General features: G+C 36.5%; 5 protein-coding genes, 1 long non-coding RNA gene and 1 pseudogene across 8 annotated transcripts; 4 read left to right on the top strand and 3 right to left on the bottom strand.

Annotated features, from left to right (window-relative positions):
* The first annotated feature begins 14,303 nt into the window (after positions 1-14,303).
* Positions 14,304-17,435, top strand: LOC137941386 (multicopper oxidase LPR1-like). Its single transcript, XM_068786769.1, has 4 exons — positions 14,304-14,346; positions 14,410-14,664; positions 15,343-16,794; positions 17,149-17,435. Exons 2-4 carry the CDS (start codon positions 14,455-14,457, stop codon positions 17,200-17,202), a joined length of 1,716 nt encoding a protein of 571 aa, XP_068642870.1. The 5' UTR covers positions 14,304-14,346; positions 14,410-14,454; the 3' UTR covers positions 17,203-17,435.
* Positions 17,436-23,743: 6,308 nt separating this feature from the next.
* Positions 23,744-39,575, top strand: LOC137941832 (polyribonucleotide nucleotidyltransferase 2, mitochondrial). Of its 3 annotated transcripts, none has more exons than XM_068787425.1 (21): positions 23,744-23,824; positions 23,982-24,148; positions 24,891-24,960; positions 25,134-25,178; positions 25,290-25,397; positions 25,757-26,126; positions 27,580-27,735; positions 27,817-27,987; positions 28,881-29,006; positions 29,084-29,245; positions 29,363-29,482; positions 29,891-30,028; positions 30,156-30,318; positions 31,411-31,536; positions 32,004-32,134; positions 32,235-32,454; positions 32,543-32,614; positions 37,315-37,394; positions 37,605-37,748; positions 38,084-38,788; positions 39,036-39,575. In XM_068787425.1, exons 6-21 carry the CDS (start codon positions 25,791-25,793, stop codon positions 39,138-39,140), a joined length of 2,955 nt encoding a protein of 984 aa, XP_068643526.1. In that variant the 5' UTR covers positions 23,744-23,824; positions 23,982-24,148; positions 24,891-24,960; positions 25,134-25,178; positions 25,290-25,397; positions 25,757-25,790; the 3' UTR covers positions 39,141-39,575. The 3 variants fall into 3 exon arrangements, with proteins under 3 accessions (XP_068643526.1, XP_068643525.1, XP_068643527.1); XM_068787424.1 differs by having other exon boundaries at positions 25,134-25,196; XM_068787426.1 differs by lacking the exon at positions 24,891-24,960.
* Positions 39,576-40,609: 1,034 nt separating this feature from the next.
* LOC137941438 (pyridoxal kinase) lies at positions 40,610-50,115 on the bottom strand. Its single transcript, XM_068786845.1, has 13 exons — positions 50,052-50,115; positions 49,865-49,967; positions 48,898-48,991; positions 48,641-48,745; positions 47,274-47,357; positions 47,121-47,194; positions 46,630-46,694; positions 44,627-44,690; positions 42,629-42,694; positions 42,303-42,359; positions 42,169-42,213; positions 42,026-42,079; positions 40,610-41,044 (listed from the first exon to the last, which is right to left on the bottom strand). The coding sequence occupies exons 2-13, from the start codon at positions 49,940-49,942 to the stop codon at positions 40,892-40,894; spliced, it is 939 nt and encodes a 312-aa protein (XP_068642946.1). The 5' UTR covers positions 49,943-49,967; positions 50,052-50,115; the 3' UTR covers positions 40,610-40,891.
* A 1,001-nt stretch (positions 50,116-51,116) lies between these two features.
* Positions 51,117-54,870, bottom strand: LOC137941893 (uncharacterized). The gene is made up of 9 exons (XM_068787504.1): positions 54,702-54,870; positions 54,477-54,611; positions 54,016-54,132; positions 53,201-53,329; positions 52,499-52,675; positions 52,233-52,373; positions 51,917-52,099; positions 51,654-51,725; positions 51,117-51,407 (listed from the first exon to the last, which is right to left on the bottom strand). Exons 1-9 carry the CDS (start codon positions 54,831-54,833, stop codon positions 51,258-51,260), a joined length of 1,236 nt encoding a protein of 411 aa, XP_068643605.1. The 5' UTR covers positions 54,834-54,870; the 3' UTR covers positions 51,117-51,257.
* Positions 54,871-56,924: 2,054 nt separating this feature from the next.
* LOC137941531 (MYB-like transcription factor 4) lies at positions 56,925-58,228 on the top strand. The gene is made up of 3 exons (XM_068786986.1): positions 56,925-57,085; positions 57,337-57,466; positions 57,678-58,228. The coding sequence occupies exons 1-3, from the start codon at positions 56,956-56,958 to the stop codon at positions 58,075-58,077; spliced, it is 660 nt and encodes a 219-aa protein (XP_068643087.1). The 5' UTR covers positions 56,925-56,955; the 3' UTR covers positions 58,078-58,228.
* Positions 58,229-59,532: 1,304 nt separating this feature from the next.
* LOC137940848 (signal peptidase complex subunit 3A-like) lies at positions 59,533-65,801 on the bottom strand (annotated as a pseudogene).
* Positions 65,802-67,623: 1,822 nt separating this feature from the next.
* On the top strand, positions 67,624-69,774 carry LOC137942140 (uncharacterized). Its single transcript, XR_011110482.1, has 3 exons — positions 67,624-67,782; positions 68,532-68,966; positions 69,662-69,774. It is a non-coding gene; the product is annotated as an uncharacterized lncRNA (long non-coding RNA).
* The last annotated feature ends 921 nt before the right edge of the window (positions 69,775-70,695 follow it).

The raw sequence follows: 70,695 nt of genomic DNA, 5'->3' as shown, positions 1-70,695 counted from the left end.
AGCAAAACTGCAGAAACTAAAATTAAAAAATAAAAATCTAACAATAGTTTCTCACTAAAAGAATAGCTAAACTAGATTGAGTAGGTAACATATACAAAAACCAAATAGCTTGCATCAAATATAAGAACAAACATAAGCAAAATGCAAGCACATACTATAGAGCAAAATACTAAATATAAATAAGATAGTGCAAATTTTGCCAACGGGTGCAGTACCCCATTTACTTTGTTAGAGAAACTAGATCCGACGTACAAGAGCCAAGCAAGATATGAGGATAAAATTATATAAAAATCAAATAATATAGAAAAAGAAAACCTATTCAACCGCTTCAGTCGGAAAGCCTTAACAGGCGGTTGTTCCTTCTCCTGATAAAGATCCTGAGGAGAGGAAAAGAAAGTTATACTCGTCTTCCTCTGTCAATGGGTCTACTCGCGAGCTGCTAGTAGGATCAATCACCTACAGACAACGGAACCAGATTTTAATTAGAAATAAAAGATTAAAGAAAGGCAATGATAGTATTTAATATTTTTCCTTAAAACTCTCCGATTTCGAGCATATAATCATATATTACTAATCGACTTTACCTTCTAAAGAAATAACGTTTGCCGAAGTCTTCCAGCAAAGCGAGCACTGAAGAACTAAGCCGCCATGGGCCCCCATGCGCTGGCAGTCTGCGCAATCATATACCAAAATGGTAGATACCATCACGCGGGAGTAGAAGAATGCCAACTCAGGAGTGAAGTGGTCCTAATTCTTTCGATTTGGTCTAAATTTGATCAGGAGACATAAAGATAAATTTAATAATTATAACCACATTGTCACCACAACTGGATCTTCCAAATTCAAAATCCAGTTTCCGAAACATGGACACGCAGGTTATCTCTGGTGACTGGTACTTTTATTAGTCCAATGAGAACAGACCAGAAATTTTGCTTTTGAGGTCATTTAGACTTCGCACCAAAACAGGTCTAGTTGAATCCTATTCAAGTAAATTTAATCATAAATTGACCAGAAAAGATGTAATATGATGTTATTATTATTATAAATTTTCTTCTCCAAAATACTTGTTGAATTCCTCTTTAGTTTCCCTACCAATCAGGAAAGTCACTTCCTTCCTCTGGTATGGGCCCTCTTCACCCTCCCTATCTTGTAGTGGGCAAACGGGGATTCTCTAGTCTACCCAAGCAAAAGAGGAAGGGAAGGAGTCCACTTGACTGGATAGGGTTTTGTAAAAGCCAGGCAAGTTAATTAATCTCTTTCCCTCCTATCGATTCAAGTAATTAGGTGAAATTGAATGTTCTTCAACTAGATGTTCTATTCATGGTTTTATACACTAAGGGACTATTTGTGTTGCCATACCTAAATAAAATAAAGGAAAGTTTATTTTTCTTTAGACTATGTTTTATAAAAATATTTCTATTAGAAAATTTTTCTCTTTTATCAGCTTTCTTATATTTGTATCATCACAATAAACAATATAACAATTAGTTATGATGTTTGTATTTATATTAAAATAAAAAATTAAATAAGAAAATTAAAGATTATCAACAACTATTTTAGTACTTTTTAGTCTATTTTCCCTTAGTTTTATATTGGAACTATAGCTCTTATTATTTTTAATACTTCTTAAAGACAAGAGAAATCAAGATAAATTAAAACTATGTTAGTGCTTTCTTTAAAAGAATTGTTGAAAATACATTTCTAATAGAAATATGTTTCTAGGGACCATTAGTGCATCATGTTCCCTGAAAACATTTTTCTAACTAGAAATTTTTGTTAGAAAAAACATATATTTCCAAGTAAGATTTTTCAACCAAGATGGGCTGAAAAACCATACAAAATTTACTTTAATAAGTATCTGACAATTGATATTGTAATATTTCAACACAATTTTGTATTTGATATTTTATTTTAGTAAAAAAATCGGATAAAAACTATGTGATTGATTATTAATTTTTATTTATTTTTCCGAAAAAAGTCATTAAAAGGTCCGTTTAATTTTCTTTTGGAAATTTTAAATACTTTTCATATAAATTCCTAGTAAAACACTAATATGATTTTATGTGAAGGTTTATTGAAAATGTGTATCTTAGGAAAAACATCTAGAAATTTTTTATATTTTTAAAATTTTCATGATGTATTTTTTCCTACAGTACCTTCGACACGTTGGAGGTAGACTTTTTCTTCTATGTAAATGAGAGTACAGAGACACAAAATACACGTCTTTTACAAATAAATAATAAAATATCTCCTTTTTTTGTAAAATTTCAATTAGAAGAGCAGAATTATAACTGGATAGTATATTGATTAACTCTGTTAATAAAACCAATAGTGTTGTTATAAAATAACTAATAGAAAAAAAACGAGTTTCATGTTATAAAAGAAGAAGAAGTCCCATCTATTTCTCAATTAAATTCAATTTAAAAGGGTAAAATTATAATTGCATGATATATATATATATATATATATATATATATTAAGTATTAAATTTTTTAGGAACATATTAACTCAGCACTTTTAACATTTTATCGGAAATTAGGTTTGGCTATATTTCATTAACATTACTTAAAAGGCCATATTTACAAATAAAATGAAATAATGCCCGCATCTGGAATCAGATTAAAAATTAAGAGTTAGGACCTTCCAGACACTTGGAATTAGAGTAAGCTAGCATGCGACAAAGAGCCATCCTTTTTTTCTCTTTTATCGGCTTTCTTATATTTGTATCACCATAATAAACAATAAAAAAATTAATTATAATGTAAGTATTTATATTAAAATAAAAAAATTAATTAAGAAAATTAAAAATTATCAATAACTATTTTAGTACTTTTAGTCTATTTTCCTTTAGTTTTCTATTGGAACTATAACTCTTATTATTTTTAATATTTCTTAAAGACAAGAGAAAACAAGATAAATTAAAACTATGTTAGTGCCTTTTTTTAAAAGAAATGTTGAAAATACATTTCTAATAGAAATATGTTTCTAGGGACCATTAGTGCATCATGTTTCCTGAAAATATTTTTCTAACTAGAAATTTTTGTTAGGAAAAACATATATTTCCAAGTAAGAATTTTTAACCAAGATTGGCTGAAAAACCATATGAAATTTGTTTTAATAAGTATCTGACAATTGATATTGTAATATTTCAACACAATTTTTTATTTGATATTTTATTTTAGGAAAAAAAATTCGGATAAAAAGTATGTGATTGATTATTAATTTTTATTTATTTTCGTGAAAAAATCATTAATGGGTCCATTTAATTTTCCTTTGGAAATTTTAAATATTTTTCATATAATTTCCTAGTAAAACAATAATATGATTTTATGTGAAGGTTTATTGAAAATGTGTATCCTAGGAAAAATATCTTGAAAGAGCAGAATTATAACCGGATAGTATACTGATTAACTCTCTTAAGAAAACCAATAGTGTTGTTATAAAATAACTAATAGCAAAAAAAACAAGTTTCACCTTATAAAAGAAGAAGAAGTCCCATCTATTGCTCAATCAAATTCAATTTAAAAGGGTAAAATTATAATTGCATGATATATATATATATATATATATATATATATATATATATATATATTAAGTATTAAATTTTTTGGAACATATTAACACAACACTTTTAACATTTTATCGAAAATTAGGTTTGGCTATATTTCATAAACATTACTTAAAAGGTCATATTTATAAATAAAATGAAATAATGCCTGCATCTGGATTCAGATTAAAAATTAAGAGTCGGGACCTTTTAGACACTTGGAATTAGAGTATGCTAGCATGCGAGAAAGAGCCATCCTTTTTTCTCTTTTATCGGCTTTCTTATATTTGTATCACCATAATAAACAATAAAAAAATTAGTTACGATGTTTGTATTTATATTAAAATAAAAAATTAAATAAAAAATTAAAGATTATCAATAACTATTTTAGTACTTTTTAGTATATTTTCTCTTAGTTTTCTATTGGAACTATAGCTCTTATTATTTTTAATATTTCTTAAAGACAAGAGAAATCAAGATAAATTAAAACTATGTTAGTGCCTTTTTTTAAAGAAATGTTGAAAATACATTTCTAATAGAAATATGTTTCTAGGGACCATTAGTGCATCATGTTTCCTGAAAACATTTTTCTAACTAGAAATTTTTGTTAGGAAAAACATATATTTCCAAGTAAGAATTTTTAACCAAGATTGGCTGAAAAACCATATGAAATTTATTTTAATAAGTATCTGACAATTGATACTGTAATATTTCAACACAATTTTGTATTTGATATTTTATTTTAGTAAAAAAAATTTGAATAAAAAGTATGTGATTGATTATTAATTTTTATTTATTTTCGTGAAAAAATCATTAATGGGTCCATTTAATTTTCCTTTGGAAATTTTAAATATTTTTCATATAATTTCCTAGTAAAACACTAATATGATTTTATGTGAAGGTTTATTGAAAATGTGTATCCTAGGAAAAATATCTTGAAAGACCAGAATTATAACTAGATAGTATACTGATTAACTCTCTTAAGAAAACCAATAGTGTTGTTATAAAATAACTAATAGCAAAAAAAACAAGTTTCACCTTATAAAAGAAGAAGTCCCATCTATTACTCAATCAAATTCAATTTAAAAGGGTAAAATTATAATTGCATGACATATATATATATATATATATATATATATTAAGTATTAACTTTTTTAGGAACACATTAACTCAACACTTTTAACATTTTATCGGAAATTAGGTTTAGCTATATTTCATCAACATTACTTAAAAGGTCATATTTATAGATAAAATGAAATAATGCTGGCATCTGGAATCAGATTAAAAATTAAGAGTCGGGACGTTCTGGACACTTGGAATTAGAGTAAGCCAGCATGTGAGAAAGAGCCATCCTTTTTTCTCTTTTATCGGCTTTCTTATATTTGTATCATCATAATAAACAATAAAACAATTAGTTATGATGTTTGTATTTATATTAAAATAAAAAATTAAATAAGAAAATTAAAGATTATCAATAACTATTTTAGTACTTTTTAGTTTATTTTCTCTTAGTTTTCTATTGGAACTATAGCTCTTATTATTTTTAATATTTCTTAAAGACAAGAGAAATCAAGATAAATTAAAACTATGTTAGTGCCTTTTTTAAAAAGAAATGTTGAAAATACATTTTTAATAGAAATATGTTTCTAGGGACCATTAGTGTATCATGTTTCCTAAAAACAATTTTTTAACTAAAAATTTTTGTTTGGAAAAAAATATATATTTCCAAGTAAAAATTTTCAGCCAAGATGGACTGAAAAACCATAAGAAATTTGTTTTAATAAGTATATGACAATTGATACTATAATATTTCAACATAATTTTGTATTTGATATTTTTTTTAGTAAAAAAATTTCGGATAAGTAGGGTAAAGTATGTGATTGATTATTAATTTTTATTTATTTTCTAGAAAAAAAGTCATTAAAAGGTCTATTTAATTTTCCTTTGGAAATTTTAAATATTTTTCATATAATTTCCTAGTAAAACACTAATATGATTTTATGTGAACGGTTTATTGAAAATGTGTATCCTAGGAAAAATATCTTGAAATTTTTTCTATTTTTAAAAATTTCATGATGTATTTTTTCCTGTAGTACTTTCCAAACGTTGGAGGTAGACTTTTTCTCTTGTGTAAATGAGAGTACATAGACACAAAATGCACGTCTTTTACAAATAAATAATAAAACATCTCTTTTTTTTGTAAAATTTCAATTAAAAGAGCAAAATTATAACTGGATAGTATACTGATTAACTCTCTTAAGAAAACCAATAGTGTTGTTATAAAATAACTAATAGCAAAAAAAACGAGTTTCACCTTATAAAAGAAGAAGAAGTCCCATATGTTGCTCAATCAAATTCAATTTAAAAGGGTAAAATTATAATTGCATGATATATATTTAAGTATTAACTTTTTTACGAACATATTAACTCAGCACTTGTAACATTTTATCGTAAATTAGGTTTGGCTACATTTCATAAACATTACTTAAAAGGTCATATTTATAAATAAAATGAAATAATGCCCGCATCTGGAATCAGATTAAAAATTAAGAGTTAGGACCTTCTAGACACTTGGAATTAGGGTAAGCTAGCATGCAACAAAGAGCCATCCTTTTGGAATTCTCGACGACCACTGAGAAAATGATGTTTCTTGCCATATTCACCAGATGACTTGTTACATAAGGTAAAAGGCATAGAGTATAAAGCTTCCATCTAGATATATTCAGTTGATTCTAACTAGCTTTCTCAGGGCTCTCGGTTTCTTCAGCGGCAAAGCACCGAGTAGGTGGGAACCATGAGGTTTCGTCTCCTCTGTCTTCGTCTTCTTCTATTCCTCGTTGGCACGGTGTGTTCTTCATGGGTTGTCTTCGTCTTCTTTTGTATCACAAAATGCACTTAATATGAGTATACATGTGGAGGATAGAAGAATATCGTGTCCTGGAGTTTTTTTCAAGTATCGAAGGACTGTATGCGTTGCCTCAAGATGTGGCGTTCGTGATTTCTCTTTAAATTAGTTTTAAACATGGACAACGTGGACCAAATTTGGTCTAGTAATGCTCAAGTAGATCAATATTCCCACAAGACACCTATATGATGAAGGATCATTTATAAGATCTCCATCGGATAGTGCAAGAGCCAAGTTTTGTTCCATCAGGAACCTTGTATGTTTGGCTCCTAGAAATTCAGCATCTTTTAATATCTTCAAAGTATATTTCCTTTGGAAAAGTGAAATGTCATTCGAAGATCTTGCTACTTCTATGCCCAATAAGTATTTGAGTTGACCAATATCCTTTAGTTTTAACTGTTTGGATAGTACCAATTTCACATCTTCAATATATTATCGATTGTTACCTACCAAAATTATGTCACCAACATACACAAATAAAACCATAAAACTTCCTTTGTTGGATTGGACGATTAATGAATAGTTTGCCTTTGATTGGTGAAAACTAACAGCCTTGAGGGTTGTTGAAAGCTTCAAAAATCACTGTCTAGAAGCTTGTTTCAACCCGTATAAAGACTTGTTAAGTTCGCACACTTGATTTTTCCCCTTTCGTCCAAATCCTGGCCGTAAGGACATGTATACATCTTCATCAATATCACCATGTAAGAATGCATTGTTGACGTCAAGTTGGTGAAGGTGTCCTCCTTGAATCGCAACAACACTAAGAAGAACACGTATATTAACCAGTTTAGGAACAAGGGCAAATGTCTCTTGATAATCGAGACCCTCAATCTGGTTATAGCCTTTGGCGACCAAATGGGTTTTGTAACATTCGATCGTTCCATCATATATGAGCTTCACTTTGTATACCCATTTACATCTAATGGGTTTATTGCGAGGTGGATGAGACATGAGATTTCATGTGCGATTATCTTGGAGTACGTGTGACCCCACTGGAGGTAGATTGTTGTTCAAGATGTGACGGTAGGGTCATTTCCACATAAAAATTTTAGAGGAAGGTGAGTCGCTTGGTGGGTCTGGTGGATATGTGACGAGTAGGTGTTAGAGTGGGAAAAGGTAGATGGGGGGGAGAGGAGACTAGTCGACAGCTTGTAGTTTCATGACTTTTAGAGTGAATAGGGGTGCAAGGGATAATTTCATCAAAGAAAATGGAGTCTAGTGGTGGAGCAAACATGGGATTTTCTTTGGCAACGGAAATGTGTGGAAATGGGAATTCTTTTTCAAAAAAATTGACAACTCGGGACACAAACACTTTGTGGAGTTCAAGATCATACACTTTGTATCCTTTTTTTCCTATAAGGATATCCAAGAAAAATGCAATGGGTTGCACATGCATCAAATTTGGATGGTTTGTGGATATGAGAAGAGGCATAGCATAAACACCCAAATACTCATAAATGTGAGTAATGAGGTACAATATTAAACAACTGCTCATAAGGTCTTTTACCTCACAAAATTGGTGTAGGTGTCCGATTTATGAAATAAACAGCAGTTAAAATTGCATCCACCCATAAACAATTAGGAAGATGGGCTTGAAAAAGCAAGGCATGTGTCATGTTTAGCATTTGTCTATGTTTGCATTCGGTTTCTCTATTTTATTGGGGGTGTTAACACAATTGGTTTGGTGGATAATACTTTTGGACAAGTAATATGCCTCAAGAATGAATTTAGAGCCATTATCACTACACACAATTTGGACTTTGGAAGAGAATTGGGTTTCTACCACACTAATAAAATTAGTCAAGTGAGTCTAAGTTTCAGATTTGTGCCTCATCAAATAAACCCATGTACATTTAGTAAAGTCATCAATTATGGTGAGAAAATATCGGGCTCCAGAATTAGATGTAATTCGGTAACTCCCCCAGATATCAACATGCAATATTTCAAAAAGTGATTTGCTAGAAATTTGAGAAAAAATGACAATCTTTTATGTTTAGCTAAGTGGCAAATCATGCAATTGTCTGTACTACAAGAGTTTTTATTTAAAAAGGGAAATGAAATGGATACTTTATGTGAAGGATGCTCGAGATGTTGACGTCAAATATCAGAAGGAGAATGGACGGAATTGCAAGATGATTTTTGTGGTTGGTCAAAGTAGTAAAGACCCTTCTGTTTAATTTTTGTCTCAATCATCTTCCTTTAGCGTAGGTTTTGTATTGCAAAAAAATGAGTATGGAGCACTGTGATACAGAGAGAATGACAGATAAGTTTGCTTATAGAAATGAGGTTCAGTTGGAAAATGGGAACACATAAAACATCATGAATAACCAAACTAGAAGAGAACACCACTTGACCAATATGTGTAACATTGGCATGAGAACCGTCTGGTAATTCCATTGTTTTGTTTATAACAACTCTCGAGGTAGTAAATAACTCAGGGCAACAAACAATATGATTAGTTGTTCCACTATCGAAGATCCATGTGGCTTTCTTACTTTGAGAGGAAAAGTATAGGGTTTCTCCTGAATGTTCTACATCGGTTGAGGAGTTACCCACATGATGTGTCATTGAGGACTTGTTATTACTAAGCATTTGTAGGATTTGTTGGCATTGTTCCTGAGTAAAAGGGAAGAAGTTAGAAATGTCCTTTTTCTCTATGTGTTTAGTGGATTTTGCATGATTGAGTTTTCAACAAATATCAACTATGTGACTCTTTCATCCGCGTACATTTCAAGTGTGCCTAATAATTTGCAATGGTGTGACCATCTTCGCTACATTTGGCGCATGTGTAAGTACCACCTCTCTTGTTAGAATTTTTTACAGCAAAAACTACTGCTTTAGGTTAAACAGTGCCCCTTTTTGTGGATATATCTTTCTGTCATTCATGTCTAAGCACAAGGAAATAAACTTTGTTGATTGTTGGCAACTTATCCATCGTCAATATCTAACCACGTACTATAGCAAAGTGCTCAATTAATCCCATGAGAAATTTGATTCTTTTTTGTGTTTCTCTATAGGATAATTCCACTTTCATAATTTCACAAGTACATCTTGAGATAGGACAAAAAACTTCTCTCTCGTCCCATAAGCCTTCGAGTTTGGTGAAGTATGAACCTACAAACATATTATGTTGGACGCAAACATGTATTTCATTTTCAGTATGAAATTATTAAACGCTATTTACTTGAGAAAAGCATTCGCACAATTCAGTCCAAATTGTTTGTGCCCCATCAAAACAGAAAACACTTGTTGCAATATCTTTAGAGATTGAACTCAACAACCAAGGATTGACAAGATTGTCACAACAAATCCACTGTTGCAATTCATCGTCGTTTTCCTTGTCTGGTCATTTTAGTGATTCATCGACAAAACCATATTTGTTTTAACTGTGAGAGTCATAGTCATGGAATGATTCCATGTGCTATAATTCTCCTCGGTGAGGAGTTGTTGTACGAGAACTAACCCAAGCTGATCTGAATGGTGAAGATACAGGGTGATTGGGATGAGCAAGGTTGGATACCATGCTTGTTATATCCTTGTTGAAAGATAATGCTACTAAGCAATATAACGGAGTGTGTCGTATTTGGAAATAGATTCCTAAGGTTTTTTTTATGATGTGTAACTTTTCGGTGTGCGTATAGGTCCAGAATTCAGAACAGTTCCTCGGCCAGGTTATGCACTCTTGGGTTGCGCATGTGTTCCAATTCCTAATTAAACACACGTGTGTTTTAATGTCTGGCCTCAGGGCGTGTGCACATTTCAAGTTGAAAATGTGCAACGTTGATGCCTTGGGTTGTGTTGCATATATTGAAACGTTGGATGCTTTGAAATGAAAAAAATGAAGAGAAATACCTCTACAATTCGCCGACAGAGGAACTGCTATGGGGGGCGCTGTGACGGCGGCACTGGGAAGATGGACCACAAACGGATCGTTGTAGGAGAGGTTTTACTAAGATGTTTTAAACCTCAAATTCGTCGACGAAACCGAAAACGGCGGCGAATCAAACGACCCAGAAATAGATCGTTTCATTCGCTGATTTGTCCGCATTTGGACTAAAGAACTACGGCGAAATGGCTGAGTTTCAATTCATCGAGAGGTTTTGAACCTCGACAGTGTCGTCGTCAGAGTCGGAGGCAGCAACAAGAGGACGATGCGAGATTTTCTGGAACGGGCGATTTCAAGATCGATAGGTAAGCTTGGTTACCATGATAATTTTCTGTATGTTATGTAACAAGATTACATATTTATTCATATATTTGTAAGATATAATCAAATCAAAAAGGGATTATCATATCACCGATGATATTTATCTTCAACCGTTATCTACAAGATATTTCGAGATCTTTGGCTTAAGTTTATCTTCAACATATGCAACCGGGGTGGAAAGAATCGCATCATCCGGTGGAAGGCAGTCACTGGAGCGGACAGAATTGCATCGTCCGATGGAAGGGCAGGGGTTGGAGCGGACGGAATCATATCTTCCGGTGGAAGAGCAGTGTCACTAAAGGCGGATGGGGCAGACGCAATTGCATCGTCCGAATGTGATGAAGAGGTTCTTCGATAAGGGTTCCTTTAAAGGAATCAAGCGACAACATCGGGAGAGACGAGTTTTTTTTTATTGTACGGGATTCGGCTGTGGTGATGGCTCAACAGTGATGGCGACAATAACAGTGAAGGAAGAAGAAGGGTTATCCTGGCTAGACGGTAGGCGAAGATGGCTATTTCCAGCGATTGTGAGCTTGCAGGCGATAGGTGAAGAGTCAGCCTAGGGTTCAGTGCTGCAAAGGTGGAGCCCGGGGTTAGGATTCGGCGGTAAAGAAATCGGACAAGAGACGATGAACAGGACGCAACAGCGACGGTGGGCAACTGGTTCAAAGGCTCTGATACCATGTAAAATAATATTGTCGTGATTATCATTTATCAGGCGAACACTATTTATAGAATTACATCAGATACAATAGTTGATTACAAGTTTATAATTTGAGTTTGTCTCTACTTTAATCACTTTTTTATCTTTATCTCTATCATTATATTTATTTTTATCTCAAAAAGGTGTTCGAAACTTTATAATATGAAGATGCAGCCATTTCAAGACCTTTAATTTGACGCCCAATGACAAGAAAATCCACACAATTATTGAACTCCTTTAATCTCTCCACAAAATCATCTCCATATACATCAAGATTCTAGCTAGCAAATCATTCGATAGCAAAACTGCAGAAACTAAAATTAAAAAATAAAAATCTAACAATAGTTTCTCACTAAAAGAATAGCTAAACTAGATTGAGCAGGTAACATATACAAAAACCAAATAACTTGCATCAAATATAAGAACAAACATAAGCAAAATGCAAACACATACTATAGAGCAAAATACTGAATATAATTAAGATAGTGCAAATTTTGCCAACGGGTGCAATACGACGTACAAGAGCCATGCAAGATGAGGATAAAATTATATTAAAATCAAATAATATACAAAAAGAAAACCTATTCAACCGCTTCAGTCGGAAAGCCTTAACCAGGCGGTTGTTCCTTCTCCTGATAAAGATCCTGAGGAGAGGAAAAGAAAGTTATACTCGTTTTGCTCTGTCAATGGGCGAGCTGCTAGTAGGATCAATTACCTACGGACAACGGAACCAGATTTTAATTAGAAATAAAAGATTAAAGAAAGACAATGATAGTATTTAATATTTCTCCTTAAAACTCTCCGATTTCGAGCATGTAATCATATATTACTAATCGACTTTACCTTCTAAGAAATAACATTTGCCGAAGTCTTCCAGCAAAGCAAGCACTGAAGAACTGAGCCGCCACGGCCCCATGCGCTGGCAGTCCGCGCAATCATATACCAAAATGGTAGATACCATCACGCGGGAGTAGAATAATGCCAACTCAGGAGCGAAGTGGTCCTTATTCTTTCGATTTGGTCTAAATTTGATCAAAGACATAAAGATAAATTTAATAATTATAACCACATTGTCACCACAACTGGATCTTCCAAATTCAAAATCCAGTTTCCAAAACATGGACACGCAGGTTATCTCTGGTGATTGGTACTTTTATTCGTCCAATGAGAACAGACCAGAAATTTTGCTTTTGAGATCATTTAGACTTCGCACCAAAACAGGTCTAGTTGAATCCTATTCAGTAAATTTAATCATAAATTGACCAGAAAAGATGTAATATGATGTTATTATTATTATAAATTTTCTTCTCCAAAATACATGTTGGATTCCTCTTTAGTTTCGCTACCAATCAGGAAAGTCACTTCCTTCCTCTGGTATGGGCCCTCTTCACCCTCCCTATCTTGTAGCCACGCAAACGGGGATTCTCTAGTCTACCCAAGCAAAAGAGGAAGGGAAGGAGTCCACTTGACTGGATAGGGTTTTGTAAAAGCCAGGCAGGTTAATTAATCTCTTTCCCTCCTATCGGTTCAAGTAATTAGGTGAAACTGAATGTTGTTCGACTAGATGTTCTATTCATGGTTTTGCAACACTAAGGGACTATTTGTGTTGCCATACATAAATAAAATAAAGGAAAGTTTATTTTTCTTCTGACTATTTTTTATAAAAATATTTCTATTAGAAATTTTTCTCTTTTATCGGCTTTCTTATATTTGTATCACCATAATAAACAATAAAACAATTAGTTATGATGTTTGTATTTATATTAAAATAAAAAATTAAAAAAATATCAATTACTATTTTAGTACTTTTTAGTCTATTTTCCCTTAGTTTTCTATTGGAAGTATAGCTCTTATTATTTTTAATATTTCTTAAAGACAAGAGAAATCAAGATAAATTAAAACTATGTTACTGCCTTTTTTTAAAAGAAATATTGAAAATACATTTCTCATAGAAATATATTTGTAGGGACCATCAGTGTATCATGTTTCCTGAAAACATTTTTCTAACTAAAAATTTTTGTTAGGAAAAACATGTTCCAAGTAAGAATTTTCAACCAAGATGGGCTGAAAAACCATATGAAATTTGTTTTAATAAGTATCTGACAATTGATACTGTAATATTTCAACACAATTTTGTATTTGATATTTTATTTTAGTAAAAAAAAATTCGGATAAGTATGGTAAAGTATGTAATTGATTATTAATTTTTATTTATTTTCCCAAAAAAAAAGTCATTAAAAGGTCCATTTAATTTTCTCTGGAAATTTTAAATATTTTTCATATAATTTCCTAGTAAAACACTAATATGATTTTATGTAAAGGTTTATTGAAAATGTGTATCCTAGGAAAAATATCTTAAAATTTTTTCTATTTTTAAAATTTTCATGATGTATTTTTTCCTACTGTGCTTTCCAAACGTTGGAGGTAGACTTTTTCTTCTTTGTAAATGAGAGTACAGAGACACAAAATACACGTCTTTTACAAATAAATAATAAAATATCTATTTTTTTTGTAAAATTTCAATTAGAAGAGCAGAATTATAACTGGATAGTATATTGATTAACTCTCTTAAAAAACCAATAGTGTTGTTATAAAATAACTAATAGCAAAAAAAACGAGTTTCACCTTATAAAAGAAGAAGAAGTCCCATCTGTTGCTCAATCAAATTCAATTTAAAAGGGCAAAATTATAATTGCTTGATATATATTAAGTATTAACTTTTTTAGGAACATATTAACTCAGCACTTGTAACATTTTATCGTTAATTAGGTTTGGATACATTTCATAAACATTACTTAAAAGGTCATATTTATAAATAAAATGAAATAATACCCGTAAGATTAAAAATTAAGAGTTGGGACCTTCTAGACACTTGGAATTAGAGTAAGCTAACATGCGACAAAGAGCCACCCTTTTGGAATTCTCGACCACCACTGAGAAAACGATGCTTCTTGCCATATTCACCAGATGACGAGTTAGATAAGGTAAAAGGCATAGAGTATAAAGCTTCCATCTTGATATATTCAGATTCTAACTAGCTTTCTCAGGGCTCTCGGTTCCTTCGGCGGCAAAGCACCGGGCAGGTGGGAACCATGAGGTTTCGTCTCCTCTGTCTTCGTCTTCTTCTGTTCCTCGTCGGCGCGGTCTGTTCTTCATGGGCTGATCAAGGACTCATCAACGTCTCGAAGCTCGAGATGTTTATCGATGAGCTGCCGGACATGCCTCGGATAAAAGGCTACAATCTCGACCACGGCGTCCCTGTGCCGAAGACAATGAAGATCGGTATGTTCGAGACAAAATGGGTGAGTGAGCTAGACACCCCTGTAATCTTTATGTTTTTCATCGACTTTATTTTTTCCATTATCTTCTGGGTCTCTTAATTGCATACACAATTTCTTGTCAGTATCGCCAGAGTAAGATTGTCCTTTAGACTTGCAACAATTCCTCATTTCTCGACTTAACCGGCTCACTCGTAATGCATCTGAAAGCTCTTTGGCTCTACTGCCGTTTTCGTCAGATCAGTAACCTAATATTAAGCGAGTCCCAAACCATCAGATCTAACCTAACAAGAAGACTAAAATTACAACAAGCCAAACGTTGGGAGGGACCCACTAGCGACCAAGACTGACCGACGAAAGCTGCAGACGTGTAAACATCTTAGACACATTTCTCTTTCGATTCCCGGGAGTCTTCTCAGTACTAACAGAGGGGGAATACATTCTCCTCCTGAACTCATTGTGGATACCTGGATAGTAGATTTTAGTGGGGGAGATTTTCTTCTCTGCTGAGTGCTGACTATTCTATGGCATCAGCTTTTCAACTAGGATTCCCAAACTCAAAGTGCCGCTCTCTTTATCTCATAATGATTTCGTTTTTTTATTTTAGTCCGGTCTAGTGCGGTGTCCAGTTGAACGATTCTTGGTGAAATGGAATAGAAAGTTCCACTAATTCGCTCCATCATCTATGCTTGTTAATTGCAGAAATTTCACAGAGATATCCCTCCTACCCGAGTATTTGCGTACGGTGCGACGTCGAAGACGGCGACGGTTCCCGGTCCAACTATAGAAGCTCTCCAGGGAGTTGAAACCAGTATACTCTGGGACAATCACCTTCCTTCCAAACACATCCTGCCATGGGACCCAACCATTCCGACAGCGAAGCCCCCCCATGGAGTCCCAACGGTGGTTCACCTTCACGGCGGCATCCATTCTCCGACCAGCGACGGTCACGCCGACGCCTGGTTCACCTCTGGCTTCAAAGAAACGGGTCCTGCCTGGACGACAAAAACGTACCGATATCGGAACGACCAACAGCCAGGCAATCTCTGGTATCATGACCACGCAAAGGGACTCACCAGAGTTAATCTCCTTGCGGGTCTCATCGGATCCTACACTATTCGCCACCCGGTAGTTGAAGACCCTCTAGGGCTCCCCTCCGGCGATGAATTTGACCGTCCTCTCGTTCTCTTTGATCGTAGCTTCCGCGTCGATGGATCCATCTACATGAACGGTACTGGAAACAACCCCTCCATACACCCGCAGTGGCAACCGGAGTATTTCGGCGATGCAATTATCGTTAACGGCAAGGGCTGGCCTAAATTGAGAGTTCGTCGAAGGAAGTACAGATTCCGGATACTTAACGCGAGTAATGCTCGCTTCTTCCGGCTCTTCTTCTCCAACGGCCTGAAGTTTATCCATGTCGGGTCCGATTCGGCTTATCTATCCCGACCGGCCTCGATCCCTAAGTTCCTTCTGGGTCCATCAGAAATTGCTGACATTATAGTTGATTTCTCCACTTCGCAGTCGCATGAAGTGATCCTCGCCAATGATGCACCGTATCCGTTTCCCTCCGGCGATCCCACAGATGAATTCAGCGGGAAGGTTATGAAGTTCATCATTCGTAGGAAGAAGGAAGTCGATACATCAAGAAGTCCGAACAAACTGATCAGTTATCCGAGACCTAGGATGAGGGATGCGGTGGAGACTCGATACATCACCATGTACGAATATACAAGCCCTTCCGGTGAGCCGACGCATCTTTACTTGAACGGAAAGCCGTACGAAGATCCTGTGACTGAAACCCCGCGCGAAGGAACCACAGAGATGTGGAATGTGATAAACCTTACAGAAGACAACCACCCACTTCACATCCATCTGGGGTTGTTTGTGGTGGTGGAACAGAGAGAGATTGTGAAGGTGGAGGAATTCCGAGACTGCATGACGAGGTACAACGACCCTATTAAGTGTAATATTAGCTCCTACGCACAAGGAAAGGAGATTAGCGTGCCTACTCATGAGCGAGATTGGAAAAATGTGTTCAAGATGCAACCAGGTTGCCTCACCAAGATCCTCGTTAAATTCTCTTACTTGGATCGCCAAACACGTTATCAATTCAATGCGTCTGAAGAACCTGGCTATGTCTACCACTGTCACGTAAGCTTCTGATCCTTCATTTTTACATTAACAGCTAGCATAAGTGCATCTCATTGTAAAGTTTAAGTATTTCAGCAAGGGATCAGGTTATCATCACGAGTACTGTTGAACTGTGCGGGAACTGATCTGCTTTCTGCTCGGTCACGGAAGGAAGGCTCAAAAGCTGATGTCTTTTCAGTTTGGAACGAATCTACCGCTTGCCTGCCAGTGTTTGATATCACGCGATTTCACGTGAAATTGCTCGAACATAAAGCATTTTCAAAAGATTGAGCAAAAAAGAAAAACCGAAACTTCCGACTCTATGTTCAGTTGATCAGGATGGTGTTGCTCACTGGTTTTTTCTCCGTCGTGCAGATTCTGGATCACGAAGACAACATGATGATGAGGCCGCTCAAGATAGTTTCTTGAAAAATAATACGAAACGAAGCACCATTGCTTGCAGATTTGCGACTAAATTACGAGATTCAACACTGGAGCTAGTTGGGGTGCCAACAGGGGAAGACGCTCTCAAGAGGACAGAAAATAATGTCAAAACTCCACTAAGATTTTAGCATTCTTATCTATACTCTCTAGCAGAGAAGTACGGATCAGTGGACTTTGTAAGCGGTTCTTATGGGGAGCAAAATATTTTATCAAAGATTTCTCGCTTACTTATTTTATCACAGATTTCTCGCTTACTTGTTCAAGTTGCCCCTCTCTAGAGGTCACACTAGAGGGGAAGAAAATTTGCTTAGCATATATCACCCACCCCACCAGCTAGTTAGAGTTGCCCCCACTCTAGGGCACTCTGGAGGAGAATAAAATTCGCCTCGGATCACGCATCCTACAAGCCACAAAGTATCTGAGTGCGTGGACTACTTTCCTGCAAGACGCGTTTTTATTTTTTTCATGACCGCACCTTACAAATTTATTTGCTGGATGTTACTCGAGAATTCCGTTCTAAATCTCAAGGATGGTTTCGAACCGAATTGGTTCGCGAGCGGTCGAGCTCGACTCGGTTTCGGCTCGCTTTGATTAGGTATACTTGGATCTCAAGCGAGTTCGACATCCATGATCGACTCGCTAAGAGCTCGACCGAATCAAGGTTCGGCTTGATAGCTCGCGAGCTCGGGAGCGAGTCGGGACCAAGTGCGGGAGCGGGGAAAAATTCTTCCTCCCCTCGTCACCGCCGAGCCCATCCCGTCCGCTGCTGTGGCAGCCTCTGTCGCCGTCGACAGACTCTGAGCGGCGTGGAAGGTCTCTCCCTGAAAGTGGTCAAGATGACAACGGACGACACAATGACGAAGGCCAGGTTCCAGACGAGGTCAAGGACTACGACAGGGCGGGAATAACCCCAATCAGTATGACGATCCTCCAACTGAAATGCGGGGGTCTCACGAATAATCCTGGAAGAAGAATCCCTCATCCGTCGACTAAGGAGGATAGAAAGGGGGCTACAGGGGCTGAAGGGCTATCGAGGGTGAAGGAGGGGCCCACCTGAGGTGGGTTCGTCGTCCTCCGTTATTCTTGCCGAGAAAAGAGAGAGGTAGGAGGAGACGAGGAGGTGAAAAAGACAGGGTTTTGATTCCTCTCCTGCTCTCTTTTTTGTTTTTCTTTGTTTCGTTTTGTTTTTGCCGGTTGCAGTTGCACAGCCCCTGCGGAGGAGAGGCAGAGACGACGGTGGAGAGAGGGTTTCGGTGATGAAGGGGACGCACGGTTGTCTGTGACTGGAAACACGTTACGAGTAACTATTACTATTCCATTTCATCATCTCCTCGGCCCAACCGAGGTGGGTTTCTTCTGCCACAGAAACATTTCTCATTTGGAGCAGCTCTGCAGTAAAGTTTGGCAAATAATTAGATTATTACTTACCTATTTTGATATGTCATATGTCCGGGGTGGCTTCGAACCGAACCGCTCGTGAGGCTCGTGAGCGGTTTTAAATTGAATCGGCTAGTTAATTTAACAAGCGGTGTGGGATTTGGGGGAGTCGGGACCGGGGAGAGGGACCAAGAGCTGAAGTGGGGGCGAGAGCGAGGGGGGAAAATATATATCCTCAAAAAACTACTTTTAGTTTTTTTTAAAATATAAATTTTCAAACAGGGGCACTAAAAAGGTCATAGTAAATTTATGACCAAATTCAAAAATTACAAAATAAGTTAGACAACATTTGGGGTAAAAAAGATTAATATTAGTGCATTCTAATCCATTATCGAGATTCAATCCCTAACCTTTCCTATCATTCTTTTTATAAAATGTATGCATAATTTTATTTATAATTTATTTGACGCATATTTTATGTAGAGTGTTAAATGTAGGTTAAGTTCGAACTCGGTTAAAATTATTAGTCTCGAACTCGATTACAATTTTAGGCTTAAGGCTAAGGTCGACTCGAGCTCAAGTTTGAAATATTTAAATCAAACTCGGCCGGAACATTGGAAGGTTCAGGTTCAACTCAATTCGAAGCCACCCTTTATGCTCAATTTTAAGTAGAGGTTATGCCTAATTTTAGGCTCGAGGATAGGGTCGGCTCAAGTTCGAGTTTGAAATATTTAAATCAAACTCGGCTCGAACATAGGAAGGTTCGAGCTCAGTTCAATTCGAATTCACGCTTATGCCCAATTTTAAGTAGAGGTCATTCCCAATTTTATGAAGAGGTCATGCCCAATTTTATTTAAAATGTATGCATAATTTTATATACAATTTATTTAACATGTATTTTTTGAAAAAATTTAAATGAATGTTGAAACTTAAGCTCGACTCGAATTCGGTTAAAATTATTGGGCTAAAACTCAATAACAATTTTAGGCTCAAGGTCAGGCTTGGCTCGAGCTCAAATTTAAAACATTTAAATCAAACTCGGCTCAATGCCACCCCTAATCTCAAACATCTCAAGGCTCAAGCCATCCTTCCTTTGCGTAGCTCTATAGCCCCAAAGCTGTTTTTTAAGTAATAAACACTTTAAAAAATCAACTTGAAGGTATTTAAGTTGAAGGAAAAGAGTATAAGAATGTCATTTAGTATATATATATATATATATTTATATTGATGTCATTATTTCACTTTTATCACTACAAAATAATAAAGATAAAAAATATCAAAATAACATAAACATGGATGCATAGGATAATAGATAAATATATAATAAGAATAATTCAGTTTTGAAGTCATTCAATTCAATTTTGATGTTAAAAAAATAAAAAAAATTGGGTGAGTCTAAGCTTATATGACTTTGGGTCTAGACTCCTTTTTTCCATAATTCTAAGACAATGATATGTTTTCCCTTGTTGCCAAAAGATGTGCCCTTTTTTATATTTTTAAAATTGAGGTCACATTGATATCACCCAGGTCACTATTTTCATATGAAATAGGATTTTTCAACATGGTGGTTACAAAAATCAACAAAACGAAGCTATAGGGGAAGAGTATCAACCAAAAACGGGGAAGAGAAGGAGAAAATAGCAAAAGAATTATAAGAATTAAAAAAACAGATAAAGAGGACTCACAGATGACAAGGGAGACTAGAGGCCATTAATAGGCAAGACAACTTATCACTATCCTAATCGTATTCATAAATTTACAAATCATCATGGGAAACAAAAAAAAAAAATATTTAATGCTTGAACTTCAAAATATAGGTTTGATAGCTTTAGTGAGTCTTCATGATTTGACAACTTTTTGCATTTGAATTGTTGACTCCTAACAAAATAAAATAAAAATAAACTCACTTGGGAGCATAGTAAACCAAATCTAAGATTTGAAGAGAGAAGAGTAATTTGATGAATGGAACAAGTGTTTAGGGTAGGGATGGGAAAACATATCCCTACACCATATCCGCCCGAAGTTCCATCAATATCGAAATTATTTCTAATTGGTTCGTATTCCCTGTTTAACCCAACCTATGCTCACTCTAAAAAGAAAAGAAGTTTCTAAGAACAAACATTTTGAAAGTAGATCACTATAGAAGAGAGCTAGTAGTTTGCTATAATAGTTTAAAAGGTCTTAGACATATTCAAAAACATGGACTTAATGGAGCAGGAAATGTAATGGACATATTTATAAGTTTGTCTTGTATATAATACATACATTATACATTATATAATACCCATAAAAGGTCTTGAGCATATAGTTTTTGGGTAATCTTCAAACATGGCCCTCTTATATATCATGTTTTTAAATATAATCAATTAAGTGCTACATTTTTTAACATTACCTAATTATTCAAATGCAATGACAATTAACATAACATCGTTACTAACATTACCTAATAATTAAAATGCAATGACAACTAAGATAACATCATTACTCAATTTTAGTACAAACTTCATAAATTGCATTTTTTATATTATATTTATTTTAAATAATTTTAAAAATCTTGCTTCTCCCTTACAAAACGTTGAAGATTCTAAATATATCATAGGAAAAGGGATGTCCACCCATCATCCAGCTTAGTAAAGGGGAGGGTGGAGCACTTCCTTCTTAACTTTCCACATGGCAAGAAACAGGGGTGGCATCGAATCGAGCTGAACCCCAACATGCCTAATCAAAATATTTCGAACTCGAGCTCGAGTTGTGCCTAGCCTCCAACCTAAAATTGTAATCGAGCACGAGCCGAGTTCGAGCTCCAACCTACATTTAAAACTTTGCATAAAATACATGTCAAATAAATTGTACATAAAATTATGCATACATTTTACATAAAATTGGGCATGACTTCTACTTAAAATTGGACATAACCTTTGTATATTAACTCTGCATAAAATTATTCATAAAAGCTGAATAGTTATGCATAAACTTTATTCAATAATCAAACATAAAAACATTGCAACACTAGTTTTGTCCATATGTAATCAATTAGATCGTTCTGATTCGAGGACTGGAAAACCAGATCATCGAAACAAATAAAAAGTTTAAGAAAAATTGTTTTGGAGGACTTAATCGCATGCCCATTTTCTTTTTTTCTTCAGAGCATGTAATGATAGTATTTATAAGAAAAAAAAAATTGCATGTTGACAAGGCGTGCGGGGGGGGGGGCTCAAAGTAGTCTTTCAAGGGTGGCATCGAGCCAAGCCGAACCCAAACCTGACTATGTTCAAGCCTAGCTTTATTTAAATATTTCGAACTCGAGCTCGAGCCGAGCCTAGCATTGAGCCTAAAATTGTAATCGAGCTTAAGCCCAATAATTTTAACCGAGTTCGAGCTGAGTTCGACCTCCAACCCACATTTAAAACTTTGCATAAAATACAAGTCAAATAAATTGTATATAAAATTGTACATACATTTTACATAAAATTGGGCATAACATCTACTTAGAATTGGACATAACTCTATATATTAACCTTGTATAAAATTATCTATATACTATGAATAAAATTATTCATAAAAGTTGCATAATTATGCATAAACTTTATTCAATAATCAAACACAAAAATATTCATTTGAAAAACAATGCTAGTTTGTCCATTGTACTCAATCAGATCGTTTTGATTCAAGGACTAGAAAACCAGATCATGGAGACAGAGAAAAAGTTTAAGAAAAATGGTTTTGGATGACTTAATTGTATGCCCATTTTCGTTTTTTCTTCGGAGCATGGATTCATACAACAACAGTTCTGAAATGCTACAAATCTGTTATTTTTGAATAACTTGAGTGAAGTTAGCATTAAGAGAGTACCTCAAACAATTTGAGTCTCTTCAAGAGCCACGAGGAAGAGACAATCGTAGTTCAAGAAATATTTTTTTTTCAGGTACTTGTGATATCGCATGTGCGAAATTGCACGATGTTTTTGCACATGCATGAGGGAAAATATTTTTCCCCTAACTTAGTATTTGGTTTTCCTTTGAGACGACATGGGAGGCAAGGGGGTCTAGCGGTGCTGACGAGGAATTGTCATTGGGGCTGACGACTGTGACGGAGGCGGCGGCGAAGGCAGACGAGCAGCTGTCAACGATGATGGAGGCGACCACTGTAGCAGACAGGAGGGGCTTGGCGGTGATAAAGATTGGTGACAGTAGACGAGGGGAGGAAGAAATCGAAGACAACTCCCACTCGCTCCCGACTCACGAACTTTCAAACCGAACCATGGTTCGATCGAGCTCGTCTCGTTAACTAACTCAAACGAGCCTTATTTGGATATCAAACTCGGTTCGTGATCTAGATAAATCGAATCGAATTGAGCTGGAATCTAGCTGAGCTCAAGCCACCTGCAAACCGGTTCGGTTCGGTTCGATACCACAGTTCGATACCACAATTCGGTTCGATACCACCCACGAAAAACTTATTACAGAGAGGCTTGCGGTCTTGGTCTCTTTTGCTTTTGCGGTCTTGGTCTCTTTTGCTTTTGCGTTTTTCATGTTGTCGTGGGAGAGAATTACGTCCATCATGCATAAAAACAACTCAAGGGGCCAACCAAAAAAACAAAACCGGCTGTGTCGGAGGGGTAGTGTCCTCTTCCTTCCTTCCTAGAGGGAGGCCTTTATTTCAAGCGCTCACCTTTTTTGTGTCAACACCTCTTTAGTTAAAAAAAAAATGGAGTTTCCACCCCATGCTTTTCCTATAGAGTATCGCTCCTAAAAACAGCCACAATCTTTTTGAAATTTAATAATTTAATATTTTTAGGATTTTAATAACTTGTTTACCCCTAAATATATGGATTTCATCGGTTATATTTAACATTTTGTCGTATCGAAAATTTTATAAATCTAACTGGCTACATTTAGAGATACAGTGTTTAAAATTTAAAATGATCATATTTGAAAATTACTTTATTTTTCATGGCCAAATATAACATCAATCCAGATCAACAGAGTTCAAGGCGATCGACCCGACCCGACATGGTCGCCGCGGCTTCCTAGATCCTTTCACTTATGAAGTTTCGAGTTTGTACGGTATCGTTATCTTTTGCGCGCTAAAACCCCTCTTGAACCCTAAAGTGCCAGGCTGAATAAATTTGCTTCTCTCTCACATGCACGCTTCACTCCCGCAACAGTCGAGCTCACCCGCCGTTCAGTCCTCCCGTCTCCCTCAACGTCTGCCGCTGCCGTCGAAATAGGTAAGTTCGTCTAATCATCTTTTCCCCGTTATCTTTTTTTTTTTTTTTTTCCGTCTTTTATCTGTTGTTTTTCTCCATCTGCTTCCTATTTTCCCCGACACTAACCAGACCTACTTTCTCTCGTTTCTTCACTATTCAATCTTTATTACTTCAACAGCCGACTCGCCGTTCATCATTTCCTCAAACAAACAGCCGACCCGCTGGCCTAGATTCCACGAAATACGACAACTGCACAACAAAGAGTTCTAGTCGCTGAAAGCTTTGTGGTTTCCTCATCGCATGTCTCTTCCCCCCATTGCTGACAACAGGGACGCGCTGAGAAAGGTGAGATAATGCTTAGCTGTTTACTGCCGATTGTTGTTGTGTCTGGCATTCAAATGCTGCGAACCGCGTTTAATCTGCCACTCTGCGGGGCTAGAGTTTCCTGGCCTTTGGTCTTTAACATTGCTTCTGGCCTTTCCAAGAAAGGCTTGTATTTTCGACACCGCTGAGTGGAAACCAATTTTCTCTTATAAAATCGTAAGCTCAGATTTTAGAAGTCTTCGTTGAAATTTCCGTTGTTTCCAATTTGAACTAGAAATTTGAATAAATTGTGAGTTTAATTTTCGAATGAGCGGCCTCTTTTTGTCCTTGCCACGGAAATTGTTATTAATGTGCAGTTTGGATTTGCACGATTTCTGTAATTTGAGTATGACTACTCAAAATGGTGATGAACATTTAATCATATTGATAGATGACTTTTCAAGGTATAAAAAGATACTTCTTCTGTATAGGAAGAATTTTTTAGGAAACTAATCAAGATGAAAATGTCCTTTCCACAGGAGAATTTCACTCAAATTGAAGCTCACGCAAGAAAAGAGTTTCATTCTAACTGAACTTATAATGTTTTACAAACATTCCTAATTTTTTAGTTGAAGTTAGGAATGCAACCTAATGGAGATAAAGAGATTTCCTCTGACCAATATAAAGAGTAGTCTTTAGAAAATTCTGAGCCAAATAGATGTTCATATATTTTAAGTGTCTAAAACTCCAATACGAAATGTAATTGTCTGTTTTTTATTGACAGCATTGACATATATGCTCTGTTTTAGCCTTGTTTGAAGCATAGAAATGTCAAGAGGTTCTGAAATGCTAAGGTAGCTTCTCAAGCCCTTGCAAGTCTCATATGTGTATTATTGAATTCCTTCATCACATATGTACATCTTAATCAGATGATGTCGTTACAGTTCCTCTCTCAAAACATCTCTTTTTCTTTACCTTTCAGTCTTGATTTTTACGAACTGTTGAACCTGTTGATAAATTATTGCAGTTCCTGAAGAAATTGAAAGCCTCAGGAAGCTCCTAGACTTCAAATGTGAGTGGATTTTACTTGGTATGCATCATTTGTCCTCAATCTCAAGTTCTCGTACGTATTTTTTTACTGGGTCCTGTAACATCCAATCAGTTATGCATGGTTGAGTTACAGGTCATGGAAGGAGATCTAAATTTAGAGACACCCAATCTAAGGATTCAGCTGTGAAGGCTCTCTCGGCCTGTAAAAAAGAGGCTCTTCTGCAGTAAGTATAATTGCAAGGTATAAAAAGATCAAGACTTCATTTGTTGTTGTCTATTACTGTAGAAAGAACTGAAATGTTAAAGTGAAATTACTAAATAATCATACCATGTTTGTGTACTGGTGACGTACTGTGTTGCGTCATGAAAGATTATTTGATTTCATTGAACAGACCTTCATGGATGATCTCTGTGCTTGTATTGTAGAAAATCTGTTGCATCATCTTGTTCAATCCTTTCAGATCATTTACCTGTTCTCGAGGAAAAAATAATTATTTTTTCAAATCTTAAAATGAAACCATGAAGTTACCATTGCCCCATAAGCTTGTGCTCGGCTTCATTCTAACCCTATTCTCATTCACTCTCTTTCTCTTTCTTCAGGCTTGTGCTCCTCTTCTGTTTTTTCTTGTATCAAATGGCGATATCAGCATTAATTAGCAGAAGCAATCTGCTTCTATCTAATGTTCCCGTGTTCCTGATGAGGTGGAAGCCTAGTTTCAGAACAATCTATAGTGGTCGTCTTGGGTTCATGTCGTCATTGCCTGATCCTGACACTCCAGTTGCTAGGACACATGTGTTGGAAACTTTCACAGAGGAATTTGAGATAGGATCACGTATATTTAAGTTTGAGACAGGGAAGATTGCATGGTTTGCAAATGGAGCAGTCGTCATGGGAATAGAAGATACAAAGGTGCTTTCCACTGTCACATCGGCAAAGGGAGACGGTGTTCGAGATTTCTTGCCACTCTCTGTAAGTTGAAGTTGGTTTTTTCTATTGGCTAATTGGTTCCTATGTCAACAGAGTCCGGAGCTTACTTATTTAGTTTATTGAGGAATTTATGTTCTATATCATCTTTTCCTAATGAGGTTTTACCTTTTAGTTGATCAGAAAGTTGTCAAGATATTCTGTTTGAATGCTGGAAGATAAAGACTTTAGTCAGCATAAAAACTATTAAATTATAAGACACTCTCTCTGTTTGCTTGGCAACTGTTGGTGTATGATGTCAATGACACAAGTTGTAATATAATCTGCAAGGAAAAAGAATAGGTCCACATGGGTTGTTTTTGAGTATCAATATTGTCTCTTAAACTGATTATCTGTTTCAGGATTCCTTTTGTCTTAACTCTCGTCTGTCTACTTTTGCCAACTTGTATTGAAATTGAAACTGCTTGTTGTTTCATCTGTTACCAAAACTTTCATTCGATATCTATATGTATGAGTCTTATCAATGTGATTAACATTGTCGGAAGGCATAAGAGATTCACAAGTTATATGTTATGGAGTTCATTTTGCTGTTTTCTCTGGTCGTTTACAATGCATCTTTGTTATGGAAATGTCCCCGGGAAAATGTCTTGAAGCCAGAGGTTGGTTATTGATTATTTGGAGTATGGCCATGCAGAAGTGCATTTCACAATTGCAGAAAATGGAAAATATGTTGATCTTGCATTTATTTTGACACTTTTCAGGTCATCGTACCTCCACTTTGAGGCTCAATTTGTTTGTGATCCTGATTGTGCTTATTGCAATAGTCACATTACTCAGCTTCCATTTATTCCTGGGTGTAGGAATAGATGGGTATCTGGACTTACCATAGAAAAAAAAAATAGAAGATATTTTCTTTTTATCATGATAGACCACTGTAGATATGAAAACTGTCTTAGGTATGAACAACATTCTCGGGGTTGATTGCAGAGGAGTAAATTGGGTGGATCACCTTCTCTATTGTTTTTGACATTGAGTGGAATATGCATGGGATTGAGTGGAATATGCATGGGAAGATGTATCTTATGCTCTTTAGCTCTTCATGCTTTGTGTTGAACCTATATCTTTTGGTGTTTTTTGTTCGATAAGTCAGAGCTGCTATATTTGTCTTGTAACATGGATTTACTTGCTGCAAAGAAGATTGCTGTACTCATGAAATTTGATTCAGTCAGCCACAACTCTGGGAAACTATTTATTGTAAAAATTGCTACAAATGTCATCTACCCTGGAGGTTACAATGCATGGATTTGTGTAGCTCTAGAAGCCTTGACCTTCTTGTCTCAACTTTTCTCTTGTTGTGGTTGCATGGTGGTTTTACAAGAAATGCCATTTAGAACTATTAAAGTTTCTTTAGTTTTATTATTATTATTCTAAATGTTTTAAGTTTCTCTTCCTTACATAATCCTAGTTGAACTGTCTCATTTATTTCATTCATCATAAGGTTGAGTATCAAGAAAGACAATATGCTCAAGGGCTAATTCCAACCACATTTATGCGAAGGGAAGGTGCTCCAAAGGAGCGTGAGCTTATCTGTGGTCGTATCATAGATCGACCTATTCGCCCATTATTTCCATCTGGGTTTTATCATGAAATCCAGGTATAAGTGAATTCAGTAATCTAACTTGTCCTGCAGAATCTTTCAAGATATTCATCATTTTTGATATATCTCTGAATGTAGGCAATAGCAACAGTTCTTTCTTCTGATGGGAAGCAAGATCCAGATATCATAGCAGCTAATGCAACCTCTGCTGCTCTTATGTTATCGGATATCCCTTGGAGAGGACCAATTGGTGTAATACGTATTGGCAGGATCAATGGGCAGTTTGTTGTCATTCCTACCACAGATGAGGTAATAAACTTTTGCTTTTACTGTTTCATATCATCAATTTCTGTGGCCTTGTAAATATTTTTATCTTTTGTATTATTTTGAAGTTGTTTATGTATTTTAGAGTGCTATAACTTGAACCAAAAGTTGATACCCTTTTTGTCTAAACATATTTCATGTGCTACTTGTGCATTCATTTTTCATCTTTAAAGCATATTTAAGTCTTAAAAGAAAAGGAAATTATTGTTGGCAGTCTATAATGGTGCATATCGATTGTGCAAGAGTGTTGTGGTCGATTTGTCTAGTATACTAGACAATTATTGAGTCGAGGGTCATCCTTGTGTCACTAGGATATTGTATTTCAGAAAAGTGGTTTTTAGGACATGTGATGGATTAACTTAACTAATGTATTTCCAACTTAGTTGAATGTATTATGTGACTTAACATATATATTGGTGCTTCATCCTACCTTTAATATGTGTTTGGAGAGTTTTTATGTTCGTATTACTAGAGTGGTTTATGTATTATGATTTGGCATTTATTTAATTCCTGAAATTCCTCCACTATTGAAGTGGAGAACATGACAAATTATAGAATAGGTGGCCTAAAAATCAACTACGTAAGTGGTTTCTTTTTTATATGGAGACACTGTGAGTATTATATGTGGGAAACAATATGATCACTTAATAGCTTTTCCTTTTTCATTTGTCTGAGTTTGGTGTAAGTTATTAGGAGATTGGTTGCTAGGAGCCAACTATATACTGCCCTAGCATTCTAGTTATAATTATCAATATGTAGTTTACTTTGTTAATGTTGGAGGAAAATGGTTAGCTTCTAACTTTCCATGTACAGGTGCACTTGAACATTTTTTTGTCCTTTTGATTTGATAATATATTGATTTATGTGATGTGATGCAGCTTAGCTTGAGCGATCTCAATTTGGTTTATGCTTGTACCAAGGACAAAACTTTGATGATAGATGTACAAGCTCGTGAGATATCAGAAAGGGATCTAGAAGCTGGGTTAAGGCTAGCACATCTTGAGGTGGCATATCGACTGTTTTGGTTTCTGTATGAGCATTTGAATACTTTACTAAGTGGATCGTGATTGTTCATATTCAGGCTGGCAAATTTATTGAGCCACAACTTAGGCTAGCAAGTAAAGCTGGTAAATCGAAGAAGCAATACAAATTGTCGATGATTTCTGATGCGACACTAGAGAAGATAGGGAGCATGGCTGAATCATCCATTGAAAATGTTTTTTCGGATCCAAAGTATGGCAAGGTGCTCAATATTTCTTTTTGTCTTCATCATCATTTACTTCTTCTCATGGATTTGATGGTCTCTTATTCTAACGTATGACAGAAATTTGTTTTTTGCATTAAATAAATATATTTTCAGTTTGAGCGTGGAGAAGCATTGGATAAAATTGCTCAGGATGTTAGGAATGTGCTTGAGGAGGAAGGTGATGAGGAAAGCTTAAAGGTTTTATCGAAGGCTGTAGATACTGTTCGGAAAGGGGTAAGCATCCTTTGATAACATAAATGCAATATGTTGGTATACATGTTTGAATGTTTGTGTCTTACTAGAATGTATCATCGTGTATCTAGCCATGGGTAACTTTAATTATTTTTTTCTCATGAAAATGGAATACCAATTGCGTGACCTTCAAGGTTTTTCGTGTTTCAAATGTCTTTTCTTTTGGAGTGGTAGATTTCATCTTTGCTTTCTCTAATCATCTGTAAAGGCAATAATTGGTCATGGGGACAGCTGGGCATGGTGGGTATAGTTTGTTTGGTGGATTTTTCTTCTCCAAACTTGTCTTTGCTCTATGATACTATAACATGCATTAGGTTATAGGTTATCTCTTTTCACTCAGAAGTGCTGGCATCAATTCAAATTGTATGTTCATATGGATCTTTATGTCAGGTTGTTCGTAGAAGAATTATCAAGAAAGGGCTCAGGGTTGATGGAAGACAACTTGATGAAGTTAGACCTTTGCAATGTGAATCTGGTTACTTGTCGAGACTACATGGGTCGTCTATTTTTTCACGTGGATATACACAGGTGCCGATTTACCATTTTAAAATTCTCTTTTAAATCTTCCCATAAAGTGGATGTTGGTGTGTGACCATAAACATTCTTTGGAATTGTTTATTGTATTTTTTTTAATTTAACTACTGCATTTTTGTAGGTTCTGTGCACTGTCACCCTTGGGGCACCTGGAGATGCTCAACGCTTAGACTCATTAGTTGGACCTCCAACGAAGCGTTTCATGCTTCACTATAGTTTCCCTCCCTATTCAATAAATGAAGTAGGCAAGCGAGTTGGTCTTAATAGACGTGAAGTAGGGCATGGTAAGTTAGACCACTTTGTGAGTTGGCTATCACTGTTTAACAAACATTTGTTTGTTTGTACTTTAGTTTCTAACTTGGTTTTATTTGTTTCTCACATATTAGCTTCCAATAGTGCACAAAATAATATGGTTATGTACATGAGGCTTGCATTTGGACTTCCATTGTCCCTTAAGGATTGGGGTTCACACTATTTATTTGTTTTTCCATCACTCAGGAGACCTTTGCTGGTGTGTTTTTCTTTGTTAATTTTTGTTCTTTTGTTTCCTCCATCAGTTTTCTTGCTACAATTGCAAGGTAATTACTGTTCCATTTTTCATCTTTATTTGTGGGGTGCCCCAGACAGGTTGTGGAGTAATTATTAAGTTTAAATGTACCAAATCAGAAGTAGAAACTTAGCAACTGTTTTTATATTAGATATATTTAATTGGTTAGTATTACACACCCTTACATTATACCATTCTGCATATAAGTATACTATAAATTACAATTTGAGATGTGCACAAATTTTCTACTTTTGCTGGATGGTGTCCTTCACTGAGGTTGTCAGACGTTTCCAAGAATAGTCTTGGTTTAGTGGCTTTCCTTTTGATGTATTTTGACATTGTGTCCTCCTTAATATTGCTTTGGACAATGAAAGTAATTACAAGTGAGAGATAAAAATACTAGAGGGAGTTGCAGTTGCCAAAACCAAATTCAGAAAAATGTTGCAGTAGGTGTGTTTGCATCTGTTCTAGAACCTGTTATGATCTTCTTTCATAGAACCACTTCAGATACAATAGCAGGCAGACACCTGTTTTTTTTTTTTTTTTTAAATTCTTTCTGTCAGTCAATGTGTCCCACTTTGATATAGTTAAAGAGTGTTTGTTTGTATTGTGCTTAATGTATCCTGATTGGGGCCTTCGATGGTGTTGGCTTGTTGCTGTAGAGTTGGAATACTTTGCTTAGGTTACTAATAGAACTAACATTCGTTTTGACAAGATTTTCCGTGGCTGTACTTCATGTTTTATTACTTTTGGATTATGATATCAGGCTCAAGGAAGATGGACAGAGTTATGAGTATAAATGTAATTCTTTTTTTTTCCAACTTTTTAGGCACTCTTGCCGAGAAAGCTTTACTTGCTGTATTACCTCCGGAAGATGATTTACCATTTACAGTTCGTATCAATTCTGAAGTCATGGCTTCTGATGGTTCAACATCCATGGCAACTGTCTGTGCAGGTATCTCACATTTGATTTCCTTTTGTTAGCCTTCGTCATTACATAACTATTCGGCGAGGAAAATATCAATCATGTTTTCATTTAATTTAAGGAAGTCACACAGAAAAGTTAGTCTATTTGTTTCTTAGATTGATCTTTAGCTGCCTATAATTGCCTGTTATACTGGTCTATAGAAAAGGTGCGTTTGAAAGCTTTATTTAATTAATCATGTGAATATATTAACAAATTGCATATGGCAAAGCTTAGCCAACTAAATAAAAAAACTGTGGGACGCTTTATTATGCAATACAATTTTGGGGAAATGATTTTCAATATTGTCCTTTGAATTTGATAAATTTATTTCAGTAATGAATTCTGGTAGCATATACTTTTGGCTTCTACTCATTTCTCTTGTGTCTTCCTATGTTTTGCAAATTGCATTATAATATGTTTCTATTTCCACCTAAGCTAAGCCTTTTTTTCTGTAGGTAGTATGGCTTTGCTGGATGCTGGAATTCCGTTGAAGGAACATGTTGCTGGTCTTTCAGTGGGACTTATTAGTGAGGTTGATCCATCAACAGGGGAGATTAAGGATTACCGCATATTGACTGACATATTGGTATGTAATCTTTTCTGTTATTTGCATGACAGTAGGATTTGGTACTGGTTGAGATCGCATCCGGATAGGCTTTGACAATCTCTTGTATACTGATATATAGGGCCTGGAAGATCATTTGGGTGACATGGACTTCAAAATTGCAGGCACACGTAGAGGGGTTACAGCAGTTCAATTGGACATAAAACCTGCTGGAATTCCTCTAAATATTATTTGTCAATGTTTAGAGCCTGCACTGAAAGGGCGTCTTCAAATTATTGATCACATGGAAAAAGAGATAAATGCACCACGTCCACAAGATGATAGAAATTCACCACGAATAAGTATTTGCTTCACTAAACTTTGGTGTGACTTCTATCTAAACTTTTTTTCCTGCGACTACCCTTTAAATATGCCTAATTCTTTTTTCAGTTACTTTTAATGTTAGTAATGAGGGTCTTCGGCGTCTATGGCCTCATAAGAAAAGGATTGAAGACGAAACAGGTGAGTTTTCGTGGACACGTATGTTACCAATTTTATTTTGATCAAATGTATATGGGGAGACTGGCTTGCAATCATAACCTGGTCTGATACCATGTAAAATATTGAGGAAAAGAGAGTTGAGAGTGAGAGGAGATTAAGAGAAGAAGAAGAAAGGGATTTGGAGGAAAAGCATGAGCCCTTGTCCCTCTTTATTGACTTAAGTGAGTTGAGAGGAAAAGACCTCTCTACACCTCATACAAGTACACTTGATATCTCCGTAGATAATTGTCCAAAAGTTGTGAAAATTGGACCATAGACAATTATAGACTTCCCGAAGTTAATGGTACTCTCCCTGATATAACCAGATTATGCGAAATGACCAAATTACCCTTTTACATTATATTTAAAACACCTGGCTGAGGATTTAGAGAAGAGAGGCATTCTTGCCTCAGATTTCACATCTACAGAAATAAAAGTTTTCTAGTGCTTGGGTCATAAAATTTATACCCTTTTTGAGTGCGTGGAAAACCAAGAAATACACATTGAATGCTACAAGAAGATAATTTATCATTAGTATAGCCGACTGAGTGAACAAAACATAATGAGCCAAACACACGAGGAGGTACTTCAAACAATGGACATGTCGGTCGAAGTACTTGTATTGCACTCTGCCCCCCAAAGTCGAAGACAACTTTTGGTTAATCAAGTAGTAGGAAGTCAAAATGACCTCACCCCAAAAATATTTGGGAACATTTGTCTAGACTAATAGATTATATGCTATATTAAGAGATGCCTTTCTTTCAGCAACCCCATTTTTGCTAGGGAGTTTACAAACATGAAGATTGATGAATAATCCCATGATTGCCTCCAAAAGAAGAAAATTGACGGTTCATGAACTCAAGGCCATTATCTGACTGAAAAAACAAATGGAACAACAAATTGATTTCTTACTTCATAAAAAAATTTGACATATACATAAAAGACTTCTTGGAAGGAGGTATACCCTAGTCCCTCGTCTATAATAATAATTATTTTTAAAACTGATGAGCTTTTATTAATAAGGAAGCACAAAGACAATCATAGGAGCAATCTGGTTACAATAAGGGTTTCTAAGGAAACCCCATTTTTAGCAAGAGAATCAGCCACAGTTGGCTGATCTCGAAACATGAGCCCAAAAGCAAAAAAAAAAAAAAAAAGTGTGGTCCAGTGCTGTTGGGGGGGTTGGTTTCCAAGGGGCTAGAGAGGTGGTCCTGTAAAATGGTGAGGCCCTGGAGGAGGGCCATGATTGAGGAACCTTGCGGAGTTAGAATCTGAAGTATCTATTGGCCCAGAGTAGGAGACCAGGGTGGTACCATCAACTGTCTAAATTACCCCATCAAACCCAACAAGACTAGGATTTCGCAAAGCTCTACCACCAAAATTGAGTTGTTTATTGTTTAAGGGGGGGGTGTCTCCATTTCTTGCAAGGAACGACCACAAGAAGGGCCAGACACTTGAGCAAGAATTCTCCTGCTCCCACGAAGAGGAAGGCTACCAAGGCTGATAAATTCCTTATGGGAGTGAATCTAGGTTGAGATCTGATAGGAGAATCAGTTGGAATCAATATCTGAGAATTTGCATTGGGAATTGGGGTGGGGGGGGGGGGGGTCTCCCATTCTTGCAAGGAAAGACTGCAAGAAGGGTCATTTGAGCTTGAGTCCTCCTGCTCCCATGAGGAAGGCTACCAAGGCTGATAAATCCCTTATGGAGTGAATCCAGGTTGAGATTTGACAAGAGATGCGGTTGGAGACATCATCAACATCCGAGAACTTGCATTGGGAATGCCGGTTGTTTCTTTCATTCCGTACCCCCCAAGGATGTAAGTGAGGCATACATCATAGAACAAGTACTGTGGAGATAACTAGGGACACAAATATGGATGCCAACCTGATCAAGGAGGTGGGTCCAAACTTTCTAAGCAAAGGGGCAGTGGAGGAGAACATGTAAAACACTCTCATCTGCAGCTCAACAGAAGAAGCAAGAGACGGGAGGGTCCATATTTCCCTGTTTCTGAATATTGTCAATTGTCAGGATCTTATTATGCAAGGCACTCTAGACAAAAAAATCTGACCTTGGTGGGAGTAGATAATCTCCAAACCCTGGCGTAGAAGTGTGGCTTATCACTTACTTGACCAGCCCGAGAGGTGGAGATAGGATGAAGCAACAGAGCAGGTCCCAATGGCAGCAGGTCTCCATAGCAATCTATCAAGACTATAATTATCTACCTAATTTAAAAATATTGGAAGCCAAACAAATTGGAAACATGACATGGGTCCCACAAATCATAATGAACTAGTTCTACTGACTATTACTCGAAGGAAAAAAAACTTTTGTGGTGTTTCAAAACTGACTGACATTCAAAAGATAAATTTGAAGGTAGTAGAGAAGGAAGAAATTGACAAAGCTTAAAAAGGAAATGAATATTCCAATTGTAAATGCCACAAGCAAGAAGTGACAATAGCCTTAAGCACAATAGATTGATGTGGAGGAATTGCATTCAGTTAGTAAAGTCCCTCACTTTCATGCCTGGAATCAATCATCCTCCTCGTCTTTAAATCTTGAAATACACAACTAGAAGGAAAAAAATGTTTCAGAACAATTTACAGATTTGGTGTGCTGATTAACTGATAATAAGTTAATTGGAAACTTTAGGACATACAAAACAGAAGATAAAGAAAGCTAATGAGTAGGATGGACCACCTCTGCACCTGTAATAGATGAAGGTGATTCATCTGCCAACTTGACAGACATATAAGAGGAAGAGGTTGATAAATTAGAGAACACAAAGGACATACCTGACAAATGGGGTGATGTCCTAAAATCAATAACCCATGGAGACACAAATCACACATGCAATGCAAGACATACCTGATGTTAAGGTTGCAGTGGTAGAGGAAGATGTACTGGCTAGAGGAGGAATAGACATAGGAGTGGTGGTAACCTGTCCTAAGTGTTGAAGCAACTTTTGAATTTCATCTTGTGGGTTACCAGAGGACTGCTGCTTACTTCTACACATATCAACTCCTTCAGGGACACTTGAGTTGGTTCACGCTTGCTTGCCAAACTTATTCCAACACATATTTGAACTGTGATTGGACCTTCTACAATGTACCCACTTCCTTTCTCCATGGCCATGACTATCATGACCACATCATCTACCTCCCTCTCGTCCTTGAAAAGAATGAGTGGGAGTGGAGGAACAAATTAACAGCAGCAGCATCTGAACTTTTAGTTTCTTGATTTCTCTTGGACATAACTGTACTTAGATCTAATAACTTTGTTATATGCTTTTCAAGTGTAGGAGCATCATCATCTGCAACAACTGTGTATGCAAAGCATCATAATATGGTCCCGAACCATCTAAAAGTCAAGCAACTTGAATCTAGCCTTCCTTCTCCCTAAGCTTTTTAGGATTTATAGTGAAGGGATGAAAAACTGCAATTTTTTTGTAACGCTTCTCGCATCTTGTAAATACTTTGGGACCGTTTTTTCCCCTCTGCTCATGCTGATAAATTTTACATATAATTAGTCTTGGGAGATATTACTTTCTTGGGCAAAGATTGACTCAAGGTTTTTCCACTTGTTCTTGGTAGTATTACAACTCATGACCTGATCAATTACATGGTGTTGCATACAAGTCAATATCCAAGTCTGAACTGGATGATCTTTTGCCTCCCAATCCAGAGTCATATGATGAGGGAGATTGATGAATATAATTCACTTTCTTCTTTGCAATCAAGAACCTTTTGACAGCTCTAAACCAATTTAAATAATTAGATCCATTCAGATTAATAGATGTAATCTGAATGTAATCCTTGGCCTCTGCAGATTCTGAAGTCTTAGCAGGCATAATAACTTCTCCTGTATCAGGGTAGCAGTAATAATACTATCAAATAATCCCACAACCATCATCCTTCAACTTGCACTAGGCAGGTACAGATGTGGCCCTATGGTTTACATACACAGCTGGGATTTGTAGAGAAAGCAATTTCAGTTCTCAATAGGGCTTTGCCATTTCAGCACATAAACTCGTTTGGGCCAGCGCACCTGTGCACCAAGAAATGTGACATAAGTACAGGTCTGGTAGACCTCAGTTCAATACTTCATCAAACACTGGAAGGGATAGATATGCAAATAACTGCTTTATGAAGCAGCATGAGTCATTGACCTTTAGATTATGACACAAATATAAGGAAGAAGGAAACACTAACCTTCAAGGTCTAAGCAAAGAAGAAATGAGAGGACAGCAATCTGAAACTCCTCTTCTATGGATTGTGATGCTCTGGTACCATGTAAAATCGATTGAAGAAAGAGAAAAAAAGAAGAGAAGAAGAAGAGAGCCATTGGAGATAGGGGTCAAAAGCTGATCTCTAACCTCTTATGGTAATATTACTTAAGTGAGAAATTATATAATGGCCAATATACCCCCATGACTTGACGTGTACAGCAACTTTTGAAAAGAGGAAAAATTACACCTTTCTCATATAGATCCATCATAAAGACAGACAACCTTAATCAGCTTTGATGACTCAAATACTCGTATAATGACTCAAATACCCTTAAACTTCAACAGTTTCTTTTTCTGGAGAAGCTAAGGTTTATTTCAGCTTTCCCAGCAGACACTAATTCAATATTATTTTCATTGCTGACCTTTGTGACCATTATCTTGTCAATCATCTTAGGTGCTCGAGTTTCTATTGGTGATGGGACTGTTACAACTATTGCCAAGAATCAAGAATGTATGGAAAAAGCACTGCAAAAGGTATATCTGCTAATCTTGGATAAATATTTTTCAGATGGGTGTGTCCAGTGGGTGACTACAAGTTGCATAAAGTGATGCTCCTAAAGGGACTTCTACATGACATTGGTGCAATCTGCATCATTTGTGATGAGAATGATAAAATAGAATGGTTTGAAGGAGAAATAAGTTTTTTAACACCCATCAATTGCTAATCAAATGTTTTTGATAAAGGTTTATTTTCTCACTGGGCGAGAGATTGAAGTTGGTGGGATTTATAAAGGCGTTGTAACTACAGTGAAAGAGTTTGGAGCTTTTGTGGAATTTAATGGTGGTCAGCAAGGCCTTCTGCATATCTCTGAGTTGTCACATGAGAAGGCAAGTACCACTGTAGTTGCTATCTTGACAAATTCATGCTATTTCTCTGTTTAGTTTAATTCTTCTCTAGCTTTAACTTGAGTACTTTGGTATTAGTTCTCTCTACTTCCTCAACCTGCTCGTCTATGCTATGGCTTTGCTACATAATGATATGATAAACTCATAGTTGTTTTCCATGCATGCGGGTGATTTGACTTGTTTTGGATAATTCTTAAGCTTGGTGTAGATCGTTTTCTGCTGAACATGTCTCAAATGGTCCTCTTTATTGCCAATCTTCATCGAGGATAAATGTTGTCTATGACACTTCTTTTCCTTCATCATTTCCCCTATTTCAGGTTTTCCGAGTGTCTGATGTAGTATCTATAGGACAAGAGCTTTCTTTAAAGTGCATTGACAAAGATGTTCGTGGCAACATTAGCTTATCTCTGAAGGCCACTTTGCCTCAGCCTCAATCAGATGATATTAAGATAAAGAATCCATCTTCTATAAAAGAAACAGAAGATGCTTGTGTTGTAACAGAGGAGAGCGCTGTCTCTGCAGAAAAGCAGGACACTGATCTCAAAGATGTACTGATTGAAAAAAACAATGATGATAGAAACACTTTTTTTGGTTCTCCACCTTCAATTATAATTCGAAGTGCTGCAGAATGCGATGCACAAGAATGTTCAACGGATCAAACGTCTACCACAAAAAATGTGGGTAGTGTGAAGTCTTCTGCTTCCTCAAAGCTGCAGACATCTACAGGATTGGATTATAAAAGGAAGTCATCTGCAGTGAATTCTCTGAACTCCAGTGTTGGTGCCCCTGTACGAAAAAGAGTTTCAAGTTCAACATCTACAAAGAATCAGAAAGAAAAAGATAAGATAATTATTACAGTTGATGAGAATGAAACTTCAGCTGACAGAAGTAAACTCAGTGGTTCAGTTAGTCCAAATTCTCTGAAGATTGGAGACAAATTCACAGCCAAAGTTCACCAAATTCGTGCACGTGGGCTTGTACTTCAGTTGGGTGGAAGAGTTCTTGGCATGTATCGTTTTGAGGTATATTTGAACTGAGATATTAGTTTGCAGTTTTCTGTATTGTTTGTATTCTTACTCAATAGTTGCTTACTGGCTTTGAGAAATTCAGCAAATTTGGCTTCTATATCTTCTATGATAATTCTTGTCTAGTTTTATGAGAGCAACCGTTTTGAGTTATGCAGCTTTGATATTCTGTGTCAGTACAACATGTTAGACTTCAAGTAAAGATTTTACATTTCCTTCCTGTTTATTTTATTCTGCTCTACAGGTAAATGGGAGAAAGAACTTTGAAGTAGGGAAAGAGCTGCAGGTTGTCTGTTCGAGCTTCTCCTCAAAGGGAATACCTGTGGTGTCATTGTTGGATGATGAATGAAGGACGAGTATTTTGCACGCATGAACTATCATCTTGGCATCATCCTCGTGACTGAGCTGGACAAAATGATCGATTGGCACAGATAATGATGGTGTAGTACATAAAACTCACCTGGGATCAGTCTGTTGTGCATTCATTCTATAGAGGTGTATAAAATTTGGGCGGCATGCTTGTAATTTTTCCAAGAATTTATTCTTTTTACTATGTTTTTTGGAAAATGTCACTTCATTTAAAGTGACTTATTCTACTTTATAATTAACAGGGTAATATTGTATTTTTGATCTTGTAAGCTGTAGTTGAACCAGTTGGAGGAGAATTGTGCCCTAATCTGGTCGACTAATGAACTGAGAAATTTCTGCTCTTTCTAAAGAAGTTCATTCTTGCGATATTTCAACTTCACATGGCATGTATTTTAATTCAATAAAATCAAGTTATTTTGACCCTCTCTTTCTTATTCTTTCTTCCTTGTTTTCTTCTTCATCTACGTTTGCGTGTCTCTTTTGCCGACAAGCTTTAGAGGTTCTCTTGTGCCCATGCCTTCAGGTGATGGGTTTTAGTGCCTGCCTCTTTTTTTTTCTGGGTGAGGCCTATTCTATTGCATAAACTAAGAAAGTGTTTGAAAGTAGTGGACTGTAACAATGCCCTCAGTTGTTATCTTGTTAAACAAACTAGCAAGTTTGGTATAATGGATAGTTAATAACATAGTATAAAAATAGTTGATAATATAATATATTTCTAATAGGTAATTAGTATATATTAACTGTTCAATACAATATTAATTGTGTCATTTATTCACTGACAAAAATGTTATAAATAATAATCTAGTACAAAGTTATTAATCTCCATATAATAACACATTATTTTGTAGTATAAAAACATAATCTACCAGAGAAACATACAGACAATATACTGTCATTAGTTAAAAACATAGTATTAGGGTAGTTGACAACATAGTTTATAACCAATGAATTAATTAATGCTTGATACAGTTACAATGATGTCATTTGACTACCAACAAAATTTTATACAAGGTTTATTTTTCATAACCACTATTTTATTACCCTATAAACATAATATTGAAGTGAAAATGCAAACTAGTGAGTGTCATGAGTAGTCAATAACATAGTATTAGGATAAGTCACAACATAGTATACTAGCAATAGATAATATAGTACATTGGTTCCACTTAATACAATATTGTTTTACATCTATATTGCCTACAGTGGTCAACTGCATTTAAAGCCCTTTGTTCCAGTGCTAGACATAGATCAAATGTAGTTGACTTCTTTAAATATCCCTATCCTCTTGGCTTCTGCCAGTTGACTAGTTCTAACTTGGTAGTAGATGTCTAGCTTAGGTTGGCTACAAAGTAACCATTGCATCGCTTAGATGCAATCTATTGTCCTAGGCAAAATAACTTGAGTCCAAAGTAACTACTAGGTTAAATGATAATAATGTACTATCTGTTCAAAAACCTGATTTGACCCGATCATATGTGCTCAGTACATGAAACTAGTTCCTAGTTGACCAGAGTTTGGAACTACTCACATTTCATATGGCTAGTAAATATTTCCACTTAGTTAATATTAACTCTTAAAAAATTTCCCTAAAATAAAACAAACATCACAGACGAAAAAGAGTGCTTTATTGGACTTGACACTATTACATTCTTTTATAGTTTAAAGACGCTTGCTCACTACCCCAAATTTGGTAAGCATGTAGTAACGAGTAAGGTATGGATGTCTGAATCTTTAGTTTTGCTCTGAATGATATTTCTTTGCATTGTAAATAACCTTAGGATTCCGAATGTCATCTTGGCTCTGAATCAATCGGATCTCCAAACTGCTTGAAGTAAGATCGAATCCAGTGCTCTGGTAGTCGGTCACAGTTCTTTGTAGCACTGCCTGCACATCCATATCAAGACTTCAACCAACCAACAATAAAGATCACTACTAGATGACAGATCTTTTAATTTCTCTGCCAAAGTTGCCAGATTTCAACAACCAATAGTATTAAGACTGAAAGAGGCTGAACGTCTAGCCAACCTCAGGTTATATCTTACTTTTTCTTCCTTGAAAAAGTAAAATAACTTACAAAAAAGTCATTTACTTTGTTGTATTTACAGTAATGATACTGTCTCCATCTTACCATTAAATAAAAATCTAAAATAAGCATTAATCGAGAATGCATGGGATGGGAAATAAATGTAAAATAAAAAGAAATCAACTTTTAAGTTATACCAGTTGAAGTCGACTAAAAATTGGGTGCACTTTATTTAGATGGAGATGAATCTGAACTCTTTTTTGCTAGAAATAAATAAGTTAAATACACTACTCCCCCTCCCAACCTGCCAGAGGAAATGTGAAAATATATTTTCTTATTCAAAAAGGGGAAGGCAAAGGCCCTTTCACATTTTCCCTCTCTTCATTCTCTTTGCAGAGAAAGTAGGCCACTTTCACTCCCCCCTTCTCTCCCAGTACAAGGAGAAAAAGGGAAATGGAGGTTAGCCTCCTCGTACTTAAGCATAAATTTTATGATTGAATTAAATAAGCATTTTTGTCATCCTTTTAACAGATTAGGGGGTGGGGGTGAATGTAATTACCAAGGAAGGTAACTGTAACTAACCCATACTAGTACTTACTTGAAGGCCAACAAAAGTCATAATTCATGATGTACACATTTCAAATAACTTAAAAGAAAAACATCTTCTCTGACAAATTGGAAATTAAAGAAGGCAGATTAAAGTCAGCAGCAAAGGATAAGATTAACAAAGGAAAAACAACACAAAATTATGAACTAAGTTAGTGAAAATAGCACCATGCATAAATTGTCGTGAACATAAGGTAGCAAATTTAGCTAAGCTCAGCCAAATTTATGAAGAATACCTGCAAGCTAGATACAGCAAGCTCCGCTGCTTTTTCCAGATTATCTGGATATTTCTATACAAAGGAAGCACAATTACAGTGAATTCCTGGATATAATAGAGAAAGAGAAAGAGAGAAAAAGAACAAAATTTTTGGATCCATACATTGCTCCATCCCAACAAAAGTGCAGTCATTAGATCTCCAGTTCCCTACAAGTCAATTCAGTAGTGTGTGTGTGAGAGAGAGAGAGAGAGAGAGTTCAGTTGACTACAAAACCCTGAATGTCTTAAACACTCACTGTAAAATATGCAGGGATTTTAGGTATGACAATGTTGAATTGTTCAGGAGGCCGATCCTGAAAAATAGAAATAGTTGTAACTACTTTGTATTGATCCATGAAAGGAAATATTTGCTCATAAATTTTAACTAATAGAGCTCTCAGAATGAGAAAACATTTTTTATCATGAAGAGAAATCAGGTTAATGATACTAAATGCACAAAGCTAAAAGCAAAAAGAGCAAATTATCACTAAAATAATAGTCCAAGCAAACAGGGACTCATCATCCTTCATGGAAGATTGAGATGGGTAAATAAAGCAATTATACTAGAAAAAGTATGTAATACCTTTGTTTTCTGATGACTACCAATAAGTAGCAAATTGCCATCTATATGTGCGCTTGTAATCACCACCTGATATATCAAACACGACAATCAACATAAACATGGAGAAGCATTATGATATAACTTGAACAAAACTTGAAGCTTGAGGTACAAAAAGTGATCATTGCTATCCTCTCTTGATTCTTTTGCTGTTAAAAAAGAAGAAAAGAAAAACCACAATCAACCTCAGTAAACTTCCTAACTGCTTAAGGAAAAGTGACCAGGTTTATGAAATACTGTCGCTTTGAAAAACAAGACCTCAAATACTAGTTCAAGGAGAAAAGTTTAGTTCCCAAAGAACAAGATATGGAGGAATTTATCCATATGAGAGGCCATAGAAACTTATATAGTCATAAGAAAATGTTTGGTTATAAGCAATCTCATAAAAACGACCAGGTAAAGTAACCAGTTCCAGTTCAACCTGGTTCAACCGGCCTGGGATGATGTCATAATAACACTAAAATAAAAATTAAAAAGTTCAATCGGGGGAAGAAGCTTCTTCACCGATCTGAGAGGGGGAGGGAGGGAGGGAGGGAGCGTGGAGTCCCACCCTTCTCCCCTTCTTTTGTTGGTGCTCTATGGAGCGGAGCTTTCAGAAGCATTAGGATCCTCCTCTGATTGCCGGAATTTTTCTATGTAGAATGATCTTCCACTTAATACCAAGCTTCAACATCCCCATACACGACGATGACATCATGCTCAAGAAAGAAGATCATGTCTCTCTCCTCCTCTACAAACCAGACTCCACACTTCCCCATTCTTCTTCTCTTTCACGGTGGTGGCTTTTGCATCGGCTCTCGCACCTGGCCCAACTACCAGAACCACTGCCTTCATCTAGTCAAGGAAGAGCCGCACGCCTGCACCCCTCCCCCCCCCCTGGGCCAGCCTTTCTGGCGGTGGTTGCAGGAATAGATCTCCAATCAGCAGTGTGTGGAGGAAATTTCCCCATGCACGACAGCGACTTGGCTGCCTTGCAGGGTAACCCCATTTTCCGGTTAAACCGGCAAACCCAGCCAGGTTAGCCTGGTTTTTTCCCCTTTCCTTGTCATATAAACCCGTAAACTAAACAAGAGACGGTCCAATTGAATCCAGTTCAACCGGCCGGTCTGGTCTGGGTTTTATAATACTAGTTATAATAGAACAAAAAACGTTGTAGGTTATTCAAGAGAGTATTTCATAGGACTCAGATGTAAATCTCAATCATGTTATTAGAAATTAATAAACATTAGAATCTTTTCTTGGTGAAATGGATTTTTCACCATCTCCATACATACCCTATAAAGAATTTGGAAATTGCACAAATTGGCAATATCTATTAAAAATTAACAATTTCAATGCTTTCAGATTTCACTTCTCCTTTGTTCTTTTTGATAGCAAAGAGAATTAAGAATTTAATAAAAGGGCTCAAATCAGAACAAAAGGTACAAAGTACAGATAATGGAGGAATACAACAATAAAACATAGAAAAGATAAGAATTTAATAAAAGGGCTCAAATCAGAACAAAAGGTACAAAGTACAGATAATGGAGGAATACAACAATAAAACATAGAAAAGAAGAAAATCACAAGGGCAAGGAATGTTTTAGATCACAAGGTTCTGGCAGGAGACTCCTTCCATCGTAAGAGTGTCTGCTGTACTATCAGCACTCGTAGTAGGGTATGCAGCCGTTGTACAATAAGTAGTTCATAAATGTTTTCAATCTCATCAAGGTAATTAAACAATCTTCTCATATTTTTCTTTATTTATTTTGTAATAATTCTAGAAATCACATGAACCAGGAATTAGCTATCTTTCTCAAGAACAAGTAATTCCTATATTAATGAATTCCCCTAGGTACACATTATTTTTTATTTATTAAAATTTTTTCACACAAAGCCATATGAAACATATAACAGTAATCAAGAACTTAAGGGGCATCTGTTTTTGAATGACACCCTAATGTAATAAAGAAATTGCAAAACCTTTGAAGGTCCAGCAGCATGAAGAACATTGCAAGCCTCCAGGCCATCTCTTTCAGTAGTAATCCTGATGATGTATAACTTTCAAGAAATCAGAAGACTTGAACGATAATAAGAACAATGAACAGATGGCAACAGAATAAAATGTATAATGACTAAGAATATTTCGAACCATAGCAAATATGTCAAAGTTCATGTTAAAGGTGCACAATTAATTGCGGATCATTAACTCACTTTTAGAAACCAAATACAAAACATTCAGCTTTCAAATTATGTACTACACCAAATCCATTTAAAAAAAATGGGCTGTTTGATATTCTATCTGAGCTTCTCTTAATAAAATTCAGCATTATTTCAAAAAAAAAAAAAAAAAAGATCAAACAGACCAAGAACACTAGCAAATAGGGCTAACACAGGCAAATAGAGTGATGATGCAGGCAATTTTTCAGAAATCCAACATCAAAGAACCCTCATGGGGCAGTAGGAGCAGGATATGCTGCTCAATAAGTAGTAGAAGTTATCAACCTAATGGTCATGGCAGGAACACAAAGAAAAGATTTGACCCTCATGTGCTTAAACCAATAAATTATCACAAACCCTCCTGTAAAAATCAAAACTTGAGAAGGATAAAGATGAACTTCACAGATACTCCCAAGCTTGAATTCTATTGCTCTGATACCATGTGAAGAAACATAAATTTGAAGTAATAAAGAAGAGAAGAGACAAAAAAGAGAGAGAAGAAGAGAGGAGTCAAAGCAGCATAAGAGAGGCTGCCTGTTAGGGAGAGAACTCAACTCCTAACGTGCTCTTATATCACTTCAGTAGAAAAAGAGATAAAAAGACAAAAATGACCCTTTATTACATGATCTCCTCATACAGTTATTTGATGAAAAGAAAAACAAAAACATATCTGACTTAGGAATTAACTTCCTAACATACTCCCTGACCACCAGGAGTTACAATACCTAGGTAAAATTACAAAAATACCCCTAAAACATATTTTCAAACAGAATTTTATTAAGAAGAGAGAAAATACATGACAAGGCCCCAAAGAAGAGAACACATAAAAGGTTGACCCAAAATTATGTCATTTTAGCATCATCTGAGTATGCGAGGGCCTGCCCCTCCCCCGTCCTTTGCCAATAGGGGAAGGTCCCCCACCCTCCCCTTCGTCATGAGGACCTCTAACATGGGGAGTGCAGCAACTCCTCCCCCAACCGTAAATGAGTAGGGAGGGAGGCAGTGGTTTGCATCCCCCTACGCCCCTCTCTTTTGAATCCTCCATTCTCCCTTTGAAAGGGAATTTTTCCCACGTGTGTGACCTGCCTACCTAGGCTGGTTCATCGGATTCATTGATTGAACGAGAAAATCCGACCAGGTCAACCAGTTTTTTAACTATGTAACATGGACAAGAGACTGGGTCTTATTTAATCCAATGCAATCGGCTGGGCCTGTCCAGGTTTTATAACACCAGGGTAGTAGCAAACTGCAAAAGAACAAAAGAAAGAAGATAGGAAAGAGGCTATTCAATTGAAAGCCCACAACAATCAATGTTGAGTGGAGGCCCAACATTGATGGAAAATCAATGGATACAATAGATCTACTCTCATGGGCGGATGCAGAAATTTTTCACTGGGAGGGGAGGTTAGTAGAAACAAACTAAGCTATCAACAATTTTTTTTACATCAAATGTCAACAAAAATATTAAATCAATATTAAAAAAATATAAAAACATCAAATATGTCAAGTGGAGTTTTTTTCCAAAAGTATTTATTATATGTTTTTCTAAACCAAATAATGGGGCTCATGAAAGGAAAACTGAGGGAAGTTTTGTTCCTAAAGCAAGCTAATTCAACTTGCTGCTTTACATCCAAAAAAATTGTTGAGGGGGAACAAAACAACTGCTTTGCATGCCAAAAAAAACCATCTGTTTGTACAAAGAATCAGCAGCAAGAATGTGTGTTTTTCTTGTAAATGCTTCAAAGAAAAGAACCAGGCAAAACTACCTGAATCCTGTCAATTGCTCTGCTTCAAACTGATTTGGAGTCAACATAGAAGCCACAGGGACAACCTAAAAGTGAGAATATGTATCATAACTCAATTACCAGGAAAAAACGGGTGTCTCATTATAAAATCCGATGTACAATTTAAGAAAATATTAGAATGCCACAAAGGCCTGAAACATATGTTTTGCATGAATAATTGAACCATGAAAAAATTGACAACATGTTTGAGAATGGAGCTCAGAGGGACCAGACTCATAAACAGCTTGACTTGCTAACTCAGGTCCTCAAAATTTAAAATGTATCAGGATAAAGATGAATCAGTGGGATCCATCGGTTTTAATGTGGATAGGCCTCTTCTTAGGTAAAATTAAAAAATAAAATAGAATAAAATCCACAATGTTCAAGGTATTACAACATCATTAACAGTGGTTCTGATTAATATCCTCTTTCATGAAATAAAAAGTTAAGTGTTAGACATTTTGAAAATTCACCTTCTCACGGTACACAGATACCAACTCTGGCGGTACATACAGCTTTCCTTCATCACCCAGGACTGGATCACAAACTAGTCAAGAGCAAACTTATCAGGGAATTTAAAAAAAAAGAAAACTGCTTGCTGAAATCAAATGGTGAAATCCGCTCACCATATATTAGTCCAGGGTTGATTGACCGAAGCTTCTCAGCTACTTGAAGTATAGTATTCAAAAATGAAACAGAACCAATATAACCTGCAGAGCAAGCAATAATTGATGAACACATGAGAGATCATAAAAAATCCAGTAATTGACCAAAATAATGTTAAACCACAGAACTCATGAGACAAAATTTTCAAACATACTAACTAAATAAAATATATAATAAACTACATCAAAATGACATTGATTCAAAGAGTCAATAAACTGGAAGTTCTTCATTACACACCACTTCTGCATAGTGGGAAAAAAGATATAGTGTTTTCAAGTTTATCACAAATTTTGCTTTTCTGGAGGGTTGTTAGTTCAAGTTATTAATAGTGCTTCCTTACGAAACTGTCTTTCAGGATTCAAACAAGGTATAGGAGCTCAATCGCTAGGAAGTTCACCTATCCTGTTGCTATGGAAATGAGGGCAAATTCTCAAAGGTGAGGTCTAGGTTGTCAAATCGGGAAGGCATCTAACATAGATGGATGTTCCCATGGCCATATGTGCTTAAGAATATTTACTGGAAGCATAAGACAACATATGGAATGGTTTAATGTCTCTTTCATCTAGATTCCAGACAAGACTAAGGCTTTGGATCTCCATACTGATAGTGACAGTTTTTCTAATGTCGGTTTTACTCAAGGTTTTTCTAACGTCAGTGTTACTCTATTTATTTTGATTGATTCCATTGATGTTCACAGATGGAACCAGTAAAGATTTTTTTTTTTTTAAATGGAACAAAAATAGCAAGATCTAGCTGTTAATAACCAAGTGATTTACATTCCACGTGCAACAAAACTAATACCAAGGTAGATGCTTCAACTATCAAAGGAGTTGAAAAGTCTGGATGAAGCACTTCACAAGTGAAATCCTCAGATATTGTTCTTGAGGAGATAGACCTTACACGTAAATAGCTGGCCAATTTATGAGGAATTCTTTTAAACCACACAAGCAAGTACATGTGCACAGTTCATGGTTCTTCAATATATGACGTAATCAGAGTGAATCTTACATGGACGCAGACCTTTTATAAACATGAGATTAGGATTGATTTGGACTCAAAAAGCTTTACAGTTCAAGAATAATTTTGAGGAAAAATAGCTGCATTAGAAGAAATATCCAGTTGTACACAGTTGGACACTCAAAAGATGCACCAATTCTATTACTCTTGAAAAACTAACTCTCACATTAAGAATTTCATCATGAGGCCATTGAGCCAAAATGACAAAGCCACACTGAATGGAGTATGACTGCCACAGTTAAAAACAAAGAGAACTATAACAATGAAAAGACAAATTGTAGAAATTCTTTAATGGATAAAATACGCATACCAGTTAATAAATGTGTGTAATACAGCAAGTCATTTGCTCCAAGGCCTTCTATTAGCTCCCAAAGCTGTTGACCATCCAAAACCTGTCCTCTAAATGTAGGGTACCCTGCACAATCCATGTGTAATGAGAAAGGAACCCAACTTCATATCCATAGTAGGATTCACCATCCAACCATGCACTTGGATAAATTCGCACCATATATTGGGCCTCTTGAGTCCTGAGACTGTTGGAAGGAAGTGATATATAAAGCAGCTTGCCTGTGTGATTAGAGAACTGCACTGAGTTGATGGGGTCCACATCATAGCCAAGTAGCTGAAGAGGAAAAACAGCTGATTTGTTGCCAACATAACCCTAACAAGATAGGAAGAAAACACATGTCAAAATAAGTCTAAAATAACATAAACCAAAATTAGAAGTACAAGAATACTGTTTGGGGAGGAGGGTGGCTCCATTTAAAACATGTTTTATCCATAAATTTTCAGGATGTTTAATCAATAAACATGTTTCACTAGCTTAGGAACTTCCAGTACTTTGTCGCATTTTACCAGTAAAATTTTAGCAACACATTTAATTATAAAGACAACCTTTTGTGTATCAAATAGAAGAAAGACGGGGAAAATGTTACTCTGAATTCATTAATCCCATGCAAAACAAGAATTTTCTCAGTGATCATGCGTAACAGCATGCAACTGAAAAGAAGTAAGGTATCCGTCACGATCAGAATCGTTGACCCCTAAACAAGCCATTCGACCGGACGAAACATTGTAGCAAAAGACTACAAATCTGTGAGCTAGAAGGAGTTGGTTCAGTAAACAAGCGCTCTTATTTAAAAGGGGCAGTATAATAACACCTTGAGCCCACTTATGCTTCTTTTCCACAGTTTTTAATAGATGGCTTGCAGTTCGGAAGAAATCTTCCGTTCTTCCGACAAGAAATGCCAACTAACAGGGTACTTTCATCTAAGAATGTGAGGGATCTTTTATAAGTGATATAGTGCGTTTTATTCAAGTGAAATTATCAGCTTCCTCTGTCATAAAATAAACTTTAGCTCGTCTTTATATTCCGTAAATTCACGTCTGCATCAGTCGTGGATTGAAAAGGTAAAACAAATTAATCCTTAAAAATATAAGCAAATTCTATGGAGTAAAATAAAGGAGAAACTTTATGAACTCATCTGGTAACGAGCAAATAAAGGTGAAAAAGAGGGTAAAATTCGAGAGATACCTGGACCGTGTGAGACTGTATGCTAAGAACGCGGCCTGTTTCAGAAGGAAGCGCGAGCGAGAGGATTGGAGGCGCCATTTTCCTTTCCCTCGTTCTATTCGACCTGCAGATTATACCGCGGAGGTTTAACAGACTTCAGAAGCTTCAAAGGGAGAAAAAAGGGAGAATGGAGAAAGCTTTTGTTGACCCGGAAGTGTGGAGTGGTGGATTTCCTCCTGGTCTGGGACGACAAGCTGATAGGCAACGTGACATAAGTGCCTGAGGCGGAAATTTTGATTGAAACATGAAAGGGAAACCCAACTCTGTGTACAACCAAAATTGTCCTTGTTAGATACACCTGACGTCATTTTAATTCCCATCAACAAATCCTTTTTGGCTTTTTCTTTATGACCATAAAATTAGACTTCCTTCCTACCAGCATATAAAGTGTTGGCTTTTGTTGATCCTTACAAAATCGACACAGATGAGACCGTCGGCCGATCAAGCCACTTCTTGCTACAGAAATATTAGCGTTACATGGATACTGCCTAATGAATGGATTAAAAAATTATTATGTGGCTATCTTCGCGTTGCTCATGAAGAAGATCGCACTGTATCACTTGATGCATGCCGTATTAATAAAGGCTTTTAACAAAGAAGACGGAAGAATTTGATTTTCAGCTTCAATAAAGCATGTTTGAATACTTTGAACTTTGACATCTGGGGTTCCACAGAGGAAATAAAATGAACGAGGTGTTGAGGGTATTTTAGGACTTATATCCTGTTAATCAGCAAGTGGCTGCCTGACAGGAGACCCTGATATTTTCTATGATATATCTCAGTCAGAGATAACAATCACAATTTTTCGTCTCAAGGCGCTCATTGGCTATTGTGTACTCCAATTTCTTTTGGGTAGGTAAGTCGTATATTTAAGGTGCTCATTGGCTATTGTGCACTCCAATTTCTTTTGGGTAGGTAAGTTGTATATTTAAACCAAAAAATAATGTAACTACTCATTTTTCCTTTTGCTGATGGAGAGCCCGCGATGTGCAGTTGATTTATCAGTTTAGAGAGGTCAATTTTGAAGTTGTTCACTCACAAAGTTTGCTGCAAGTATAGATGTTTCTGGAGATTTCAAATTCTGTCTTTGCATAAATGTATCTTGTTTGAGAAATATCAACCTTAATTAAGATTTACTTGATCCGTCTTATGTTAAATATTTGTAGATCATGTGACTGTTTCTTGTTGACTCCGAGACACATCAATCTTCGTAGTCATAAAGCTGGCCGTGGAACATAAAACCATGAGCTCAAGTATGAATGCGGCATGAAAACAAAAGAACATAGAGCAGATGATGATCAAATTATTGTTTCTAAAGAATAAAGCGACCTTTGGTTTCCAGGAACGGATTTGATCAAGTGAAAGTTGAAGCTAAAAGCTTATTGCTAGCCATTGAAGATCCTCTGATGTTGGCGATTCCATCTCTTCTCAGGGATTTTGGGTCTACTCCAGCCTTATGAGCGGCAATAACACCTAGACCTTCCCAATAATTTTTAACTCTCACCTGCAAATTGGAAAAAAATGGATTGACTAATTCGAATTGTTGTGCTAAAGGACGTATGATCTTTCAAATCCAAATGTGAACCAAACCAAATTTCTGAAAGAAGCAAATTATGAATAGGAACAATGTACCCAAAATTACCATGCTACGTAACACAGTGCTGAAAAAAGAAATCATGCACAGGGAAAAAACATATTGCGGAAGGTGATGACAATAGACAAATGTACAGGAAGGCATTCCAAAACATACTGCTTCAATTCCAAGCTTTTCAGGCGTGTCATTCAGCACTGTTTCGTTTTCTTCAACAGCAATTATCAGAGGCTGCACAGACATTCATTAAAGTTAGGTGTTCTATGTTTTGTCCTTTGAGGTTCCATGAAAGAACTAATCGGGCAATTTCATGGCTAAACAAACTTGTTTCACTCAATCCCAGTTGACGCAAAACTTCACAATCAACTTTAGAAAAAGAAAATAACGGATTAATAATTTATAACACATTTACCCAGTGTCACCTTATATGTGGAACTTCTTGCGAAAGCCAAAGCACCCTCCCCTCCACAAGCATCAATTGGAAGGATTACACTATCTACACTACTGGCAAGGACACAGTCATGGGTTGAGCACCCGGACTGTCTTACATACTGTGGTGCGGTACTTAAACCAGCCAGAACACATGGCAAAAAGGTGTATCCGATCTGTTATAACAGATCCACATCTGTGTGAGATAATGAGAAACAAAATGGGAAAGAAAACCCCAATATGAGAAAATGAAAAACCTGTATACATCTCTCTTGCTAACAGCTAAAAAGCAATGGTTATTTATTATACCTCTTCAGCAGCAGATCTTGGGCTCAGTGATGAGCTTAGAGGAAGAGGCGATAAAGCAGGGGCATGAGCACAAGGGATCTGAAACTCCTTCACAACTAGATGGCTTATTATTGCTTCCACTCCCGCCAGCAAATCTATCCCCTACTAGAAGCGTCAGTAGAAGTAGAAGAAAACAAGCAAACAAGTCTATCCAACAGAAAAATAGGAATGCATTGGCCTAGAAGTTACATAACGTGCATAGGAGTGCACAAGCCAGGGATTATCACCTTCCCCTGTCGGTAGCCTGCCACTTCATCAATGTCATCATCTGGAAAGCGGCCAACTACAGCTACAGCATTGATTTGTGAATGGCTAACAAGGTTTTGTACAGCCCTTAATAAGGAATCAGGGTGCTTGATACGCCCTGTTGACTGACCAGATACAGGATCAACCCATTTCTGTACCTGTAAAAAAACAGGGATCTTGCATTAAGAAAATGAACCATAGAAAAGAGAAACATAGAAACATGACAACAATTGTGTAAAAACACAATGCATAAAGTACTTCAAGATTCCTAACTTGATCTCTGGTGCTAAGATCGATTGAAGGAGATTAGCTTTTTTTTTGTCAGTTTTGTCAGTTCATGATGTAATCCTGACTTATCCCCTCAAAATGGAGGCCTTTGTACTTTTCATCTCTCTTAGTACAAACTTAATTTCCTCTCTCCTCTCTCTCTCTCTCTCTCTCTCTCTCTCTCTCTCTCTCTCTCTCTCTCTCCCTCTCTCTCTGTACTTATGTATGATATTTTTCACGTTACTCATGCTTGGATTTCCTTGACCCCTTGCTCTGACAGTCACCCAGCTATAATCTTTACTTTTTTTTTTTTTTGTTTTAAGTTTTCCTTTTACATTTTAATAATACCTATATTAATAGAATCTACAAATAATGATTTTTTCTTGTGAATAGAATAACTTTTGAATACTAGTTACCTCTAATGGAGTGTCTGTCATGACATATTCCACGATAGGAATACCAAGGGAAGCCCTGGTTGCATCAGCAACCTGTAAATGACGAGTACGTAACTTTTCCTCAATTCCAGCATCAAGAACCAAACCCACCTGTTCTAGAAATGCAAGTTTAATCAGTTAGAATAAGCTTGGAAAGAGAAAAGTCCACGGCCTTTTAAAGGTAACTCCTACATTACTCAGAACTGTTTACAATTATCTGTCCCTAGAAGCATGACAAAGAAAGCAGTACTATTTACCATACAATTACTAGGATCCCAGTCTATGGATCTTAAATTCTTAATCCGGTTCCCCAGCCCCAATCGACTAACCAAGGCCAAGTTTTCTGGTCAATCAGATTCGGGATCAATCTGGACCCTATGCCGAGGCTTGATTATTACTAAGCTCATTGTCTAGAACTGGAAAAAGACAAAGTGATGATAGACAAAACAGAATATAACATTTCCAAGTTCTCTAAGCTCATAGGGAGCAAGGGTGATTGAAGACCAACGACAATTTTTAAACATAAACGCTAGGCTAAATAACTCAGTAGAAATGACTGATTAGAGAACCAAGGCACTGAACACCCCCCCCCCCCCCCCCCCCCCCCCGTTTTTTTTTTTGTCACCAATTGCGTTAATGGTCTTCCACTCGATGCAAGCCACTGCATTCCAACAATATGACCAGCCAATAGCATCTTCAAGAGAAATTCTAGAAATTACTAATTCATGCTAGCTATGATTTGACAGCAGAATTACTAACTAGAGTTAATGCCATTATGCACCATTTTGATAGCTAACCTTATTTTGGTGAACAGGTTGAAGGGCCCAAGACCCCTCTGCAAACCTGTCAAGTGCGTAACCCTCTATGTAAAGTGTGTTAGGCATGGGCCAGTAGAGCATCGCAGCATTGAGTACCTATTTTGAGTTCAAGACGGATAAAATCGATAAGAGATGAACCTTTTTGGTATAAGACAAAGATGTACCTGCAAGCGTAGATTTTATAAAACAGAGCTAACAATTTCTTAAGAGTCGTCGGATCCATAGAAATATCAGCAGGCAGGAAATGAAATAAAAACTTTCTCATTGTAACTGTAATAATTGTATTATTTTGGTGTTCTACTTTAAGAAGAATGGCCCTAGTTACCTGTAGGCCCATAATGAACTTACTAAGATGGGCCACCAGACTCAAATCAAACAGTGAAGGGACACATAGAAGAAAAATCAAAATCTTAGCTCAGAAGGAAGGAAGCGAGAGAGACGTTGGGGTGAGAAATGAGGCAATCAACGACGGAGGCGAGAGCTCGAGCCACCGGTAAAGCATCCCCAGCGAATCCTCCGATAGCCGCTCCAACGCCCGTGGGAACGATCATTACGGACGTGTAAGGCCTGCGGAACTGGAAACGACCGGAGTTTCTATCAGAACCCACACGCTCCGATTACCTGAGAACGACACCAGGGCTTCCTCAAGTATCAGACGGACTCACCTGAGGATGAAACGAGTACGAGCACGAAATGCGGAGTTTTCTGGAAAAGGAAGTTCCAGAAACGGACGGTCGGCATCGACGGTTCAAAATTGCTCCTCCGCTGAAGAATGGATAGCTGTGTTGAATTGACATCGAGAAGAATGTGTGTGTGTTTTCCCGCGGATTGCTCGTCCCCGGACTGGGAATCGATAATCGACAGATGGCTTTTGAGGGGTTTATAATTTGTTGTTGATAATAGGATCCTTTGATGAACTGCCGGAATTGCCCCGGGTTTTTTCTTTTCTATCCGAGGATAAAAAAATAAATACAATTATATTTTTAAATACAAAAATTTCGTTGAAAAGGGGTATAACTACAATTATATTTAAACAAAATATCACTTTTTTTTATCTATTATCAAGGGTAGTTAAGCATTTAAGTATTTATTATATATGAAAATTAGTTGATAACATTTGTAGATATTAAAATTTCATATTCAGTTTTTTATTTATCTTATTAAATAAATAACATTTGTTGAATTTATGAAAAAGAGAAATACTTCATTGACTTATGTAATCAGATTACATACACCTCTATTTATAATAGAGTCGTCTAACTACAATTAAACTACATTTGTTCCAATTATACCCAAACTTTAACACTTAAAGATAGGTCATAGCATAATTAAATAACCTAATATAAATAAAAGACTAACATGACGAAAACACATTTAAATTGAAACTCCTCTATTAGACCTGCTTCCATAATAATTGTGCCTCTATTAGACTTCTTATGCCACCTCAAGTGATCATGATGGGTCCCATATCTTATGGGTTTGGACCCATCTTCCGACACTCTTGGATATGTGGGTTTTCATTGGTCTTATAGGTTTGGACCCATCTTCTAACACATTAATGATTCCAATTAAAAAGGGATAAAAGAAATAATTTTGTCATTTAATAGATTTTATTGAAATAAAATTTGGTCAAAGGAATTTCTAGATATAATTTTTTTTGCAATGGGGTGTTTTAGATATTTTCTTAAGTACTATCGTAATATGTAGAAATATAGAATAAAACTTAATTTTGTAAAATTTGAATAAATATACCTTTTCAAGTAAGAAGTATTAAAAATGTCTAAATCAATGAGCAATAAAAGGGGTAGAGATTTTATTGCTGCTTATTTTTTTTTTTTTTAATTTTAGGGATAAATAATTTTCAACTTGATTTCTTTTGTCCTTCAAATTACTAAAGTTGGGTAAGAAAAAGGTGATTCCTATTACTCCATACCATTGGGAAAATATACTAAGAAGCCTTAAAGTGGTTCCCGACCACTTACCTATTACTTTTACCTTATTTTTATTATTTATAAAATACTTTATTTTGTTTTGACTATAATTAGTTTTTTGTTGTTTCTTATTGTGACATAAATGAAAAAAAATAGTAAAAATAAATATTTTGTAAACGAGTTTAGAATAGGTATTATCTATTTTCGTTTCATTTAATAAACAGAAAAACAATAAACAGATTAAATTACCCAATTAAATATATAGGTCAATGCAAAAAAAAAAAAAATCGAATAATTAGATAAAATTAACACCCCTAATTCAGCTTGATACTTTTTAAAGGCAACTCAACCCATTGAATAAAAAATTATTCTCGTAAAATCAAACTAGAAAACTCAAGAACTGTGGGAGAGCGATGTGCACGCTAGGTGGACACTTGACCGTAGACAATACAAATAAAGCCAAATTCTTACCATGCCATGCCATGAGTTTGGGGCCCCCTTTGACCACAGCAAAATCTTGCTCTGGAAACAGATTTAATTTTTTCTTATCCACCGAAGCGTGCTATCTTTCATCGCGGAGAGAAGGATAAAGTCGATCGGTGGGAGCAGGCTGGAGTAAGCTATCGGTCAACCAAGAGACATGTGATGCGCCAACTTCAATCCTCCGGGAAACGGAGCAAAGCAAAAGCAAATCATGAATATTTTTGGAAACACGGTGGGATCTCGAGAGAGAAAGACAGAGGCATTTACTTAACGGCAATGACTAACCACCTCTCCCTCTGCCGCTTTCGAACCGCCGGTCCAAGTCAATAGTCAACTCACACCTTCAACCCCGAACGCTCCTCAATCCTCAGTCCCTCCTTTATTTCATCTCGGAGCTTCGCCTTCTTCCGTCGTCAAGTACTTTTGATGTTCTCTGCGCATGCTTTCTCTCCCTCTCCCACATATTTCCAAATAACCTCTTTTCTATCCAACCCGACTTATTTCGATGAGGAAACGGTGCTGTGACAAGCAAGATACGAATAAGGGCGCATGGTCTAAGCACGAAGATGAGAAGCTGATTGATTACATCCGAAATCATGGAGAAGGTTGCTGGAGGTCTCTCCCTCAAGCTGCAGGTTTGTTTAAGACGACACGAAGGAATAAATAATGGTTTTTTTCAGTGATGAAATAAATGGCTTTAACATTCATCTCAAAAGAAAAGAATGGGAAACGAAGGGTATTTTATACTATTCGCTCATGCATGGCCTCAGAAAACGCAATGTGACCTCAGAGTCGAAAGTCGGTTGCAGGAGCTAGTTATGTTTGTTGCATTTTTTCCCCCTATTCCATGGAGAGTGTACTCAAATAAATTTTTTTCTTTCAACAGGTTTGCTTCGTTGCGGCAAGAGTTGTAGACTGCGATGGATAAACTATCTGAGACCAGACCTTAAAAGAGGCAACTTTGCCGAGGATGAAGAAGACCTAATCATCAAGCTCCACGCTCTTCTTGGTAATAGGTACAATAACGCATCCTTACAAAATTCTTTTGCCTAAATGCATATAAATCAACTGTTTCTTCCCTCTTCTTAGCTATAAGGTTGAACTTCAATTCATTTTTGTCGAAGACGAATTTCTTTATTCATACTAAACTTGGTTAGCACAGTGCATGGTTGAATGTGGATAGCAGCTAATGGTAAAATGATCCGCTCTCTTAATTGTCCGTTATAGGTGGTCCTTGATTGCCGGGAGATTGCCTGGACGAACCGATAACGAGGTTAAAAACTACTGGAACTCTCATCTTCGGCGTAAGCTGATTAAAATGGGGATCGATCCCAATAACCATCGTTTAAACCGTAACCTTCCTCCATGGCAACAGCAGCAAGCTTCTTATGATAGAGCAACCATCTCAGACTCCAAGGGCCAAGTGTGCGAACCATGTGACGAAGCAAAAGCTCCCAGCGATGACAGACACCAACTGTCTGATGCAGCCAGTAGCTTCAATGATGAAGAACGCAATATACCCGACTTGAACCTTGATCTGTCCGTCTCCATTCCTTTTTTGTCTCTTTCACCTGCTAGAGACTTGCAAGAAAGCACGACTCTTCCAACTCTTCTCCAGTTTATATGATCTAATGTGAACTAGAGTACCATGTCTAGAATGTTTTAGACAAGTAAGAACCATGAAAGGTCCTGCCTGTACTATCAAGGGTAGTGTTAATTGCAGGTACAAGGCAAACCAAGAAGACAAAATGAGCGGTAGGCAAGGGATGATGCTAGCCGACTTGGTTTTTTTGATCAATAGGACTATGAGTTCTAGTTCTACGAAAATTGTTCTTTTTTATCTCATTGATATTTATCGTATATTATGATAAGTTCAGAGAAAAAGGTAATATATCTGGTTTGCATTAGTGCAATATGTGATTTGGAATCTATTCAAGAATTATATATTTGTGGAACAATATTAATTTTTTATAACAACTCCAAAATTAGAGCTTGGGCACCATGGTCTCATGGGGTTTTCTAAATGGAGGTTGGGAGTGCAAGTCTCCTGAGGTTTTGGGATAACTGAAGTGGGGAAAAGTGGGGAAAAAAGAATGGAAGAGATCAAAGGAAGAAAGGAAGTTTTCCATCTCTGACATGAAATTCAATATTTTTTTTTCATTTTTTATTTTTTGATTGTTGATATTGTAGGGATGTGGCTAATACCTTAGACTCTAATGAGACTCAATTATGTCTCACATTAACTAAACTTCCCATCACGACTGTTGGGAAAGATACTTAAAACTCCACCATCTTTCAGTAGTCTCATGTTTAGAAAAATCATATTATAGAAGAAGCATCATAACTTCAGCCACCCATTTTGGGATGGACATAAAACTTTAATGTGGAATATGAGAGCAGTATCTGATAAAGAAAACCCAAGTACAGTGGGTATTACGAAGTGGTCATATATTAGTCTAAGCTTGGAAAGATTTAGTGCCCATTAATTTCGGAATAGTTCTCTCTCACTTCAAATAACTATTTTGGATAGACCTAGTTCCAACTTTTAATTAGATAAAAAAATTTAAAAACCTGATTATGTCTCTGGGTCCCTTCCCTGGGAAGCGATCTAACTACCGTTCAATGTAGAGTTGCACAAGCAAGAATTCAGGATCAGTAGTCTTCATTGTTGAACGATTCACATCTTCGTCACGCAATTCTAGAAGGTAAGGGCGGACCACTCCTATAGTCTACAAAGCGCGTAAGCGGGTTCAACAAGCCAAAAACCTTGAACTGTGTTGTTGAGACTTGCCGGTGACTAAAATAGAGTGATTCTGTTCTCCTTTCACCCGCACTTGATCCTATTCAAGACCTGCTAAAGATCCTAGACGCACTTTGACTTTGCTCAGCCATATACGATCTCCAGACAGATAAAAAAGGAGAAGTGAATAATAGAGTTCACTGACCGAACGCAAATAATGGGTTTGGGAGTATAAATTTAATAACGGAAGAAAACAAGTATCTTCAACTAACATGGGACCGAGTAAATAAATATGTAAATATCCTATCCCAAGTATTCTGACTTTGTGTCTGTCCTGATAATCGTGGATGTTAGTAGAAAAGTGTTTGTGCTGGTAAAAGAACAGGGCTCTTTACTTGTTTTTGGCTTTGAGATGCCTAAGACTAAGAGAACGCGATTAGCTGTGCTATTCTCGGGGATAAGAAGATAAAAAAAAATTGAGGGAGCTTCAGTACATACTGCGCAGTTGAAAGTTGAAAAATTGAAGAGCAAAATTATAAAGTCTTGCATTACCACCCGACCGGACGTCAATTGATGCAGCTTTGAGGAATCTTTTCAAAGGATGAAAGTCCGCTTGACAGGCAGGTGAATTCACGTTTCATTCATTCTCCTTCGTGTTGCAACATCTAATACCTGATTGGGTTGCTCGTTTTTCTTCCAACAACCGCTCCAAGTCGATTCGAGCTCTCGATGTGCAAATTAAGCTTCCCATCCATTATCTCTAACGCTAGTGCATGGACCAGATTTAATCACGGAACCCATTGATGTCAATGCTCACGTATTGCTGATTGCTGGTATAGTTCACAATGAATTCAGGAATTAATTGAACACCCACCTCAATTAATAGCAATTCAGTTAGTCTGTGGAGTAAGTAGCCTTCAATCAGATGGGAGGGAGACAAGTCTCATTCACCTCTCCATGATCATGTTTCATAGACTAACAAACAGGAACCCATTAGCAAGAAATCAGTGAAAATGAGGATGAATCCGAATACATTTATACCCATCCCAAAATTGAAACATTTTGTGGTCATGGGCTTAGTATTCATAATGGCAGTTTCGGTGCACAAATAGGTGGATTAGAAGGTACCATCGACTAAGGTTGCACATGAGACTGTTTTCACACGCTCAGCAAACAGATAGGTCATCTTTTGATAGCCTCGGGTGGAGGGAATGAGATTTGGTAAAATTAGAAATAAAGAATAAAAGCAAATTTAGGGTGGGGAAAGATTCCACGAGGCTGTGGCTGGTGTCGATGGGGTGTTTCACCCAAGGAGTAGGGTAAGAAGAACTTGACAGAAAACACTTATCCAGAGAGTGATGGGTGGGACGTACACTGGGTAGTAGTGATCACTGGAATTAAAGATTTGATGCAAAAGATAATAATATAATTTCTGATTGAAGCTTAGAACAAGGTACATACTGCAATTAAAACAAAAAAACTACATATTAGTCAAGGTTCTCACTCATAAGCTAGTGGCAGATCAAAATCGGATAGAAGCATGCTGTTTTCAATCATTCTACATGTTTTGGGCATAACATGCCAGTGGAGAACGAGTTTGATTTTCTTACCGCGCAGGTTGCTTCCCTGGATAAGCAGATAATGGCAGCATAATTAAGACCATGCCTAGTTATACAGTTTGGGGAATACAGAATGAATTTAAAGTCTTGCCTGATCAACAAAGGGATACTTGCAAGGGATCTGCGTTTAGATCTTTGCTTGGTCCTTGCTGAGGATAATGTGATCCCACTGAAATCTGGAACCATGATAGTTTAGTCCAGCAAACTAGTAAAGATTGTAACTCAAGTAAATTATCACATTTTCTAGTCATGGGTCCATCCAGAACAAATTGGTTTAAAATATTGACTGAAAAGTGCACTTCTTATGAACTAGAAGCAGAAAAAGAAAAAGAATGAGAGGAACTTTATAGATTGCACAGTGTTTGTTGAAGCTGAAAAATGTCTGCGGCTATTAAAAAAAAACGTTATTTGATTTCCCACATGTGCAATTATTTAGCTTTTAAACACCATCATATAATTTACAGTTTAATGAACCTAAATGTATCAGTTATGTTATATGACAATCTAAATTTATTCATTGTTGTGCCTCATCAGGAAGCCCATTCAAGACTGCCCCCACATAGACTGTTGAATCAGGTGCCTATCTATCCAAATTCATGCCTCAATAATATGAGATGCATGTGGAATATCCATAGCTGTGAACTTAATCCATGTGAATGTGAATCAGAGACCTTGCAGATGGTGTCTTCCGAGTAGTAAATAGCGGTAAGCTTTGTATGTGTGTTTTCTACACAAAATGGCCAAGGCTTGAAGTAGATCTATCTGTGCAAATCAACAAGTTCATACTTGCAGTAAACAGGGCCAAGCATGAGAAATGACACATGCTCATCACATATAAAGAATGAGGTCAAGGCACAAATATAAGACGTCTGAGCCCTTCATCCGAATTTTTCATGACCTGATAGAGAAATAGGGTTAAGAACTTTGATGGGGATCTGGACTTCTTATATCAACAAATCAACTAATGAAGTAACTGACGAACTTAGTAACAGCATACAGTAAAATATATGAGAAAAATGAAATATTACTGAGAGCTTATAGATTCATTACCCAATAAATTGCCACATAGAGCACATTAATTTTTGAAATAGCAAAAGAATGATCTTGAACCAGTCTTCTAATAAGCCTGTTTTATAAAATTCAGAAAAAGAAACAAACTCATAGATGCAAACACAATAAAACAGCGAATGATTCACTCAACTAGAATTAAGGTTCATAATCTTGGACCTGATTCAAGAAGTTCTTAGCAGTCTCATATTCTGATGCCAAAAAGACAGAACTGAATCAATCAAGTCAAAAGTCAATGTTAGCTCTGCTTCATAAATGGAACAGATGAAGATTTTTTTTTATTCAAATGTAGGCAAATCATAGCGATTATACAATGGTGATAAATAATATATCAATAATAGAATGTTCACATCTAGGCCCATGTATTTTATAAAAAGTGAAAATTTTGTTATTCTTGAAAATTCAATTGATGCACACTCTACAGAAACTCCTTTCTCTTAATGAAATCTCATCTTCTAATCATTATAAACAAATTAAAAATTAAAACAAAAAAGACAAGAGAAACTCAAACCCCTTTTTAAGTAAATAGCAAACCTAAGGAATGATACTATGGAGGAAGCAAGAAAACACCTGCTTCGTATTCCATGTGAATGTTGATTGCAAGTCCATGGAAATGTTCAAGGTCAAACCAACCTGCAAAGTCAAGAAGATGCAGTGGTATTGATTGGACAGTTGGCTACATTAAGTGCATGGTAGAACATACTAATAAAAAATGCTATGGTCACACTGAAAGGTATTCATGCATGTCACATGTTTATATAGAAAAAGTTATATATCATCTAGAAATGGAGAGAGAGAGAGAGAGAGAGAGAGAGAGAGCTAAACAAAGAATCAGAAATCTAGACAAGGATTGCACCTTAACACCATAGCACCTGATGTGTTTTGTGCAGGACTTTACATAAGCAGTAACTTGTTTTTGAATTTCCAACTAAGATTACGTAAATCCTTTCAACCACTTTACAGCATTGAGTATCCTACTAAAGATTTGGCTAGCATCAGAGAGAAAATCAAGAATAACATGCTTAAATTCATACATGATTAGAAATTTCTCTTTGAAATACGAAAACATAGGTGGTTGAAATACTGAAATTGTAACAATGGGAAAGACATTTAGGGAGTAACTAAGATTGGAGGCAAGCAATGGACAGAACTATGGGAACCATTCATCACACACAAACATAACTCAACCCAAGCAATCAAAAATATAAGAATCATACACATGGCATCATATACGTCTAAAATATTTGGCAATGATGCATAGTATACCTGCAAAATATCCAAATATGGTAGGTGGTAAGGTTGCCAGAACCCCAACTATACTGAAACATGAAAACCTAATACTGACCACATTTTTTTTTCATGTAGTGTAAGATAGATTTGGGTAACTAACAGGGAACATCCCCTCCTTTTTTAAACTAGTAACGCCGAAATAGCCACTGTTTTGGGCATCATCCAAACATTTCAGGGCATTAATGCCTTATAATAGTAAAAATTTTTGATGGTTGAGCAATTCACAAAAATGTGGGGGGTGTCTGAAGCATAGGCTAACCACATTGTCACAAATTTCTCATCAAATCATACAAATTCCCTCTCTGATTCAGAACTAGCTAATTCAAGTGCAGCACAGTTGAAAATGTTGGAAGTTGGGCCCAAGCCCACACAACCAAGGAAGGCCCACATATCAGGGATGTGTGGGTCCATCTTTCAACACACTGGATATGTGGGCCTTCTTTGGTTGTGTGGGCTTGGGCCCATCTTCCAACACTCCCCCTCAAGTTGGGGGTGAGAAAACATCATGAACTCCCAGCTTGCTTCAAATGGTGTATAAAATTTTCTTGTATAAAATGGCAGTCCTCCATATCTTCCAACAGAAAACAAGACAGAAAAACCTCCAATGCTGAAAAAAAAAAGTTACTAGATCTTTTGAAGATAATATTTCAATAATATATGAGAAAATATAAAACTACAATTGTAGAAGAGGGAAAAGAAATCCCTCCAAACAACAAGAGACAATGAAAAATCCCTCAAGTGTTTTAGCATAAAATCCAACCATTTTGCATGATGAAGTTAAATGGTCACTATACATGGAAAAAAGGAATTCATCCTCAATTATATATGTCAAGTAGTCTCATTTCAACAGCAAGATGTTACCTCATCATTTCCATTCAATTGCTTTCTGAACCTGTTAATTTTGAGTACCTGAAAACAAATCAATCGTTTATAGAATGGGTATGAGAAGTGATAGATAATTCAAGACAACAAAATAATCATAATGTATAAAAAGTTAATTGAAGTAATAGTGATGATGCCAATAGTTACATAGCGATTTAGCACAATAGGAATTTAATTACAAAAAGCGAGTTCTTAAGTATTTGTGCAGGCCTCCCAGTTCCACCAATTTATAGCATACAACACCGGACAAAAGAACACTAGATAATTCAAGATTCTGGACAATAAATTACATATAAAAACAATTCAACTATTGAAGTCTCCCTTCTCCCTTCTCCCTTCCCCCTCCCTTTTTGAGGTGGTTGATTTAGCTCCACCTCCGGACAGAAGGTTAAAGTTGAATTTGGATGGGACTTCCAACAGGAATTCTGGGCTTGCCAATATTAGGGTGATAAAGCATTGTCTGTTTTAGTGCTATTTCCCTTGCCATCTTTGGTCAATCAGGTACTTTGACTTGCCAGAGGCAGAAATTAGGGTGGTGTTTACTTGTCTAAAATTTCAGCTAACCAGTGATAATCGAGGGTGAATCAGCCATGGTGATTAACTGGCTTTTTGCAAGCTCTGTTGCGACGGCAACTTAGGCATTTTTATGATGAAAGTGATAATCGAGGGTGACTTGGCCATGGTGATTAACTGGCTTTCCTAGCAAGCACAATTGCCATGGCAACTTAGACATTTTTAAGATGAACATGATAATTGAGAGTGACTTAGTCATGGTGAGTAGCTGGCTTTCCTAGCAACCTCTGTTGCCATGGCAACTTAGGCATTTTTATGATGAAATCATGGAATGAAGCTCCTCTAGTTAGCATCAGCAGGTTGCCAACTCCATTTCTGAGTCATTAGCCAAGGATGGGGCATCACGTACTGTTACTGTAGAGGTAAACTCTTTCCTCGAGGCTTGAGGAGTTCCCTTCTATCTTGTAACATCATGCTTTTTTTTAATGAAAAATTCATCGTTCAAAGGAAAAGTTACGCAATAAAATCCCCATGTTAGCACTACACCATAGCCTTAACTTTCTCAATCAGGAATTTTCTGACGCCAGGAGCAGCAATTCAAAGAACTCCTATGGCTCCAACCAACATCCAATCCTCAAAATGAAAATTGTAACTGCAACCGGCAGGTCACTTAGCAAGCGAAATCAAGGTTAAAATGCAGAAGCTCAGAACTCACAGTTTTTAATTGCAAAACTCCATACTCCAAGTAGTAAAGGCCTTCACCTGTTTCCAGACCCAAACTTTGAACGAGCTAACCTAAAAGAAAATTTCACAAATATTCCTTAAAAAAAAAAAAACTTTCACCAAAAACTAGAAATTCTAAAGATGAAGTCCAATTATGTGCAACCTAAGCTCCAAATTACCAAATACCCATATTAATAGTGGTTCCAGTCCTTGACAACCCACCAATACTCCTGTAAAAGTAAAATTAAAATAAAATAAAATAAAATCAACACATCCAGTTCTCATTGGCCAAAAGTGTATGATTGAAGACAAATAAAACGAATCAGTTCTCATGGGATCACAGACCTATTTCATTCAGAAGGGCAAAATGGTTGAATTTAACATGTGCACCTCGGCGTGCGCTTGCACGGTGGGCCTGTTGAAATCATCACGGTAGGAGGCGAGAGCACAGAGGACTGCGAGCAAGAGAATCGCTAACGTAAGTAACGTGTTGAAACGATATCCGAAAGAATGCATCTTCTGTTTTCGTTTTCCTTACAAAAAAACTTTCAGCGTTTTGAACTTTGCTCCTCCGCGGAAAAAATTCCGCCTATACTCGTGGCTTTTGTCATGGATCTTCCAAGTTTAGATCTAAATTCTACTGCAACCCATTGCTCTGTCGGTGCTAATATGTTAAACCCGACACAAAAACCTGAAAACGCCAGGATTTGATCACTGGTCAGGACAAGAACCTGTTTATTAAATGAAATAAATACGATAGAAGTTATTTTATATCCAAATTACTTAAATTGATAAGATGATAGTATGATACTTTGCGGTCTCTGCTTAAATATAGAACAAAATTGCAGATGCTCAAATAGGGAAGGCAAAGGGAAAATAAAATCAGATAATATAAAAAACTAAAGGGCTGATCCATTATGAAAATTTAAAACATGCGAAATAGTTATCTCAACCGTTTGATCATGATCAGATGGTTGAGATAATTTTTTATATATTTTATACCAAATAATTTTTCGTATTAGATAACCGTAAATAGAAGTTTTTGTGACAATTTTTGTTAATAGAAAAAACTAATAAAATAATATTTTAATATGTTACAACGATAATTAATATTGTTATTAAGTCTCTATGTCACTCGATGTTCATTAATAATGTTGTTCAAATGACTTGATAAAAATGTGAATAATGCATTAAATAAAAACAAACATAAAAGTATTAATGGTATAGCATGAAAATCGTTATAAAAATACTAAATAAAATGAACTAAGGAGGAGAATTTGGAAGAAGAAAACCGAGCATCTCGTTACATGCTTACCTATTGGTTTTCAAATTAATGTATAAACTTTTTGAAATATAAGAAAGGATGGTCCAAATTTATTTAGCCAAACATTTATTAATGGAGCTAACTGTATAAAATTGAACTTGATGAGCTGAATTAGGATCCCTAGTTCATAAGTTAAATATCATTAAAGGTTAAACGGGGTCTGCATAAATGGGTCAATTGAAAAGGACTAACCCGGTAACTCAAATACTTGGACTAACTGACCAAAAACCGAACGCGACTTATTTAGTTATTTTACGGCGGGAGTCGGGAGGGACCGATGCTGGATCCTCGTATTCAACCGGAGCTTTGTGCCTCTTGGTTCTTCAGGACATCGGCGGTGAAGCACTCGCCACCAGTCCTTGCGGATTGCGCACCTTTGCGGTCATAGTTCTTGCTGTCGTGCGTTACGACTCATGAGCTCCGGCAGGCTGTCGACGCGTGTAGCTCAGTGCCCAGCAAGTTGCCATGAAGAACGTCACAAAGCCGAGAAACAGGCGCCATCGAGTTCTAGGCGGACCTCCCGACTTCCTAAAACCACGCCTTCATCATGAAATACGAAAATCCGACATAGTTATCTCTTCGAGCAGTAGAAAAAGGACAAAAGGCAAGACGTCGGATGACAGTTGGGGGTGATTATATTCCCATTATAAAGGCAAATTTTCCTACTTTTTCTTTTGTTTCCGAGTGTTATTTACTGATTTTCGTTTTTCCCGCTAGTCGGATGAAATTTGCTACTTGCTACAATTCCGGGCCTTCTTGACGAGAAAAATTATGGCTATTCGGATATCAGAATCATCTATTGTGATAACTGATGCCTTTTAGTGCCAAAACCCAGAAGTATATGTGGAGTACAAGAAATATTAAAGCTGTTAGCTTTGAATCTTAATGGTTGGGTGACTGATCCAACCCACGATTGTTGTTTCTGGCGTTATTTAATTGGAAACATAGATAAGAAGCTTTTCTTTTTTTTTTTTTTTCCTTTGTGCTGATAAAAATCATCTATTGCAGGTAGGTTTGTAATCTTCTCGTATAAATTCATTAGGAGTTGATAATGCCTCGAAGCATTCAGATCTCTACACTCAGGTCTCACTCCAAAATTTAGATTGGAGCCAGAGAAAGAAGGTTATACATAAGGAGCTTAGTATCTACAAGCCGAGCATTTTGTGTCTCCAGGCAAGTGTTACAACTATTTAATGGTCTAACACTGAAAGATTATCTACTTGAACTGGTAAAATTTACATTAATTAAGGCACTGTTTTTCTTTTTTTTTTATTCGGCAGCATTGCGCTGCATAATATCTCTCATTACGTTGGTTGTTTTCAATTTAATGTTCTAAAAGTTTTTTTATACTTTATTTCACAGTTGCTTTTGCTTGATGAATGGACTGTAGAAACTTTTTATATCAAATGGAATACTTAGATACTCGTTGAATGATCCTTTTGAATGTTATTGGTTTTCACTTTTTCGCTCCATCTCTCTCTCTCTCTCTCTCTCTCTCTCTCTCTCTTTGCTTGCTGGATTTATGCTTTGAGGTCTTTCTGCTTTGCCTGTTATGAGTAGATGCATGCTAGAAAGTCCATGGTCTCAATGAACGAATTAAAAATGGAAAATCTTCTTTCTCTCTCTCTCTACTACTGTTTTTCATTTCAATTTATTACGTCTAATTTTCTTTTGATATTATTAAAACCACGACTTAAATATTGAAACTTTACTATAATGTCTGTGAAATGGAATACATTAAGAAAACACTGTTCTGTCCATAGGAGGTTGACCGCTTCACTCATCTAGCCAGTTTTTCCCATGAGGATGTCTATAGAGGGGTTTACAAGGTATTTCAGGAAAACTGGCTATATTGACTAAAGTCTAGTGCTTCATTTCATTGACAATGTTCAAGATCTGATTCCCTTAAAAAACTGTTATAGGGTTGCATGGGGGAAGCACGTGATGGGTGTGCTATTTTTCGGAGGGAAGACCTGTAAGGCTTTTCAATCTTCAAGCTTGGACGAATCCTTCATCACGGTTTCTGTTAGCTCTTCTCATTTGATTTTAAATGATGGTGCTCATCATGAATCTCTTCCGGAGTCTAGCTGAAAATGATGTTTAATCTAAGCAGCCTCTGACTCCTTAGCTGCAGGAAGCCACCTAATCTCTAGTCACAATTTATTTCTAGACTGCTCATTAAATTTAGTACTATTTTGAAGCTGCAAGACAAGTTGTCACTCAATGGCATTATCACCATTTGATATGGGGATTATCGAAAATAAATTGAAGAAAGCAAATGGATTATCTTCTCAGGTTAAGGTTGTTGAAAGTAAAGCACATTGGAGATGAAGAGGGTTTTGGAAATAACAGATAAGGTATTGTGAGGAGCAAATTTTCCAAATGTCATAACATGTTCAGTTGAATGATATTGAATAATGATAAAAAAAATGGTAAGGAAGCATAACTTGGGTTAAATTTGTCATATGTTAGTCTTGTAACTTCCTTTGATTATGTATAATCTCCGTTTTGTTGCGAAATGCACCAATACGAAGCTAAACAATCTCTAAGCTCTCTGTCACAAAATCTGATTCTCAACATCGGAAAGTCCAAGTGATCCTTTTCAAAATTTTGGTTTAGATTTTCTTGTGAAGATTCAACTCTTGCTTATTAATATTTCCTTTTAACAATTAGTATTTATTTTTTTATTTGTTTAAAAACGAGATAAATTTACTAAATAGAGGGGGGAGGGCTACAACGTGCCTCCCAAAGAGGCGGGAGGCCAAAAGTACATAAAATAAAATTACATCAAGAGCTAAATCAGTTGGCTACGAAGAAATAAATGAGAAAAATGTTAATCCCTAACAAAAATGTGATGATGCTGGATGATCATCTCTGGGTGGAAAGCACCCTCTTTTGCATGCTTGTCTGCATTGCCATTTGTTGATCTTGATGTGGTGTTTCCATAATATACTTAAGGATTTGGTCAGATTCTAAATTTCTTCAATCTAACTAAAAAAGGTGCCGAGGGGGATTTGCCCCCTTCTTGCACCACTGGATCATTATATGACAGAGAGTCCCCATCAACTGTAAGGGCGAAGCTGAAATGATTGCCGATTATGTGGAACCCATGGAGAAGGTCTGTAGTCTCTGCAAGGAGGGAATCACCTGTTCCAATAGGGCCAGAGTAGGAGAGAACAATATCTCCACTGATTCCTGAATGTACTGCCAAAGCCTTCCTCCCCAGGATTTCCATGAGCGCTTCCATCAAAATATAATTTGAGATGTCCTTCTGAAGGAGGGGTACAGAGGAAGGCTGGCCATGGAATAACAGTTCTCAATTAGTTTATTTTTTGGAGGATAGTTTCTAAGGCAGATTATCTCATCCCAATTGAGATATAATGAAGCTGGTTAGTAGGGGGAGGATGCTGAAGACATGGACCCATGATAGAAAGAGTGAATGATGCAGTCAATGACCCTTCCAACTGATATTTGGTTGCCCTAAAGTTTGGTTGTTCCTTTCCTCCCATGTGTGCCAAAAAAATGCTGTAGTAGAAACTCTCCACAGGTCTCTCCTCATTTTAGTCAATGGGACTGACAAGCTTGGGTCCAGTACTTCTGATATTCACAGGGAAAACAGGTGTATATGTTGAACTTTTCCTGGATTGCTCCCAGATTGCATCGCTTACCTTGCAATGTAGAAATAGATGATTGGCTGTTTCCTCTTCCTTGTAACTTGCATAATGAATCGACAAATGCTGCCCCCTTTTTGATACCCCGTCACTCGTTAAAATCATTTCCCATGCCATTGTCCATAAGAAGTGAATTCCCTTTTGTAGGCCAATATATGTCCACATTAATGCTGGTATTGAATCAGATTCCGAGATTCGAGTTGGTCCCTGAGCCTTGTAAAAGGTATCTTTTGTTAGTTATTGTTATTCAGCTGCATGCTATGTTATATGTGCTCTCCATTTATACTGTTTTGGGGCTTCTCTTTCTTACCCTACTTGTAATAAAGGCCATCTGACTGCAGATTTACAAACAGAAGTTTAGGGTAATTTTTTTTCCCGCTTGTGTGTTTTAATTTCTCCCTGTAGTTTTCAATGT

Source organism: Aristolochia californica, unplaced genomic scaffold (genome assembly GCF_029961685.1).
Source record: "Aristolochia californica isolate CCGP_79_NKW_82.1479 unplaced genomic scaffold, dmAriCali1.0.hap1 SCAF_9, whole genome shotgun sequence".
Lineage (NCBI taxonomy): Eukaryota > Viridiplantae > Streptophyta > Magnoliopsida > Piperales > Aristolochiaceae > Aristolochia > Aristolochia californica.
Note: the sequence above shows the minus strand (reverse complement) of the source record. Positions and strands in the feature narration are given on the sequence as shown.

Bases quoted from the DNA above. Each gene is read 5' to 3' on its own strand.
- LOC137941438 (XM_068786845.1), bottom strand. From the start codon at position 49,942: ATGGCGCCTCCAATCCTCTCGCTCGCGCTTCCTTCTGAAACAGGCCGC. The intron at 47,195-47,273 runs GTGAGCGGATTT...GCTCTTGACTAG, and splicing joins CAACCCTGGACTAATATATG to TTTGTGATCCAGTCCTGGGT. The intron at 42,360-42,628 runs GTATTACATACT...TCTATTTTTCAG, and splicing joins GTAGTCATCAGAAAACAAAG to GATCGGCCTCCTGAACAATT.
- LOC137941832 (XM_068787426.1), top strand. From the start codon at position 25,791: ATGGCGATATCAGCATTAATTAGCAGAAGCAATCTGCTTCTATCTAAT. The intron at 31,537-32,003 runs GTATCTCACATT...TTTTTTCTGTAG, and splicing joins CATGGCAACTGTCTGTGCAG to GTAGTATGGCTTTGCTGGAT. The intron at 32,135-32,234 runs GTATGTAATCTT...ACTGATATATAG, and splicing joins GCATATTGACTGACATATTG to GGCCTGGAAGATCATTTGGG.
- LOC137941893 (XM_068787504.1), bottom strand. From the start codon at position 54,833: ATGTCAATTCAACACAGCTATCCATTCTTCAGCGGAGGAGCAATTTTG. The intron at 54,133-54,476 runs GTCTCTCTCGCT...AACTCAAAATAG, and splicing joins GCCTCATTTCTCACCCCAAC to GTACTCAATGCTGCGATGCT. The intron at 52,676-53,200 runs GTAACTAGTATT...GTTTTTTTACAG, and splicing joins TGACAGACACTCCATTAGAG to GTACAGAAATGGGTTGATCC.
- LOC137941386 (XM_068786769.1), top strand. From the start codon at position 14,455: ATGAGGTTTCGTCTCCTCTGTCTTCGTCTTCTTCTGTTCCTCGTCGGC. The intron at 14,665-15,342 runs GTGAGTGAGCTA...TGTTAATTGCAG, and splicing joins GTATGTTCGAGACAAAATGG to AAATTTCACAGAGATATCCC. The intron at 16,795-17,148 runs GTAAGCTTCTGA...TCCGTCGTGCAG, and splicing joins GCTATGTCTACCACTGTCAC to ATTCTGGATCACGAAGACAA.
- LOC137941531 (XM_068786986.1), top strand. From the start codon at position 56,956: ATGAGGAAACGGTGCTGTGACAAGCAAGATACGAATAAGGGCGCATGG. The intron at 57,086-57,336 runs GTTTGTTTAAGA...TTCTTTCAACAG, and splicing joins GTCTCTCCCTCAAGCTGCAG to GTTTGCTTCGTTGCGGCAAG. The intron at 57,467-57,677 runs GTACAATAACGC...TGTCCGTTATAG, and splicing joins CACGCTCTTCTTGGTAATAG to GTGGTCCTTGATTGCCGGGA.